At 31.8% G+C, this 55,246-nt stretch overlaps 4 protein-coding genes across 4 annotated transcripts; 1 reads left to right on the top strand and 3 right to left on the bottom strand.

The window, feature by feature from the left end:
* Positions 1–2,438: 2,438 nt before the first annotated feature.
* Positions 2,439–5,944, bottom strand: LOC107957863 (receptor protein-tyrosine kinase CEPR1). The gene is made up of 2 exons (XM_016893463.2): positions 3,174–5,944; positions 2,439–3,084 (listed from the first exon to the last, which is right to left on the bottom strand). The coding sequence occupies exons 1-2, from the start codon at positions 5,656–5,658 to the stop codon at positions 2,687–2,689; spliced, it is 2,883 nt and encodes a 960-aa protein (XP_016748952.2). The 5' UTR covers positions 5,659–5,944; the 3' UTR covers positions 2,439–2,686.
* Positions 5,945–17,147: 11,203 nt separating this feature from the next.
* Positions 17,148–20,955, bottom strand: LOC107957862 (receptor-like protein kinase 7). The gene is made up of 2 exons (XM_016893462.2): positions 17,820–20,955; positions 17,148–17,717 (listed from the first exon to the last, which is right to left on the bottom strand). Exons 1-2 carry the CDS (start codon positions 20,371–20,373, stop codon positions 17,320–17,322), a joined length of 2,952 nt encoding a protein of 983 aa, XP_016748951.1. The 5' UTR covers positions 20,374–20,955; the 3' UTR covers positions 17,148–17,319.
* Positions 20,956–32,749: 11,794 nt separating this feature from the next.
* On the bottom strand, positions 32,750–33,454 carry LOC107960681 (protein ZW2). Its single transcript, XM_016896983.2, has one exon. The coding sequence runs from the start codon at positions 33,452–33,454 to the stop codon at positions 32,750–32,752; it is 705 nt and encodes a 234-aa protein (XP_016752472.1).
* Positions 33,455–40,001: 6,547 nt separating this feature from the next.
* LOC107957861 (sucrose transport protein SUC4) lies at positions 40,002–49,266 on the top strand. The gene is made up of 5 exons (XM_016893461.2): positions 40,002–41,204; positions 46,800–47,548; positions 47,925–47,988; positions 48,084–48,127; positions 48,975–49,266. The coding sequence occupies exons 1-5, from the start codon at positions 40,700–40,702 to the stop codon at positions 49,131–49,133; spliced, it is 1,521 nt and encodes a 506-aa protein (XP_016748950.1). The 5' UTR covers positions 40,002–40,699; the 3' UTR covers positions 49,134–49,266.
* Positions 49,267–55,246: the final 5,980 nt, after the last annotated feature.

Raw genomic sequence — 55,246 nt, forward strand, 5'->3', positions numbered from 1 at the left:
TATACTAAGGCTTTTGGGCTCTCTATAGCCTTATTGTTTTGTTCAAGCAATTGAAATAACTTATTGGACAATAAGGATTGGACCTCAGGGAATAAAACCACAAGTCTCGAGTTTGAATTAGCTAAAGTTTAAATATTTTTGGATTCGAGTACTCCATCTTTTAGATTTGGATTTTTTTTAATTATTTCAAAATCGAATAAACAGTTGGATCGGTTGACTCATGAATTGGATGAATCAGGTTAATTATTTTAAATAGACTACTTGAACTTATTGGATGGAGAGTAGGTTATTTGACTAATTTAATCATCGGTAAAGTTCTAAAAAACTCATGTTCCAATTAAAATAAGTTCATGCTAATTACTTTTAAGTATTATTTTTATTTTTTGTACAATTATTGTTAAAAAATTTTAAAATATCAAAATGACTTTTCAGTTATAGTTTAGGACAAAATTAATTATTAATCCTTTGAATTAAGATGCGTTATTACTCTTTTAATGGAAGTTTATAACCAAGTGACAAAAAAGTAACAAATTAATAAGGTTAATGATTGCATATAATTTTTAAAAGTTGAAATACCGAAATCTAAATTTCAACAAAATTTAACTAACAGTTTGTGTAGTTTACTAAAAAAGAAATTGATGTTCCACGGTCCAATCAAGTAAAGCAGTTAGAAATTTGAGCTTCACTTTCTTGATTCGGTAGTCGTAACCAAAAGGGGAAAAAAGCATTTGGGCTTGAGCCCATAATTTATAATATTTGGGCTGTCTAACTTCAGCCTTGGATCATCGCAGCTAAAAAAAATTATTCCAATCATTTTATTTTAGGTAAAATACTAAAAAAAACTCTTATTTAAATAAGTCCTTCAATAAGTGAATTGTTATTTGGATAATTTTAAATAAGCCCTTTAAATATATTTTGGATCATTTTATTTTTAATAAGTAAATTGCTATTTGATTAAATGAAAATGTGAGTATTGAATTTGCAGTACTTTAAATTTACATTGCAATGTATATATTAGTAAAAATTAAATATTGAATATAATTACATTATTTGATGATAGTAAATCTTGATTTTTGGAAAATTAATTATTTCCTAATTTCATTATTTGGTTTTTTTTACTACAAAAGTAAAGTGATAAATTATTTCAAATATAAATTTTATATAAAATACAAAAATATTTAAAAAAAATTCAAGTAATGATGTGGTACAATTTCAGAGTGTCATGTTATGATATCTGAACATAATCCAAATTCATCTCCAAGACTAATGTGAATTAAAAAAAAGAATGAAAAATTACAAATTTCAAGGACTAAATGTTGTATTATTCCTTATTTATTTTGGTATCAGATGTTTAACCCTGTAGTATAAGAGAATCTGTAATTAATTGACCTCTGGGTAGTTCATTATCGTTTTCTGTGCCTGGAACCCTAGTTGGAAACTGTAAATTTGATAAGAATCATTCATATAGTTTTGACTTCTCCTTAATTGGAAGATTGATGTGATTGAAAAATGTTACCATTTTCTGTGCCTCTTGTCTATCCTTAAATTGTACTTTAACCTGGAAAGCAGCTTCTATTCTCATTTCATAGTCAAGCCTTTTTTCTTCTTTATTGGAAAGCCCAAGCTTGCTTTTAATAACCTGTCCTTTTGGTTGATTTTTAGAGAACAATTCCATTGATCACAGCTTCCCCACTTTTCCATATGGACTCTCCACCATCTCCGAAAGCAACTATGTTTTGCCATTGCATCTTATTCTTTCCATGGGGACCCCGCAGACCATACACACTTTATTTACATTATTTGAAGCAAATAATTCAACTATGTCTACATGTCTCTAGCTACTATACCAGCTTCCATCAACTTTCGTTACTTGATTAGTGGATTATTATCATTATTATAGTTTAAATATAGTTTTATTTACTGATAATCTATTATTAGTTTAAACTTGTTAGTGAAGATATTTAAATGAACTTTGATGTAGAAAATGGAGGAATCCTGTTCTTGTAAAAATACCTTTCAAGAAATGAAAGTGTACTCCAACTTGTGAGTGGACGATGGTTTGTGGCTCACTATCTAAGGTGAAACAAGCTCCAACCCTTTGAATCCTTAATGCATGTCCCGTGGAAATCAGCTAAATAATAATAAAAAAAGAACAAATGGAATCAAAGAAAAGAAACCTGAAGGCATCTCTGTTTTTTTGTCTGTCTCTTAACTTACATGTATAGACAATGGATGCTTCTTCAAAATTCAAGTAATTCCATCATCTCTTAATGGATAGCTTGTATGGTGTGGACCCCACCATGGGAATCATGCCTGCCTTAAAGTTTTTATAATCAGAACCAGGAACTACCCCCACTCCATTTCAATAAATAAAAGCCCCTTAATAATCACTCTCATGAGGCGGGGGAAAAGCCTATTAAGAGCTATATACACAATTATTTCATACGGAAGCTATGCATCATCATAAGCACTTAAGTTGATTACAACTTACAAGAGCAAAACAAAAGAAAAAAGAGCTTGATTGGTCTTTACACACACAAATATTGATATGAATACCAAGGTAAAAACTTCCAGATACATGAAATAACTTCAAACATTTATATTTGAAACTTACATCCTAATCCGAATAACATAGGGTGGGCGGATGGTGGATACGCTGCTGCTTCATCATACACCGCTGATCAGATCATACTTCTGGTTGGCTCTTTACATTGGTGACATTTGATGCTTCTTTGGTTTTATTAATTGACAGCTTGCAAGAATCGAATCTGCAAGCGTCAGCCTCAATCAACAGCTGAACAACCTCATTCATCGGTGGACGTTGGGATGGATTCCTGTATGTACAACGCATCGCAATTCTGAGAACCTGAATCATCTCGTCCTTGAATGACCCCGACACCCGCTTGTCCAACACCTCCATCACCCCTTCCTTCGTATCCAGCTTTGTTGAAACCCAATATACGATGTTCTTGTTCTCCCCGAAATCTGCCTCCACCGGTTTCTTCCCAGTTATTAGTTCCATCAACACCACTCCAAAACTATACACATCACTCTTGGTCGTTGCTTTGCTTGAATACGCATATTCTGTCCGTCAAACACATTGATTGAACTTAATTGAACAATTTTTAAAAAAAAAATAGTACTAGAAATATATGAATAAACAAGATGTATACCTGGGGCTAAATAGCCATAGGTGCCTGCTATGACGGTAATGATTGAATCTTTGCCTCCTCTGGCTTGTAAAACCTTGGCTATTCCGAAATCTGCAACTTTGGGTTCATAATTGGCGTCCAATAGGATGTTGGTTGACTTGATGTCTCTGTGAATAATAGGTGTCAACAGATCATGGTGAAGGTAAGCCAAGCCTTGTGCGACCCCAAGTGCTATTTGGTGTCGAATTGGCCAATCTAAATGGATCCATCCTTTATGAAGAGCATCCCAAAGGTTCCCATTCGGCATGTACTCGTAAACCAACATTTTGCGATCGAAGTTCGTGATGTAACTATAGAGCTTGACTATGTTTTTATGCCTTATGCTTCCAAGAGTCTCGACCTCGGTCTTCAACCCTTTGTCGAAGATCAATTGATCTTCTGGAGTGGTGTCTTTTGCTGTTCTACTCCACAGCCTCTTCACTGCAACAACTTCTCCACCTCGCAACCCGATTCTATACACGGTGCCAGACCCTCCGTGGCCCACGATGTTTTTTTCAATCATTGCTTCGAGGATTTCGTGCTGTTCAAAACATATTCTATGGAAGTTCTTCACATTGTACGGAAAAAATGATGAAGACAAGGTCTCGTCATGTTCATGTTCTACTACACCCCTTTGTTTGCTGTAACGACGTCTCAGGAACAGGATGGCTCCGATAGTAAAGACAGTGACTGATATCATGATTGCCCACACAGAATTTCGCTTCTTTTGGTTGTGCTTGTGTGAACATTTGGGGAAACTTTGAACTTCGACAGGAGTACAAAGACCAGGATTGCCTGAAAAGCTTTCCACCAACCCGTCTTTAATCAACGAGAGAGGAATTGGACCATAAAGTTCATTGTTTGAAAAGTTGATGGTGTTTGACGACAGTTCACCCAGACTCTCTGGGATATTCCCAGTCAAGTGATTGTTGGAAAGATCAACAACACTGATAGATTTCAGCAAAGAAAGTGAACTGGGGATCGAAGAGCTTAGCTTGTTCCCTTGCAACATCAGTAAATTCAGTTTCTTCAGATCACCAATCTCTGTTGGTATTGGACCGGACAAGAGATTGTTACTGAGATCAATCTTCATCAGATTTATAGCTCCCGAGATTTCAGGAGGTAAAAAACCCGACAACTTGTTGTTCTGCATGAACAGTTCGGACAAGTTCTTGGCATTTCCAATTGAAGTTGGAAAAGGACCTGTAAAACTATTGTCAGCCAAGTCGATAATTGCAGCATGAGGGAGTCCTAGAAGATCTTCTGGTATGGCGCCTTCCAAGTAGTTTTTGCTAACTCGGAACCGAATAAGAGACTTGCAGTTTGCATAACTATCGGGCAACTTTCCAGAGAACTTGTTATCTAAGACAAGCAAATACAGTAACCTTCCACCCCGACATAACTCTGCAGGCAATGGACCTGATAGCTTGTTCTCCGACAAGTCTAAAAGAACCATGGCGGAGGACTTCCCCAGATTCTGTGGAATTTGTCCTGATAAGAAATTCTCATAGAGTGACAGCATGGTCAAGGTTGTTGACTCTGCAATAACACCAGGGATTTCTCCTGTAAGACTGTTGTTGTAAAGTTGAAGGACTTGAAGTTTGGGGAGTCGACATAGAGATTCTGGAATGCTTCCACTCAACCGATTTACCGACATGTCCAAGTCTACGAGCTCTGTAAGGTTTCCCAGTTCCTCAGGTATTGAGCCAGATAAGTGCTGGTTGTAGTATAACTCGAGCTGCTGCAAGTTTTTCAGCAATCCAAGCTCCTTTGGAATCTGACCTGAAAGGAAATTACCACTCAACTCGAGATCAACAAGAGATGTCATGTTCCCAATCGATGCCGGGATTGAACCGTACAACATGCAAGTCGTGAAGACCATAACTCTGAGCTTTGTGAGCCTAGAAATGTTCCCCGGAAGTTGCCATAAGTTCAAGCCATCATTTTCATTGAAGTAGATCACCTCGAGATCGGTGAGATTGGTTATCGACATGGGGAAGTCACCTGTGAAGAGGTTGTACGACAAGTCGAGCACACGCAGAGAAGTCATTTTCGAGAAATCCGGAAGTGTTGTTCTAAGGTATGCGGAATTCATATTGAACTCTTCCAAGAGAGAGCAGTTAACGATGCTGTTAAGAAAGTTGCCACGGAGATTATTGCGGCTGATATCGAGAACGCGCAACTCCGGTAGATGAGAGCACACGTCAGCCGGGAAATTGCCGGAGAGGGACCAGTCTGAGATGTTAATGCTTTCAACGTAGCCTCTATTGTTGCAGCTGACACCACGGAAATCGCAAAAACTTTTCATTCCACTGACATCCCATGCAGACAATGCCTTTCCTGATAGAGAGGCCTTCATGAGGTTAAAGAACCGAAACTGATCATCTCTTATAGCTTGAGAAGAATCATAAAACACAAAACTAAGCACCGCCAGCAGCAGAAGGAGATGAATAAATTTTGGTGCCATTTCATAGAAAATGAAAAAAGAAGCTTAATGTTAAGGCAATTGTTTGCAGCAGAGAAAGGTGGAAAGTGAGTATATAAATGAGCTGATTGAGGGGATCAAGGGGTACAACCGTAATAACCCCTCGATGATGGAAAAGAAAGCAGGTTCCCCTGTTCTTTTTTGTTTCTTTTTGCGTAAAGAGGCTTTTATTTTCAATGTTTTATACCCCACTACCTCATATCATATACAGGAATGACATCCCTTTGGCTCTTGATGTGATCAGTCCTGCTTTCTCGTGGATGGCCATGGCCCAAAGTTCCACAAATTTGCAGGTCTATATGTTGCCAATATTGCCACTTACATGCATCAAATATACAAATTTATTCAAGGCATGAGCATGTGTGTAATGTATTTTTGTAATCAAAAGCCAACTGCTTTTCTGGCATTACATGAAAGATACCATGATTCTTCTTCTATCGCTGTACGTGGTGCAATAATGTACGAACATATAAATTCCTTTTATAGGGGTCCTACTGCTATACATTTATAATGCTGCTAGCTGTTAATTTGCTTGTGGAAAATTATGCTCATATCATTGTTTCATTTCATGTCCCAACAGGATTTTGCTCTCACGTGTGAGATTCATATATAATATAATATGATATAGTACAGTGAATCCTCTTTTTGTTTGTCTGGATCAGATTAAGTTAAAGTACCAAATTAAGAATTTTAAGTAAGCTTCTATTTGCATCTCAATATTTACTTCATAAAGATCGAATCAAATGTTCTAAAGAAAGAATTGAGTTGCTGGAAAGCTCATCACCTTCCAACTGATCTAACGCTAAAAGTAAGTGGAAAAACACTACAATACCAGTAGGTGATTGAAGTTAGCATGATAATTCATGGAAATTAAGATGGATGCAATTGACAAGCTTATATAATTACTATATTCACGATGCTATAAGCTTAAGGGAATCTTTGGATTGGATTGGATAGAGCGGGGAATAGAGATGATATGCTCAAGGATGAATAGCTTGTAGCAAAGATGCCCATTCTTCATAAAGTCTTTGGTGTTGTTTTGATTCTCAGCTAAATATTTAACATATTAGGTTTAATTTGACTTCAGTCCTTATACTCTTCAAACCTTTGAAATTTAGTTTTCTTTTTCTACTTTTATTCCATAAAATTTAGTCCTTTTATGTAACACCCCCTAACTTCAAACTGTCGCCGGAACAGAATTATGGAGCATTATCGGACCTATCGGACAATTTACAATTAATATACAAATAATTATCAAAAATAATATAAAATAATCTTAAAGTCCCTTAGATGAACCCTTGAGGCCCAAAATACGAGTTAGGAGTGATTAGGGACTAATTCGGTGCTTGGGAATTTATTTTTTTGTGCGAACTCAATATAATCTCTTTATAAATATCTAACCTTCTCTGTAAATTCAAATCGAGACCAATCCAAACAAAAATCGCAACCAATCCAATTCACATTTAAATACACCTAAATTATATCTAAAACATTAACTTAATATTTTAACTAAATAAGCATTCATAATATCATTCAAAATTTATTGATAATTTCCTTCATTTCTATTTAACTTAGTATCAAAATTACCAAAGTGTCATATAACTTTTCTTACAATTTCATTTAAACATCCAAACATTATAAATCATCCTTTACAACCAAAACATAAGACATGTTCGAGTGACCTATACAACTCCTAAATACATGCCACTTTTACCCAAAAGAAAGATTATATCACCAAATTTTCTTTGAAGTCGGGATTACTCTGGATGCTAATTCAGGACTCTTGGCTTCTACTGACCTGCGCACGGAAACAACCGTACGTGGAGTATGAGTATACTCAGTTCTATTACCATAATTCAAATTATATTAACAATAATAAAATATAAATATTAAACATGTAACAATTTAATTTCTTATATACTAATTCATTCTTTATCTTTCATTATTTCACAATAACAATTCAATTTAACTATTCATCATTCAATACACATATCGTAAACTTGAATTTAAGTCACTTTATGAACATTTAGATCATACCTTTCATTCTCTATCTCAATTTCAATCTTAATTCATAATTCAATTTTCTCTTCTCATTTCAATGGCTCAATCAATTTCAATTGATTGATCATTTCATTTATTTACCTCTATTAACAAAACTCGGACCGTGACAGATACAAGGATCCAACCAAATACTCCAGTATGGCACCTAGTGCCTCATGGATAGTTCGAAGTAATAGTTGACACTCAGTGTCTCATCGGCAAAGATGAAGAAAGTTGGTACCCAATGCCTCATCGAATCTATCTGAAGAAATATAGTAACACCCAGTGTCTCATCGACTCGAGGTTGAAGAATCCCTGAACTCTTCCAATCCTATGTCATGCCAACTATATTCGACTCAGCCTGACTAGTTAATAGGGTATTTATATCACATATATCCTCAATTCAATCACAATTTCTCACATTTTCAATTCAATCATTTTTCCACCTTTCAATCAATATTCAACCCATATATTCACACATTTTCACAATTCAATACATTTTCGTTCAATTCAATATTGATACTTATCCATCATCAATTCAATTTCCTTTTCAATTCCATAATAATACTTACCTCATAATTTACTTACCATACATATAATTAAAAAATTTAACATTTAATAAAAATAACTTGAATTATAGTAATACAAACTGTAAATCTCCCGTTTTAGTCCTCGATAACTTTCTCCTTTCCTTTTGATGCCGATGCTAATGCCGATGCTAATGCCGATGCCTCAGATTCTTTGTTAGCAATTTAAACTCCAAGCTTTAAAACCTTAATTTCCCGCTTTTTCATTTCTTTCCTTTTTTTTCTTTCTCCCTATTCCAATGCTTCTCTGTCTCTTTTCTCCTTCATTCCTTTCTTTTATTCTTTTAGTTTCTTTATTCTTTTATGTTTATAATTTACTTTATTAATTTAATAAAATAATAATAATTTTTATAATAAATATCTATTTAATAACAAATGTTTATATTACATTTGTACACATATATTTTACACTTGTCTATTATCATCATCATCCAATTATCCTTATTCTATTTATTTTATATAATTTTATATTTTAATATAATAAAAATCTATTTACTTAAATAAAAAGTAATTAAATAAATATATTACAATTGTACAAATATAATTATTACACATGTATATTTTTATTACCATACATTTGTCTTTATTTTAATTTACTTCGTAATATAATAATATAGTATCAATTAAATAATAATAATAACTTAATTAATGTATGAAATCTAAGAAAAATCTTAGATTTTTTCAATTTATTTGCTGCCTCAATTAGGAAAAATGGCATAATTTCCATTTTGGTCCTTTATATTTTCTTTTAATCTATAATTCAACTTTTTCCCTTTATTAAATTTAGTCTTTTTCCCTAATTATTCTTAATTAAGCTAAATTTACTTAATTAAAGTCTAATTAAACACACAACTAGACTCCCAAATATTCCTAATAAATATTTTAGAACTCGGTTTACTAAGACGGAGGCCCTATAACTCGCTTTTCCGGTGCCCATGAATTTTTGGGTCATTACATTTTACATCTCCGATTTGAAACATTGTTGTTAAATTTGAATATGTTATATTTTAATATTCCAAGTTCTTATTAAGAATTGAAATCCATTGGTAGTATGTATTCAAATTTAACGAAATTAATTAATCGTGTTATCAATATTAGATATTAATTTTTAGACAAGAAAATTAGGAGTATTAAATTCTTGGAATTAAAGCAGAAGAATGAATTTTTCAAAAGTCCAAAGATTAGAGGGACTAGAGACAAAATTAGACAAAAAGTATGATTATCACCTATAAAAGTAATCCTTAGTCCCTGAATTTTTTTTTGTCCACATTATCTTCAAACTCTAATTTTTTACAATCGCATAGTAATTTAATATCGTATTAATGTTATCTCAACACTAAAAAATAAATATTTTATTAAAAATTTAAAAACTTGAAATCTCACATTATCATAAAATTAAATTTTACAACAAAATTACCAAATTTCAAAACTAACATCAACCAAGAAAAAAAATCAAATAGCATATTAAGAAAAATTGACAAATTGTAAGAGTAAATGTTAGTCTTTCCCAAAGTAAAATTAAAACTATACAAATTATTAGATCTAAAGTAGAAGAATAAGGGTTTAATGGTAAAAAAAAAATCTTCGGTAAAAAATTAAAAAATCATTCGAGTCTTTAAAAAAGGAAAAGTATACTTAAGTGATCTCTCAAATAACATCAAAAAAATCAATTAATTCCTTCTCTTAACAAAAACTGTCAGTTGACCGATTTAATTATTAATATTGTTGACATGATTGATGGAAGCCACTAAAAACTGTCATGTGACTACCACATCAACAAAAAAGTAGTATATATATATATTAAATAATTAAGTAAAATGTGCATATAGAATGAATTTAGACACATTGTTGTTCAGATCTAAATAAATATGGACAATTAGTTGTACAAATTCATTTTAAATGAGTGCAAAACTAAAAAAAAAAATTATAAAAAAAATAAAGATTGTAAAATTTTCACTTATGTTTAGAATATTAACAATTTTTAATACTAATTATTTTTAATATTAACAATAGAAATTACAAAAAGCAGTGATCTTAATTTAATTATTCCGGGTTTTTTTACTAAAATAGGACAAAAAAATAAAAAAAATACCAAAATAATACAAAGTAAAAACTATGTACCAAAATGGTATATTTGGGGTGGTGCCGCCTATGGCAGAGGCATGACCACCCCATGTCAAATCAAAAATTACTGTAGCTGCCGGTCAAATTGCAGCGTAGGACTAAAATGCAATAATATAAAGTATTTAGGGACCTGTTATGCAATTGTTCCATTTATAATGGCTGTTGAAAAAAAGAGAAAGGGTGCCGCTGACAGTGTGGCGGCTACAAACTTTAAATAGGGCTAATTTCCTTGTAAGCCCTCATTAATTATTATTTTCTTTTTATTCCCCTTTCAACCCACTATATTGTTTTTAAACAAGCCCTTAACCTATTTTTTAGTTAAATAAGCCCTTAACTTATAGTTTTTACTCATAAAAGCCCTTTATTTTAATATTAAAGTAAATATATTTTGAATTTCAAGCTTTTATCTTAAATTTTTTGTTGATGCAATAAAAATTATATACACTTTAACATCAACATAAAATCTAAAAAAGTAATCAAAATTTTCGAAAGAGTAGTTAAGAATATCATGTACATAAGCACTCTCAAGAAATTTTAAAATTTTATTTTTTATTTAATAAACTATTCACATCAACCAAAAATGTGAATTAGTTTATATTTTTTTAAATAGCTTTACTTTGGGTAAAATATATTTACTTTAATATTAAAATGAAGGGCTTTTATGAGTAAAAACCATAAGTTAAGGGCTTATTTAACTACAAAAATAGGTTAAGGGCTTGTTTAAAAACAATATAGTAATTTGAAGGGGAATAAAAAGAAAATAATAAATAATGAGGGCTTACATGGAAATTAGCCCTATTTAAAGTTTGGTGCCGCCACATTGCCAGGCGGCACCCTTTCCTTTTTTTTAGCAGCCATTATAAATGGAACAATTGCATAACAGGTCCCTAAATACTTTATATTATTACATTTTAGTCCTGCACCGCAATTTGACCGGCAGCTACAGTAATTTCTGATTTGACATGGGGTGGTCATGCCTCTGCCATAGGCGGCACCACCCCAAATGTACCATTTTGGTACATAATTTTTACTTTGTATTATTTTGATTTTTTTTGTCCTATTTTAATAAAAAAACTCAATTATTTCCATAGGCACAGAAATAAGTATAATATTAAACAAAACTAAATTATAACGTAAGATTTAACCCTATAAAACTCTTGGGAGACTAAGGAGATGATGGAATTAGATATAAAACATGTGCCTTTCATGACCTTCCTCCAAAGCAAAAAAAAAAGAAAAAAAAGTTTAATTACAATCCATCTGCCTTATTGCAAGAGTTGCGGTCGCATTAAATTACCACACTTCTTCTACTATAGTGGAGACTGTGGACAGAACAGTGAATGAGGTGATTCATCGGGTTAAGTATGTGTTTCGTAGGTCGACTAAAAATATTAACCTTTTTCATTTTTTTTTTACTCTAAAAATGTGTAAAATTCAAAACAAATAACGAGAACATGCAAGAGAAATCAAGAAAGCAGAGAATGAAGAGAAATTTATGAGACTATTGAAGATAAAGCATATGGGTGATATTCAATTATGTTTAAAATATGAATAATTTTTTTAATATTTTTTATAAATTTTGAAGTTTTTTTAAATTTTGTATTCACCCAAAATAAATTTGGTTAACCATTTGTTTATACCATTTTATATGCACATTTTAATTATTTAAAAAAAAATTGCTGACATAACATGCTACGTCAACATATTGCGGTTTGGCAATTTCTGATGACTTCTATCAAATATGTGAATAACGTAAACATAAAAACTGATCATTGACAATTTTCATTAATGGAAAAAGCCAATTGATTTTTGAGGGGTCATTGAGAACACAATTAAGTATATATTTTTTATAAAGATTCAATTATTATTTTTTATTTTGAACGTTTAAGAAAAAAAATAGATGAATAGGTGTCAAAATATTACCAGACAGTAATTAATTTTAGCTGAATTAAGATACGGCAGGCCGTGAACCGAACACTGAATAATGTTCCTAAAGTGCTAACCCTATTTCTATATAATAAATCTGCTTTATTATTATATAGGGGGGAGAATGATATTATTTTTTTTTGGAGGCTCAATTCCTTTTTCAATTTGATTTACTTTCCATAATATGATGAAAATAAGGATTAGGGTTTGCCTAATGACTCAATTTATAACCATGTTTTCGTATACGATAAATTTCACTATTAATTACATACTGTTTTTCATTAAAAAAATTGTAAGGTAAATGATGAAAGTGGACATAAATAATAAAATAGTGTACCCTAACTTTAGATACATAACAATCATTTTTCTTTCACACCAACTTTTCCAGGAAAAAGAAAATTAGTTTTCTTGTCTATTTAATTTCATCAATCAAAGTGACTGAATGATTAATAAATAAAGAAAAGAGAATAACTTTTGAGTGTGTATGTTAGAATCAACTAAGATATTTCACATAAATAATTTAGATATACTTTAAATTTGCTTCCAATATAAGCTTCATTCCCTAAATTAATTTCCTATGGAACCCTCAAAGGTTTGGTTATGATTTCTAAAATAGTTTACTGTAGTGATTTAATTCTTAAAAAAAATTAATTTAGAGTTAATCTTAATAAAAAAATTGAAATAATTAAAATCAACATGAAATAAATACTCCATTAAAAAAAACTATGAAACATTTTGTGAGATATATTATGGATTAAAATACAACATGAATATGATATTACTAAATAAATTATTCTCACCTTTAAAAATATGTAAAAAAATTATTCTCTAAATTAAACCACTATAAGTATATATACAAAACATAACATATAAAAGTAATATAAATACGATATCCACACATAAAAATAATAGGATTTATAAAACCTAAAAATACATAAGTATGAATATGATATAAAAATATTACTTCAAAAAGAAACAAATAATATAAAATATCAAAAATATTACTTCATGGGATAATTTTTTAATATAATATTAGATCGTATTTAACTTTATCATAATTAGTCGATTGAATCTTAACTTTATCAATATAAAAAGACGTGAATTCGAGTATACTGAAAGTCTTATTCTTCTATTTATTAGTTGATTGAGTCTTAATTGTATCAATATAAAAGGACGTAAATTCAAATATACTGAAAGTCTTATTTTTCTATTTATGAGTTAGAGAGAGACTATAATAAAATTATTAAAAATTTTTTTTACCATACTTATCCTCTTAAATACTTTAATTAACAACATAAATGACTCCTTCTTGGACGTTGAATTGTGTTATCTCATGCATTAAAATAGCTAACATTAAGTAATGTTATGGTTTAATTCTCAAATAAGTAAATTATGATTATAATTAAATTATTATGATAAATTATGAAAAATACGAGAGACATTGAAACACGATATGAAAATTATTAAAATAGAATACATATTATTAAAATTTACATAAAATGCATATAAACCTTTTAAATACATAAAATGAATAATATGAAGATGACACAAATTATAAAATTTCCTCTTAAGTCGAGTTATTATGTACAATATGAAATTCATTAAATCACAATAAAAATAGATATAATATTCTTTTAAGTTGGACTATTATTATAAACTATGTAAAACAACATGACATAGAAAAGGGAAAAAAACAATGACAACAATAGTATGAGTGCAACATTCACATATCAAACATGTCATGAAAAATTATATAAATTTATAATACTCAAAACAAATGTCAATATGAAATAATTAAAAGAGTGCTTTAAAATAGACATAAAATATCTTATAGATTTACAATGTTTTAAACAAGCATAATTTTTAAACCTAGACTCAAATGCTCTAATTGGTTACTCCACCATGATTAAAAATGTCCAGAACATATTATCAACATAAATCTAAAAATATTTTAATTAATATGTTAATTACAAAATTAACTCACCCAGAATAAATTTTTGAAATGTCATTCATTTAAAAACTAATAAATTCAACAAAACAAAAATACCTCTTCAAAATAAACCATGTGTGCTTACCTAAATTACGAGCATAATGTTACCAACTATTAGAATGTCAAACATAAATTAATTGACAATATATATAAATTTATATGCAAGTAAATATAACATCATTCCAACAATTTGTATTACATGTAAATAAATATAAATACGACTCCAACTACATCCATCTAGGCCCATACCCAATTTTCTTTTTTAGACAATTACTAATTGATATCAATTTGGGTTGTTTGAGTCTATAAGCTCAAGACCCAGGCATTGATAATTGAAAATCTTGTCTAAATGGGCTAAAGCCCGGTGACCTAGCCGTACTTGCTTTTAATGATACTATTTGAAAACCAACAAATTCAATATTTAATAAATAGGAAAATATTATAATAAATGCAATATTTTAAGATCCGACCTAGCTAAACTAATTATATAAGTTTCAGCAATATTTATTGAATATTAATTTCGTTAAATTTTCAAATTTTATGTTGGATCATTTTCAATTATTATATTTTTTTAATTACAAAATTTTAGTATTAACACAAGTATTAACCGTTAAATCATTTGGCCTACCTTCTTTAGTGAAAAATATATAAAAAAATAACAACATGACATAGCATTATATAGGCAACAATATGTTCTTTGTGTTGCATGTTGGAAATAACATAACTTTATGAATATAATATCTATTATTGGGTTAAGATTGAAATTTTAAAATTTGTAAAATATCATTACTAAAATTATCAAATTAAAGTATATGGATTGAATCCATAACTTACGGATAGTATAAGGATTGATAGCAAAGTTTAACAAAAAAAAAACCCAAATAGCTAAAGGTTTTTTTCATTGAAAGCATCTAGCATAATGATAAACTTAACCCTTAAAATTTACATATTTTTGTCAATTTGACTCTTGTTCTTTTTTTTTAAAGTTAAATTTGGCTCACAAATTTTTAGAAAGAGTCAAATTTAACCATCAATCTTTTAAAAAAAAAGTCGAAATGATATTTTTCTAACAAGAATACTAACTAAAATGTTAAAATTTTAAACACGACAACTTGCATGACAGTCCACGTGTACTCATCGACAAAGCCACATGCATGATTGTAGGGCAATTAAAGAAAAATAAATAAAAGAAATTTTACTCTTAAAATTTTAAAAAAAAAACTACATAATTGATAAATTCACCCATAAAAATTTAAAAATTATTTACCCAAAATTTTAAAAATAATTATTTTGTAAAAAATATTTTTACATAAAAACAAAAGAATATCCATATCCACTAAAATCTATTTTATTTTCTTTTAACACTTATTACTTTTCTCTCAAAATTCTCTTATTCTCTAAAAAAAATGATAATCTTCCAATACTTTCAAACGGATCTCCCTAATTGGTAATTCTGACTTTTCTTGTGATAGATTAAGATTTTTTATACAAGATCTAATTTTTTTATTAATTGAATGATTTTGGGATATTAATTTTATATGAAATTCCTAATATATTGATTGGATAATAATTTGTACAAGTTAACTAATACAAATCTATGAAGAAATTAATATTGGTTTTATTTACAATCTTGATATTTTTTAAATACTGATTAAAAATTTAGTATTTTTATTTAGAAATTATTATTGTCAGTGTAATTATTGTGAATCTTGTGTTTGAAAACTATTATATTGTATTATCATGACACCAAAAAGCACTTAAATAATTTTTATTTTTGTGAAAAAAAATAATTAGTTGTATATCGACTTCGTAAAAACTTTTTTGTGTAAAGTTTAAATGTATTTTTAAAAAAATTACAAATAAAGTAGGAGAAGAACAACAAAAAAAAGAGTGAATAACTAAAGTAAAATACAAACCAATATAAAAATAAAAAAAGTCAAACTAATCAAATTTAGCATTTAAAGCCTTCTAGCTAATAAGGATTGAGAGCTAAAATTACAAATTATCATCCAAATGAAAGAGATAAGAAGGGGCATATTTGTTTTATCAAGGTATATTAGTTGATATGACTTTTACAAACATTTTAACTTTTCAAAATTTGACTCTACAATTTAAATTTTTTTGTCTCCGTTCGTGTAATTCATTCTATTTATTTTTTAAATTTTTTTATAATTTTGATTTATTTTATTTTTATAAACTTTATATCATATCAGGATTAAAATAAGTAAAAAATTGCTAAATACTTAAACAGATTAAACCTTTAGAATTAACAACATTTCATGCATATTATGTCAATTTGCATTTTAAATAGAGAAACATATATGAATGTGTGTCAAGTTAATACTCAATAAATTGCTAAAATTATTTATATGCCTCGATCAGCATTTCATTGTCCATTTGATTGCCCCTTTTTTGTTGCGTATAAGTAAATTAAAATGGTTTAAAATAACACAAGTGTTACGTCACAGCTATGCAAAGTTTATGGTAAATTAGTTAATAATCAGAGGGTCACCATTGCCTTGGAAATAATATAAAGTTGAGATCAAGCCTAGGTTTCTAGAATTAGAATCATCATCTAAATTGGCTCTTGCTTGATTGGTCAGCTAAGTCCTAACAGATATGGAATTTGTTTTCCGACGCAACGCCTTCCAACTAATTAATTGGATTAAATATAATCTTGTATGTTACGAGATACAACAGAAATCTTTTGTAGCTTCCAAAACCTGTTGGATCAAATTGTTTCAGATAAGTAATGTCATAAGATTTCATGATAACAGTGTTTATTGTTTTTGGCAGATTTCAGCTGAAAATAAAAGAGAAGAAAACTGGCATTTCTTGTCTCCTATAAAGCGTACAATTAATACCACTATCACAGGCTCTAGCTAATACTTCACAAGTGATCAGAACTGATTCAATTTTACAGTATGATACAAAAATGGTTATTACAATAGCTGGCAATGTCGCAGGATTTTGGGACTATAGGTTGAACTTATCGGCAGGATCCATGGCTTCCTTTTTCTTCACTTCACCGTCCTTATTGATTACGATGCTGACCAATTTGCATGGTTCAGCTTCTTCCAGCATTTGAACCACGCTTCTCATGGTGGGTCTAAGTGCCGGCAGCTGGGTCGTGCACAAAATGGCTATTTTCAGCACCTTCACAGCATCTTCTTTGAAAGCAACTGGGATTCTAGGGTCCACTATACTTAAAACACTCTCTTTGTTCTTTAGTTTGCTTGAAACCCAAGACACTATGTCTTTATTATCTCCAAACTCTGGTTCGATTGGTCTTTTTCCGCTCACTAGCTCCATTAATACTACTCCGAAACTGTACACATCGCTCTTCTCGTTTACTTTGTATGTGTAACCGTATTCTGCAGAATTAACATTTGTACTATTAATAAAACAGGATCTGTAAAAGATAATTTTGTGACCAATGCTTCATTTGGGAAGTAAACAACTGAAATTTAACTTACCAGGAGCTATGTATCCATGGGTGCCTGCAATGACATGGGTTGAGTCTTTGCCACCATTGGCTTGGACAATCTTGGCAAGTCCGAAATCTGCAATCCTAGGCTTCAAAAACTCATCCAGCAATATGTTGCTGGATTTGACATCCCGGTGGATCACCGGCCTTTCGCATCCATGATGAAGGTACTCCAGTCCCTTAGCTGCACCGACTGCAATCTCGTACCTTGTATCCCAATCGAGCTCCATTTTTCGACTCGTATGCAACCGATCCCACAAGCTCCCGTTAGGCAAGTACTCGTACACCAACAGGCTCGAGTCTTCGCTAGTAATGCTGCAGTAAAGCTTGACCACATTGACATGTCTTATTGAGCTCAGTGTCTGTACCTCCGCATCGAACTCCCTTTCCTTTCCCGAACGTCTGCCAAGGATCGGGGTGCTACTCCGGCTCTTCCAGCGGCCATGAGAATCCGTGTTCCATATGTGTTTCACAGCGAGTTCTACACCATTAGAAAGCATAACTTTATATACATTCCCGGCCCCTCCTTTCCCAATAAGATTCTCTTGCTTGATAGAATCAAGAATGTCATCTTCAGTGAAAGTTAACACATGGAAAGACTTAACATCCCAGGATTCTTCCTTCAATGAACGGTTATGATCCTTTTCCTTCCTCCTTAAATATAAGATACATCCAAGTGAAGCAAGCATGATTGCACCTACGGCCAAACACACTATAAGCGTACGAACATGTTTTGACATGCCGGAATCCGGTGGACATTGCTTGAAAGATTTGATAGTTGAACTGCAAAGGCCTGGATTTCCGGCCAAGCTACCGTTATACGCTTCGACGGCAAGAGACTGGGGTACAGGACCGGTTAAACGGTTATAGGACAGATCAAAAAGGTTCAACCTGAGAAACGACAAGCTCTCTGGAATTCTACCCGAAAGTTCATTTCGAGACAAATCCAGAGAGTTCAACGTCGGCAAAGAACCTAAAGATGACGGGATTTTGCCCGAAAGAGAATTGTTAGCCATGTTTATGTTACTGATGGAAGCACAAGAGCCTAATGAGTCTGGTATGGGACCAGAGAACATATTGTTCTGCAATTTAAGGCTGCTCAATGCTTTCAGTTCCCCAATTCCATCAGGGATTTCTCCCGACATCTGATTGTCATTTAGCTCAATTTTAACCAAAGACGTGGCTCCTGAAATCTCTTTAGGTACCTCACCTGATAACCGATTGAACTCAGCTGACAATATCCCAATCTCTTTTGCATTCTTGATATCAGATGTAATTGGACCTTCAAACCGATTGTAAGCAATGTCAATTATTTCCACTTGGGGCAATCCCCATATTCCGGCAGGAACTATGCCTGAAAGCGAGTTGTTGCTGACTCTGAACCGCTTCATAGTGGCACAACTCGCGTAAGTCGTCGGGATTTCACCGGTGAAGCGATTCTGAAGCATAAGGAGCCCTCTCATGGTTCCCTTTTTGCACATATCTGGAGGAATTGGACCCGTCAAGAGATTCTCCGATACATCGATGTAGTCAAAATCAGCCCAAGAGCCTAGCTTTTGAGGAAGGGGACCAGTCAACATGTTGGTATAAAGTGACAGATTCACCAGCTTCTTGAACTCCCCCAACTCGGGCGGTACTCCACCGTTAAACCGGTTCATAAAGAGCTGCAGGCTCACCAGGTTGGTCAAATACTTCACTTCCGAGATATCCCCTTCGAGATAGTTGATCGAGGCATCAAAGTATTCCAGGCTTGTCAGATTTCTCAATCCAACAGGAAGTTTTCCGGTGAGTTCATTGCCGTAAAGCTCCAGCTGCCAGAGCTTGCGAAGTTTTCCAATCTCCGATGGAATAGCACCTGATAAATAATTCAATTGGAGCTCCAAATCTTTAAGCTCGGTGAGATCTCCAATGGAGGGTGGGATCTTCCCTTCAATGCTGCAATTCGCCAAATAAAGCCAATTCAGTTTCCTCAACTTCACGATTTGATCCGGAAACGGGGTTCGATCGAAAAGGTTGTCCCCCAGGCTCAGAACAGTAAGATTGTTCATGTTTTCTAGCGATTTCCATGGGAAACGACCCGAAAATCCACTGCCGTTCAAATAAAGGTACTGCAACTCGCTGAGAGCTGATATATCCGGGAATGGACCCGAGAAAGGATTGTTCCCGAGATCCAAATATCGAAGCTTTGAGCAATTATTCAAATCCTCGGTGATCGCACCATACAATGAATTGTGCCCCATGGAAAGCTTATCCAAGGACTGAAGCTGGCATATTGAATCCAAAGGAAGAACGCCAGTCAACTTTTGATTCGAAAGCTCGATTTCCTTAACCGACCCTCCACCGTCACAGGTGATTCCATTGAAGCTGCAAAAGGAACCGGTAGCCGCCCATGAATCGAGAACATCGGTGCTTGATTTATTGAGAGCTGATTTCAACGTCAGCAGTATTTGAAGTTCATCGGATTTTACATAACAAGGGAAGGTGAAACAGAACAGGAAACATAGAGAAAGAAAAATTTGCCGGTGGGAACAGGCGTTGGACATGCCGGGCGATTTGAAGAAACGGACAAGAAAGGGAAGACCCTTCTTTTATACAAGCAAACAGAGAAAGAAGAAGAATTGAAACAAAGAGTGGACTCAAGGTAGTGGCATTTAAGAAAAAAAGATGGCTGCTTGGCGTTCACATTAATCTGCCAGACCAAGCAAGCATAGTGACGAACAAGGAAATTGGCCGGTTTCTAGAGACGAAAGTTGTCATTATATTGAAGGCAGTTTAATTATTATTACAGGGTTGACAAGGGACTTCCTTTTTCTTCGTCTGTTTGTAACCGTTGTTGTTTTGTAGAAAATTTCTTAGAAGAAGTAGAAAAAAAAACAAAACAAAACAATGGCAAAAGCACATTTGTTCGGAACACAACAAGCTTTTAAGTTTAACCTGTTGTAAATATTACAGAATAACTCAAAATTTATTAATCAATTAGCAAAACAGCCAAGAAAGAAAGTCTTGAATATGACATTATCAGAAGTTAACACAACCCCTTTTTTTCTTTTTTAAAGATTCAGTGATCTCTCAACGTGATGTTAAAGCAATTATAGATTCATTGGATTATTGTTCTTGCTGATCCTATCGTGTTAAAAGGTAATGGAAGAGGACGTTTTTCCTTTTTTAATTTATATAATAACTGCAAAGGGATTGCAGTAAGCAAGTATGGAGTGACAATAGTGGGTTTTACTTTCCACGAATTTATTTACAATTAATTATGACGTGGAAGATGTGTGGAATTTCATGGAGCCGCAGATGTTGAATTGTTTCCACAGAAACACAAAAATGCTATATATGTATTTATAATAATGATCGTGACCCTACAAAAAGGACAACATGAAATATGAAACGCTCCTGTCGGGCGCGTGGTAAAACATCTCTCTTTGACCCTAACAATCATATAAAATTGTGAAAGGTCGCTGGTTCGAAGAAGGTTGGTTTATTTTCCTTTTGGTTCCAAAAAGAAGATTAATACATTGAATCTCGCGTTCTAGAAGGCAATATTTAAATATTTTACACGTGCCTTCTTGGTAGGGTAAATTCTCCATATGATGATCCAAATTTTCAAGCGTTTTCATTTTATTCACCGCTTCCACTTTACTATACTAGAATATGGCGTGTTAAAATTTATGAAGATGATATGGATCCAATAATCCATTTTATTGTCCTGATAATTTTGTTTTCTACTCTTGCTCAACTTCATTGTCTATGGATATATAATGTGTTAAATTAATATTGATACGAGATTACTATTAATGATTATCATTTTGCATACCATTCAAAACAAAAATGATTTGTAGTAGGTGAAGAAAAACAAAGGGTGAAAGTATAAACCATGAAAGGTTGGCACTAATAAAGCCTAACTTTTTTATATTGGACTCACATTTCGCTTTTAAATAAAGTATACTTTCTTCTTTTGCCTTTATTTGAAAAAGGAAAAAAAGAAAAACCATTCATATGAAAAGCTATGAATTATGGTTTATCCAAGGATAAAAAGGCAAAAGGACAATCTAAAATTAAACATTTTATTCCATTACCTAAATAATAGAAGGGTAAACTACAAATATAGTCATTTCTGTTGGCCTCGTATTATATTTTAGTCACTTATGTGTGAAATGTTACGCTTTAATTTTGTTACGGAATGGTCACTCTACTGTTAAGCTCTATTACCTCCCTAACGGCGATCTTACATGGCCGTCCAAACTAAATTTATTTAATTAAAAACCTATTTTTATCCCAGTAACTGGACATCTAAGTTGGCATTTAAAACCCATTTAGACTGCCACGTAGGACTATCGTTAGGGAGGTAACAGAGTTTAACGATAGAGTAATCACTTTGTAACAAAACGATAATGTTAATGACTAAAATGTAACATTTTAAACCTATATGATTAAAATATAATATGAGTGACTATTTTTATAGTTTATCCACGATAAAATTATATTAAGATTAAAACTTGATTTTTATGCCACTAGATATAATTCTAGATGTGCCAAATGGCATTTTAAAAACTATGTTTGACAAGTCTTAGTTATTACCATAAATTAAATTTCAAAACAACTAGATATGATTCTAGATTAAAAAAATAATTATAGTGCTTATCTCTGTACTTTTTTTCTGGGTATAAAAAAATATTAAAATGCAGTAGAGCTAAGGATAATTCAGACTTTCTCATTGGAATTTCGAGAGAAAGAAAGAATATTAAAATTCAAAGCATATATAGAAGAATTAAATTGAACTCTGGCTTCTAGAAATACCAACTCCCTCCATTTAATATTTATATTGCTGTTCAAAGATTTTATGTAGTTACCCTCCTCTATTTATCCTTATGGCAGATGGTGGATCATGGTTGTTGGACCCCAAACGACTAGCATTATTATATAATTATCTCAAGGAATATTCGTAAGGTAGACTAACCCTAGAAAATAACAGGATCTTCCTTGATTACCATTACCCAAGTTAATATATAAATTTGCATTAATGAATTACCTCATTCTGTAAATTTGTTTTTGTTTTATCCTACTCCATGGTTTTGAATTTAAAAATTTTAGATTATGATATAATATTATAGTTAGCAATGTTACATTTTAGAATAAAATTATAGTGTTTGAATTTTAACATTTCGACTATCTCATAATATATGGTGTAATCTCATTACAGCTCATTCCTTAATTAATATTAGATTACATGCGTGATCTTAAATTTTAGACTAATTTACTCTTTATTTTTATCATCCTAATCAATTTAATTTTTTTTTATTAAATAAAGTAAACAAAAGATATTTTTTTCTTAATAGTGAACTTGTAGATGTCATACTTTATAATTATAATTATTATATATAATTTATTTTTATTAATATATTAATTATTGTTACAATTATAATTATGGTTGGTGTTGCAATAACTTTTCATGAATTATTATAATTGTGATTTATAAATTTATTTCAACATAATATATTTACTTATTAATATAAAAATTACAATAAAAAAGTAAGAATTGTACTAAATGATCATAATTTTATGGAAGTTAAGACTATAAAATGTTAAGGATCTAAACTTGTTAAAAAAACAAACACCATAACGAAGACAACCGAGTAATATATGCTTCTAGGTAATATTACCTTCCACCTAATCATTACATTCCAGTGAAATGAATTAAATAAGGTAATTTACATTTTTATAATTTTACTACGGAACGTAATTTAAGATTCGACAAATCAAACACCCCTTAAATTTAGTGTAAAATATATTTATCCTTCCATGGATTCAAAAATATCCATTAATTTTTTTGGTTTAAACAAAATCCCATAAAACATCTTATATCCATTTACTAAGCAAATTTTAAATGAAAAATAATTATACTCTTGTTATTATTTATTTATGTATTTTTATTTCATTTCTTCATTTTTTAATTTTAATTATAAGATAATAAAAATTTAATCACATATTGAAGTACTATAAAACTAATTATATTTGACTTTTTCATAAATTAAATTATATGTAATTTCAATTAAATTAGCTAGTGCTAATTTAGCCGACGAAAGTGGTGATGATTTATTGTTAGTGTCAACGAGCGATAGCTCCAAACTTACGTCCGACTGGATCCTAGATTCGAGATGTTCTTTCCACATGTGTCCCAAAAGAGAATGATTCTCTACATACAGTTTGGTTGAAGGTGGAGTTGTGCGCATGAGAATTGGTTCATCCTGTAAGGTGATCAGTATTGGTACTGTTAAAATTAGGATGCACGAAGAGACGATTAGGACACTCTCAAATGTCAGGTATGTATTTGATTTACGAAATAATCTAATTTTCTTAAGTATTTTAGACTGGAAATGTTGCAAAATCAACATCGAGTCGAGTGGCATTAAGGTGCCTCATGAGATCTTATTTTGTTAAAAGGTAAAATGACCGACAATATTTATATTCTGGAAGGTTCTACAGTGACCGGTGAAACCAGGAGTCCCTCATCCGTTACGGAGTCGAAGTCAAATCATTTGGAGCAGAGGCAACTTGGTCATAGGAGGGAAAAATGCATGATCATTTCGTTGAGGAGAGGTTCTCTTTTGTATGCAGGTTTTGAAAAGTTAGGGCACTGTGTTTGTGAAAATCAGAGCTGGGTTAGTTTTGATTTGGCAGTGCACAAGTTGAAGGCTAGAAGTCTTCTAGCTTCTAAGCACAAAATTAACTGAGTTAATTCCCTGCATAGTTCAATATAGGCTCATGGCAGGCTTTGGCAAAGATGACGTTGTGGAAATACGAGTCAAGGTGGAGATTTATTGAGTATGCCTCATATTTTAATCAAATTTTAGAGATATTCTCCCAGTTAAACTCTATTTATTTGTTTTAGTAAAACTTTGATTAGTTTAGATTATTTTATTATTATTTTAAACTACGAATTTAGCCTATAAATAGGCTCTTTTACAATTAGAAAATACACCAATTAAAGATTAGAACTCATAAAATTTTTGGAGAATTTTATGTTTACGTTTTGAGGATTTTTGTTTTCTGGTTTCGGGCTTTAGTTTTTTATTTCCATCTTTTGTACTCTTCGTTTTTTTGTCATTATAGTAAAATTATTTTTGCTCGTAGTTTCTTATCCTCTTTAAAGTGTTTTTCCACGTTAAATTTGTGTTTAATTTCTCAATTTCTTTTGCTATTTTTTTATTTATTCATTGCTTAATCAAGTCGATCCCCAACATATTTAATTTAAACTTAGAGATGAATTAATTTAAATTATTTTATGTAAATTTTTAGTTCTAAATTAGTTCTTCTCTTGTCAAAGTGTTACCATTAATTGGTTGAGATATTAGTAAATTGAGTTTAATAATGGTGTGTTTCCTATTAGTTGTATATATATTTTGTTTATATAAATTAAATTTGTTAACACTAATATAATTACAATTTTAAATTTATCACTTAATCTAATAAATGATTCACATGATAAAGTACTTTTCTAATTGTTATCTTTAATGCTTTAGTCATATTGTAGTAGTGGTTGATTGATTTTTTTAAAATTACATTTTTTTATTGTATTATATGTACAATTTATAAAAATAATCACAACTTAATATAAAAATAAGTTAATATATTTTAATTAATTAATCAATACAATCAATTCATACAATATAAGGGTATGTAAACTAATATAATATATACAAGGTATACACACATTTATGAATGTTTTCTTATGTCAATCAGTGGCGTAGTTAAGGGGGCTTATTAGTATTCCGTCCCCTCCAAAAATAAATTTTTTTTTATCTAGGCTTTTTAATTTCTTTTAAAATTTTAAATCGATAAAAGTAAAATTGTACTTTGACATCCCAAAAATGATAAAAGTTTGATTTAATCCTTTAAAAGTTATAAAGATATAGGCTATTCAAATGGTAAAATTGTATTTTTTACGATACTATCGTAAAAATTAAAATTTAATTTTGGTTCCCTCTAACAAAATTTTCAACCTGTGCCCCTGATATGGAGTATTTCATATTAGGGCAAGTGACACATTTTAAGATGTACTAGTAAACATTTTGACTATAAGTATGATATGAGTCTCATTTTTTAATTGATTTTTGTTAAAATAAATTTTATTAATATATTATGTGAAAGTTATTCAATTTACACTTTTTTACTTCGTATTTAAAAAATTATTCAATGTGTAATTGTGAATATCAAAATTAAAATAAATTTGATAAAAACTACTTAAAATAAAAAAATTAAAAATAAAATTTGTATATATTTATAGATTTCATTTTTTTTTTAAAAAGTATAATATTTCTTTAACATATATAAAATGTGCAATATACAAAATTTTATTGTATACATACAATAATCCTATACAATGCACGTGTAAAAAAAATATACATATTTTTTTATTCGTATTATGAGTGTATTATAATTTTATATTTTTATGAGAAAAAATCATCTATTAGTTGGAGACGCATATTTTTCCACATATGGTACTTGAATTGTTACCCCACATTTGATGTTGGTCGAACGTGATCCATCAAACTCTATATTGAAATGTTTTCCACACTTAGATCTCTGATTGTTGGCTGTTGCTATCTATCTTAAAAATATTTTTTTTAAAAAAAACCTATTCAACCTCAATATTCCACCAAAATTCGAACATAAATAGAAAAAATTTTCAAAAATTATACTCAATAGTCACCGCTGGCAATGGGAATGGAGAAAAAAAGTAGTAAAGAAGAGCAATCCAAGTTGCAATTTTCTTGCGCAATCGCGTTGAAGGTTGATGGTGTGTGGGTCAGGCACGAAGCAATTAGCCACATCTTTCGAAATAATGGATACATCAAATGCTCTCTTTCTAGCTTTTGTTTTCTTTTTATTATGGTGCTGCTTTCATCAGCCGAGTGAAGGACTTTTTGCCAATCCATGTTATTGGCTACTTCAATATTTTTGTTTAATTATGAATCTTATCCTAAATTACCATTTTTTTATTAAATTATGCACCTTGTTTATTCCTTCTGCTTCTTTTTCTGTCTTATCTTGGAATATATGTTTTAATTTCATTGTCGGCTATTTTTATGTTTTACTTGATGAAAGAATAGAAAATTAGGAAGATAAAGAGATGTGCGCAATTTTTCTTTCTATCGGTATGTTCGGTAAAAGGATGAAAATTTTGAAAGAATATTAAAAAGTTAAGAGCATGATGAAATATTAAAAGAAATGGGAGACATTAAAATTTATTAACTCTACTTACAATTTTGTCTTTTTTTTTTTCATTTCTTATTATTCTAATTTGAAATTATTTATTCTTATACATTAAAATAAAAAAATAACGATAATTTTTTTATTTTTTCTCTCATTTTTTAATCATATTAAACACGTTCAAAATGGAGGTAAAAAGTATTAGGGAAGCCTCTGTAGCTAGGGATAATTTGCATTTCAGCCTCTCTAGAGAAAAAATAAGCTAATTAATCATTATATATTTTAAAACGTACAAATTAGTTCATCTGTTAAATAATGACGTGGAATGTTTGTAATGGCTTAAAGATTAAACCTTCTTAGAGTATTAAACAATAAGATCTTCAAATGTGAAAATTTGTAATAGCTAAGAGGATGTGAAAATGAGTAATCAAAATTTTATAATGATGATTACACACCATTAAGAAATATAAAAATTTAAGAGTTGCGAAAATGAGTATTCACTAAAGTAGAAAAAAGTAAATGTTAAATAATATTTTATGCATCTTTTAGTTGAAAATATGAAAAATTTGGAAGTGAGTAATCATTAGTCGATCTTTTATTTTTTGCTTCAATCAAGTTATTAATTTTTTTTTTGGCTTCAATCAAACATGAGAAATTGTTTTGATTTTTCTGGGTTTTGTAAAATAAAGAAGAAAATCTTGTAAAAGACGGTGGTTTTTGAGTTTCGAATCAAAAGTTTGATGACTTTTTTTAATATTTTTTAAAAATATTTTAGAATTTTTTTACATATACATTTTGAAATTTTGGAAAATTTTTATTTATATTTTTTATTTATAAAAATATTTTAACATAATTTTAATATTTTAAATATTTTATATTTAGTTTTAATTTTTAGAATTATTATTAAAAAATATTTAAAAAAATCAAAATAACATTTTAGTTATAATTTAGGGACTAAATTAATAATTAATCAGTTAAATTAACCTTCCACATCATTATTTAACAAAAAAAAATAATTATCAATATTTGTTGAATTGAGTGATAAAAAAATTGATATATTTTAAGTTCAAAATAATCATACAGATATAAATTTTCTCCCAAAATAGAATCTAAGTCGGCTCTTCTCCATATTTAATTAAATATTTTCTGGCTTTTGGATACCAAAATTAAAAAGAAAAAAGAAAAATTCTCACTTGAAAACTGGGACTGTTAAATGATGCAGACAATCATTCAATCTCTATATGAACAAAAAAGAAAGGAAAAATCCAACCTACTAATATTTAATTGACAAATGGAATGAACAGTTACAAAGATGGTAATTGAAGAAATTAGAATAGATTCTTGTGTTTAATCAAGCTCAAAACATAGCAACAAAGCTTAGAAGATCAAACCTTCTTTTTTCTACTTTTGGATTGCCTTTGATTAAGAGTTGGAATTAAATAAGGAAAAAGCACAAAAATCCAAGATGATCATTCTGAAAATGCAGCATATACAAACACACATCAACAATGATCACAACTCAAAGTGAGAGGTGTAGATCCAAATTTTGGATTCCTTTTCCACACTTTCACCTGTCCCCCATCTCTTAGATCGGAATCATAATCCACTCCCATCACTTTTTCATATGCCTTTATGATCAAATTTTAAAATAATAATAATAATAATTGAATATATATATATATATATATATATATAAAATATGATATTTGATATCAAATAATATGAGTACATTAAAAAATATTTAAATATATAAAAAAATTGATTAAATGGTATGAAAGGTTTTTGTGCTATGTGTTTTCTTTACTATTATTATTATTATTATTATTATTTACTCTTTATTTTTAAAATATGTATTTTTATTCATGAGATCAATTTTTCATGATAATTTTTTCAAATAATTTGAACTTATTTGTTTTTTTAAAAATGTAATGATGTGGCACATATCGTTATTTAATTTTTTTATGTTGTTAAACATATATCTTCTCTCAATGTTGTAAAAATTAGGTAGTGATTTTAATTTTTAGTTCAATCGATTCAATCATATAAAATATTTTTTTTAATCATAAAAATAAAAGAATATAGATAGAAATATAAATGTTTATTTTATAAATTATAAAAATCAAATCAAATATTTAAACCATATTAAATTCAGTTTAAAAAATGTAATTTTTTTCCCAATTTTATAGTATCAATTGAACATGTTGAACTACTAATTTTTAATTCAATCAACTGATCTGGTCTAATATTAATAATAATGCACACTTTTTTCTCACCTCTTTTTAATTTCTTTAGATGTGTAAAAAAAATTTTATGGAGTAGTACAAAAAATTCTAAGTGCATATACTAGTCTATTACATGTTTAAAAAAAATATGTCGATTGAGTCTTAACTCGATTGGTATCAATATTTTTGTCAACAGGGGCGAAGTTAGAAAATTTTTTTAGAGGAGCCGGATGAAATTTTAATTTTTTATAGTTTATATCTTTATAATTTGTAAATGATTAAATCGTATTTTTATAATTTTAAGGGGTCAAAGTGTAATTTTACCTTTACTAATCTAAAATTTTTAAAAAAATTTAAGGGCCTAAAATATAATTTTACATTTTAGGGGGGCCGGGGCCCATGCCAGCCCCCTGGCTTCGCCCTTGGTTGCCAGTGTAGGAGGATATGAGTTCGAATGTACTGAATCACATTATCATCTCATTTAAGGGTGGGAGAGAGACTATGAATAGTTTTAAGTATCGTATAAAAAAGAACAGATATGATAAAAACCAATAATAAAATTAATGTTTAAAAAAAAACATATCAAATTTTTTTGACAAAATTAACTAAAAAAAATATTATAAAGTAAAAATACAAATTGAAAAAGTAAAAATAATTATAATAAAAAAAAGGACTAAATTCACTGAAAGCACATATTTAATCTAAAACAAGATTTATAATGGAAGAAGAAAACAAAAGAAATAGGTGGAGTCGACCTGGCTAAAGCCTTATTGATTGTGAAATGATTCATGGGTCCATTTATTATTGATGTGTGTATAAAATTATAAAATATAGACAATAATTGAAGTGCATGTTGTGTCATAAACTTATAACCCATCACTTGTTGCTTAGATCTTATTTGTTTATCAAATTATTTTTCCTACTCACCAACCCACTTGATTTTTACAACTTTGACCACCCCATTCATCCCTCCACTTTCCCGACTTCCTTTTTCTTTGTATTTTCTGGATAAGAACCTTTCCCAACTTTCACTTTTTACTTTGGCCTATCTTTTATATTTCTCCCCCTTTCTTTAGCATTTATTTAAAGCTGCTTTAATCTTTCTAGTGCTTTAGAAAACAACTTCATTGTTGTTGCTATGCCCATTTATAAAGTAAGTTTCAACCGTTCATTTTTTTTTTATAAATTATAATTATTTTAGAGAAAATCAAATTAAAAAGTCATTAATGTCCAAATGAAGATAAAAATGAAATATATTTTTTGGTAGAAAATAAAATAATTATATCAAATCAATTGTTTAAAAGTATCACAAAAGCTTTATCTTGTTAAAAAACTCCCAACACTTCATTAGGTGGCACATTGAAAATTTGTAAGCTTGACTTCCAGGCTAGATAGAGTTTAGGCAAATGGTCAACAATTAGATTTCTCTCTTTGGGCACATATCTAACCTGCCACTGTCCTTCAGAATGCATAATCTTTTGAGCTCGTCTAAGTACTGTGACATTGGAATATTCTACAATCAAGGCTTTAGTCACATTTGAATTATTAATCTGAACTGTGGCCCGTTTATAACTTCTATTTAACAGAATGAGGACCCTATCCAGTATATCCTAGAATTCCGCATCGAAAAAAATATAACTATGCAGATAGTAATTATATCTCAAAATCTAGTTGCATGCCTCACAAAAATGAAATATTAATCATGATAATTTTGAAGGTTGAAGTTTAGTTGATATAGTCATTTATGAATTATTATTAATCCACCATTATTCACCCTTTAATTTTAGTGATCTTTATCTCTTAAAACATCATTATCTATGGGTTAGATCCATTTTATTAGAATACATGATGAAGAAATTTGTACATCGATTATGTTAGATTTGACCAAGAAAATGGTGTAAAGGTACAACTTGTTACAATAAATGTGTAGTAATATTAATTGTCACTATCTAGGCTTAACGATTCCATTTATTTTCTTATAGTCCACTATTGTTTCGTCAACATTCAATCTTTCAACATGTTTTCGAAAATGACCTGGAAACTACAAATTAATCAAGTAAAACAAAGTATTTTTTTATATAAAATAATTTCAAATAAACCAAATTATCATGGAACTTTTTAATTTCAAAATTTAATTATTTCTATGTAATTATATTTTATTTAGTTAAAAATAACATTAATTTTAAATTTATTAAAATTGTTGAGTGTATTTAATATTGCTTATCAAGGTGAAAAGCGTCTATGATTTTATATAAACATATAAATAAGAAATATGTTAATTTTTTTCCTCAAGGAATTATGTTAAAGTTGAAATGCTATTTAATCAAAATTCAGATTATGTCAAGTTGTATGATATTTTAAGTTGGAATTTATGAAGATGCATTCTAGTGTGATAAAACCTTGAGTATTATAAAAGTATAGTTTCAAATTATGTTATATTTTTTAAAATTATAAAATTTTTCGATTGATTTCAGAAAATAGAAATGACTTTCATTATCTTAAAAATATTTTTAAAAGTGATTTTTGACTCTATTAATCCGTAATACTGATTTAGTTGTTTATATTTGAAAATTTTAAAATCTCATATGGATGTTTAGACTCTATCAAACCTTAATATATTGATCTTAAATTCAATTCTAAGATCATGAATCTCTCTGATCCATTATTCTAATTTCAGAATTGGGACCATGATCCCTCCTACAAGTAAGCAGAAATCTATGAACTTTTGGGTGCTTCAGAACTACCTACTCGTATAATTATGATCACTTTTGAAATTATCTTCTGTGAGTTTTTCTTCTTCCTAAATATTAACAAGGATCAAGCTTGACACTGAAATTTTAACTGCGTTAGTAAAGATTGGAGTTTTATCATATGTATAAATTATTGTAAAATTTAGGTTTTACTATGTGGGATCATGTTCATATATATTTTAATTTTCAATCTGTATAATTTATTTAAGTTTTGATTGATTTAAACTCTTGAAGAAAAAGAATAAATAAGATTGGGAGATCCATCCGGGCTTAAATCTTGAAACCCAAAATATTTGGGCTGAATTAATTTGATCCGAGCGTAGCTGAGATTAACCCACCAACTAGCAGATAGGCCATAGCTCCTTTTACCCTTCTTTCGAGCCCATTAGAATCACTGTGGAGGACATGGGCCTAGAGCTTCTCGAAACATACCATTTGCTTCAGTTTCCCTTTATGAAAGTTTGTAATAAATTGTTGGCTAAGTTGATATGAATTGAGACAAGCAGAAATATTTGTCATCAAATATCAAATTACAAAGTGATCAAAACTTGCAAATCCCAGAATTGATCACACTTATTCAACTAAACATTTATCACTTCGATTACTGACAAAAGTACTACTGACAAAAGTAATTGATGGCAGACTCGATTTCTGCTATAGCACGAAATACTATACTGAAAAATGATTGAAAAAAAAAATTCCAGGACATTCCCAGCCTTTTATTATCATCCCAATCACGTTGCTGCTCTCCCTTGGTCTTTCTGCAAACCCCATTTCCTTACAGCAAGCTGAAACTCGGCCGAGGCAGCTAGGAACTTCACTGTCTGGACTGGACTCAGTGTCTGAAGCAACTTCCTAACAGTCGATCCTCGTAGTTTATCGGCGCTCTCCAGTGCCCTTAGCATATCCTCCTTCAGCTTCCTCATTGCCGACTCAAGTTCCAATTCCTCGCCATCAACCGCTCTCCCACAGCACCTAACTAGGTTCAACAGCGGAAGGGCTGCCAAGCTCTCTTGAATCGCAGCCGATGCCTGCGTCAACTCTCGTTCTTCCTTTCTTGTCTCGCATTTAACTCGCTCGATGGCTTGTTCCTGTTCTGGGGTCAACTCTGTTACTGAGTTGGTCAGTATTTTGAACAGTATGAATGGCTTGAACCCACCAACCCAGAGTTGAGCTTTCTCGAAAGATGTTAACCATGGGGGAGAGTAGAAGAGGAGCACTTGTTCCCTCGCTGCCTTGAATTTCTCTGCTGAGTACTGGTCGTAGTGGGACAGCACTTCTTGAATCAAATCCCCACGCCGCTCAATTTCCTCTTCATCTTGGGATCTCAGTGCTTGAACCAGTTGTTCAAGGAATCTTTCCTGACGGACCAGCCAGCCATTGAAGAAAGCTCCAAAATTCTCAACAATGCTTGAAGTTGAACCATTTCCATCCGCCATAGCCCGTAAATATTTGGCTAAAGCAGTCATTTAAGTGAGTGTTACGAGGGGTTTTTTATATACAGTTCTAGAAATACCACTTACCAACTGTCATGTGATTTTGCTAGAATTTTAAATTAGTTCTCTTTACTTGTTCCTTTCTTCCACGAAGGAGTCAATGATCTTTGAATTTTTCTTAAAAGGTTAAGATTTGCGGATTAAAAATAAAAATAGAAACTTAAAAGAGAATGAAGCGACAAAGCTTTCAGCTTTTTTTTTTTTTTTTCTTTTCCTTACATGCAAAGGTGTTGGAATTATGTTGGTTTTGTGAGAATGACATTTTGCTTAATATCAAAGGAGCAAAAAGAAAAAGAAAAAAAAAACAATAGACAAAATGGTATGGCGGTGAAGGCTTTCTGCAAATATCCAGATAGACAGACAGAACCCATTGTTAAAAAAAATAAAAAATAAAACAACAACATCATCATTATCATGTTTGTGGAACATTGGAGAATTTAAAAGAAGTCAACTAAGACGCGGGTTTGACGCCGAACAGGTTGTTTATAGAATATCATGTCAATCTTATTAAATGCATTGCAGCCCTTACGAACACTAGATTACAAGAGTGGCCTTTTTCCAGGAAATGGGCTTTGTTTATTCATATGAAGAGCAAAGGGCTCTGTGTTGGACCAGATAAGGAAATATCAGGGCCACAGCAGCCTACGATGCTTTTCTATTTTGTTTTGTGATGGCAAATAAAACATTTGGCGGGCAGAAAAACATGGGGTTTCATTGTGACGGGAAAACCCGCCGACTCATATGAAAGGGATTTAACATTTTGTGCCGCCTTGGTACGTATTTAACATGGGCTGCTTACCTTATCTGTGTTTGTTGTCTTAAAGTGTAACTGAGAATGTGGGCGGCTTTTATCGTCCAACGTCTACGAGGTTAGCTCAGCTGCCATCATTTTGCTTAAAGCTTGGTTACTTGATTTTTCTCTACCCGTCTTTTTCTTTTATAAATTACGTCTTATGATATCTTATCCTAGGTGGTGTTGCCATAATTTATAGGCTTTTGGGAGGAGGAAATGATGCAAGTAATTTCCAAGATTATAATTTTAGAGAAAAGAAGAACACGAAAAACACCAAATAGGGAGAAAAATCTGGATAGCTTACCATCTAGTTTTCTCTCTATTTCATTTGGAAATGTCTACTGTATTACAAAGGAAACTCTTAACACTTATAGCAACTTTGATTAGTTACAATATCCACCCTTATACGTTAATGCTACGTTTGATTAGAAAAAAAACAATTATTTAATATATGTCTTGAAATAGCTAGATACAAGATAAAGAGTAATTATGACAAATTTTAATATGCAATTAAAAATATGAGTAAATTTTTTAGAAAAAAAACCTATTCAAAATAAGCGAAAAGTTTTCCTTTTCTTTGCCACAAATAAGTCATGTTAGTGGCTAACAATTACCAATTGCGAGTAACATATAGTTAATTAATGACTAAAACATGTGGAAAAAATAATACTCCAATAAAACGTAACATGACAGTTCATATAATATTCTTTACACCATATAAAATAATAGGCTAGTTATACAACATTGTTACAACAATTTAAGGTAATGAGTATTAAAATCATAGAATTGAATAATACACTTGTAACAAATACTCCATTCATCTCAAGGATGAACTCGAGGAAATTTTTGTTCAGGCTCATGCAAAGTTTCTTATATAGCATCTTCAAGAAACGTGTTAGTCCATTGCACCAACATTTGTGTGATCGCACTATTACCTCGTTTGACAATTCTCTTATTCAAAATCTTGTCAAGTTCCTTCACCATTGTCCCATTTGCCCCCACAACATATAAGCTTGCTTGTATCAGTGCTTTGCCCACTTGTTTCTTAAAGTGCAACATGTCGAAAGTAAGATTTACTTTTCACCTAATTGGTAGCAACAATTTATAGGTCACCCGTCCTACCTTAGGTGCGATATAGAATTGTTCATAATACTTAGCTATTAGCTTCTGGAAGATTCATGTTTCACTGAATTTTGCTTATATGGCTATAATTTCAAATGAATCGGATTTTCCGCCTCAAACTCTCTCTCAATTCTCTTCTTATCAACCGTTACTTTCATTTTCTTAAGTTCTTTGCAAGTGGAATATCAAGTCTAGTTAGCAACTTCCCTCTGTTGCATGCTTCTTTCTACTAAACCCACAACTAACTATCCTACCATATAAGGTAAATAGATGAGTGCTGCTTAGCCATAAAGACCCTGGTAAGGAGTAGTGTGAACATATGGATGGTAGGAAGTGTTGTAACATCATTTAACTAGAGCCAACCAATAACTCCAATCACAGGGGTTTTCACAAATCATGCAACATAGATATCCCTCCAAACAATGCTTAACTACCTTTATTTGACCACTTGTTTATGGATGATATGCTATTGAAGGTTCTGCAAGTTCCCAGCCTTTTGAAAAGTTACTTTTAGAAGGAACTTATAAAAACTCTATCTTTGTTTGTGGCAATGTTATCAAGCATATAATGTAACCTTAAAAAATGGGTAAAAGATTCCAGTGCAACAACCAAACCAAAGAAAGGGTAAGATACATCTTCAAAATTAACATACTTAGCTTACCGCTACCATAATAAATGTGTCTTTGCCTTTAGAATTAAGAATACCCTCTAAAAAACCATACTAATCTCAACCCAAGCCCTTGTTGGAATATGTCAGAGTTGTAGTAAACCTACTTTAGTTGTATTATCAGTCTTTCACCTTTAACACTCCATACATTCTCTTACTTAGTAGCTCACAACCTTCTACAACCTTCTTTAATATAATACACCAACTAATTTACCGGCAGTCACTTGAGCACTTGAATGCCTCCATCAGATTATTATGGAAATATTCCAAGATTTCTTTCTGAAGTGCAAGTTCATTACCTACCACAATCTTACCTTTTCTCTCCAACTGCTTGCCATCCCATAATATATAGGATGCAATGCAACATTCTCTTCAAGCTCAACTATTAATTTTTGAAGCATAAAATCCTTATGCTAAGATGCACTAATTTTAGCCATTAGATTGATGGTCATTGTAAACATTTGAAGACGTTGTGGATTGCTAAAATTAGGATTCCCTGAAAGCACCTAAGCTATTATATTACTAACTTCTTTCTTATAAATTATTTCAAAATCATATTCTAGTATTTTAGTCACTCATAACTAATACAGAGTAGCGGCCTAAATGTTGGATAAAAATTACAAAGTCTTGTGATAAGTCCTAATTTTTTCATGTGTCCACTTACCAAATAAAGGCTCCATTTCTATGTTGCCAACTGAACAACTATCATTTCTCGACCATAAACGAATAAGGCTTGGGGCTTGGGGGCCAAAGCCTTACTAAATAAACTAAGGGCAATCCTTTTTTAGTAAGAACAACTTCTACCCCATTGCAAAATGATTCTCAAAGCTTGGTAACACTAACACAAGTGCTATAAACAAAGCTAGCTTTAGCATCTTAAATGCTAGTGTTGCATTATCAATCCACTGCCATACTTGTTGGTGCATGGGATGAAAATGAACTTATGAAAAGTTAATTAAAGGCTTCAAGGCTTGTAACCACACTATTATCTTTAAGGTTCTATTCGCCCTTACATAAACTTTAGTGTGCAAAAGAGTTACTTGCAAATGAACCTTAAGGATAAAATGAAGCCTAATGACTTTCGATGTCTTGCACTGACAAAACAGTTCGCTGAGCATTAAGTAGAGTATAGTAAGTGTATCAAATTCTATAAAAAAATTATGATTATAGAATGATATTTGAACATTAGAAGATGGAAGAGAATAAAGAAATATTTTTTAAGTTTTTTGGTGTACCATGAAACTGAAATTTCATTCCTATTTATAGTTATCATATATTTTCATAAAAACATAACTATTCAAACGGATGGTCACATTTTTCAGTAATAAACACAATTATTCATTGCATATTACTTAAATAATCATAATCAAATAACATAACTCTTAGTTATAAGAGACACAACTCATTGCAACTCTTGGTTAATATTCAAGTAATATAACTATTGGTTACTTATAACTTTTCACTTGCAACTATTGAAATATTATATATATTCAAAAATATTCCAACAATCTCTCCCTCCCAATTTAAAGATATTCTAAATTTTGATATCTTTGAAATAAATTGCATGAATGAATGAATCTTACAATTGAACCTTCACTCACTCAAAACAAGTTAAAATTAATTGAAATTGCATAAACTAATCTTTGAACCAACTATTCCATTTAATTAGCCAAACATATCTCACAAAATGATTTCGACACCATTCAATACACAATATCTAGGGACACTATTATAGTCACGTGCCTATAACCTCTTTTCACGAGTGTTGTTAGAGCTAAGCCTTTGAGCTCCTAAAGCGATCACACTTCCACTCACATAGGTAGATTCCACCGAGAGTGTTCCCGTAATTATAACATTCTAACACATTTATGTTATGAGACTATTAAGAGTATATTTCTCATTCTTCCATGTTAATAATATATACCGCATAATAAACTTTATATTCATTTGTTTCTTGAAGTTACAATAGTGAACTCTCACCATATTCGATTACTCATTCTTTCGCAAAAGAATGTCATTAAGGATACCCTTTGTACAATTATCAATTTATTGTTATCACTTATCAGGATGGCTTCACATTTTGCTTATTTATTTATTTTCCACCAAGTAAGTTGTTATAAAGAGACCCCAAATCCGTAAGTGAAATAAGACAAACATATTTTCTATTTTTTCATAGCTTATTTTCATAGTCGATATAAGACCTTAAAACTCATTGTGTATAAATGCTCAAGTGATATGGCTTCTTTTTTCAACAAACCATATACACAAAGGGGTGTTTCATATTTTTAGAACATAGTCATATTTAAGGACAACAACTAGCCAATCATTAATTTAATTATAATATCACATATTTATACCCCCTTTATCATGGACATTATTAGTCATTTTGTGACTATAATAAAAACCATGCCCATCATCTAAATGAGATAAATAGCTTTATGTTGTTATTTTCATGCAATTGAGATATTTGATTCATAATGTCCAAAATATATTTGGAAATTTGCTATATTTAAAAACTTTATAGATTTATGAGATTATAAATCACATTTCAAGCCATATATTAAAAATCATGTGCACCATCATAAACACATACAATTTGATCTTGATAACTTCCCACTTGGTTCTCTTTATATTTTACTTGGGAACCTATAATATGTTACAATAAAAAACCCTAATAGTTATCAGGCTCGGCTCTAATAATTATAGGGTGTAATATTTGATTATTTTAAAAAATATGGATGATTCCCTAAATTAATCTTATATTGCATAATGTTATTAATGTTATTTTTTTAATTTTTATATCAAAACAACAATCTTAAAATATTACTAAATCATTACATATTGTTTTTTAATTTTTATATGAAAATAATAAATATGATTTTCTAAAATTATAATAATATTATATGCTAAATATTTTCGTATTATAATTAATTTAAAATTTAGATTAAAATACAAACTAGTTATATATAAATTGTGATTCCTTAATGAAAAAAATGGTTGTAACAAATAAAATTGTCATTCCTGTTTATAAACGTGCATCTAATTGTGTATATATATATTGTCATTCCTTAAAAAAAGTTTAAACAAATAAAATTGTCGTATCTGTCATCTCAATTAGTTGTTATAATTAAACTAGACTATTCCTCTTTGGACTAACCACTATCTCTAATTATTGGTCTCCCGTCTCCTCTATATCTTTGATTTTCATGGCTCATCCTCTCTTACCCACCATAATATTTATAGTAAAATTGTTTAAAATTTACTTTTAAAAAAATAATATGCAATATTTAAAATTAAAGAAAAAATGTAAAATGTAATTTATAATTTATGTTTATGAAATAATATAATTCTATTTAGATTTACATCAAACAAATATTATAATTTAAATTCAAAGTTTAAAATTTTAATTTATTAAATAAGATTTTAATGTACTATTAATTTGCAATAGGGTTATATGTTGAGATATTAGTCACTTGTCCTCAATTAAACATAAACATACCCTAACTTTCTAAAACATGTTCAATATGTATACCATTTTATTTAATATTAAGTTGTAATGCAACGAGTTAAACAATTTTTAAAAAAAATTTATATATCAAAGAGTTTATAGTTTAAAAAATAAAAAATAAAAGAAGTTAGGTTTGAAAGTTATAATATTGTTGAATGATTGAAATTAAAGTAAATTATTAGTAAGGTGAAAAGAAAGAAAGATGGTGACCAAAGTAGTGAGTCATGGACTAGAATTGTATGGAGAAGCAAAGTTAAGAGCCAAAGCTCAAAAGTCAAGCAGGCTAGGCTGGCAAGCCTCTAAACAATGTTTGCCAACCCAATCGCCTAGATTAGCTAAGATTTTCTCCTGTTGACTATAATTAGCTAAGATCCAATCCCAATCCCAATCCCAATTTCATTTGTTGATGTTAATCTTTTGGGTTCAAAATACTTAAATATTTACTTGTTATGGCGAAGACTGATAGGACACTCATAAGACGACAATTCAAATAGCACTAAGTGGAAGTAACCCTTTGGGTACCTGGCAATTAAGCATATGCTCTTTTTTAACAGCCTCAAAAGCTAGAAAGCTAAAAGCTAATGTTTAATTATTGGAATTTGTTTCCGTTTTCCCCAAAATAACCATTTTCTTTTGTTTTCTTCAAAGGCTAGTTTCGTCATTTGAGGATACGTCCTAGAATTTCGAAACGGGGAAAAAGAAATCTTAGCTGTTTGAGTGAGGTTACGATACTGTCCGAAAGAACGAAAAATATGTCTGATCCGAAATTTGCCCTTGTAATAGACTAGAAATTTCCAATTCAGTCAGTCCTCTCTCTCCCTAGTTTTTAGCTTTTATTTGTGTGAGGCTTTGTTTGTAATTTTGTTCAATTCCAAGGCCATTTCAAATTTCTGGCTGTTTCCCTCGTCACACTCAAACCCGCCAGTCTCACTGTGGACACTCTCTCAGCTGGAACCGCCACTTTCTCTGCAAGGGACGAACCTTTAGACCCTGAAAACCCGGTTTTAGCGAGAGAAACAGAAGGGGTTGTGGAGAGAGAGAGAGAGAGAAAGAAAGAAAGAAGGAAAGGAGAAATATCGTGAAATTCAAAGGGAAGGGATGGCGATCCCCGAAGTAAACCGCCAACAAGCTAGAGGGAGACCTCCGGCGTCTTCAACACGACCGCCGGTTCGAGCTAGAGTTCGGCTCCGGCAGCTGCTTCGAGTCACTTCCGTGGCATGCGGGATACAGTTCGGATGGGCTTTACAGCTCTCGCTCTTGACACCTTACGTTCAAGAGCTAGGTATACCTCACCAGTGGGCCAGCATCATATGGCTTTGCGGGCCGCTTTCGGGCCTTCTGGTACAACCTCTGGTGGGACACATGAGCGACCGATGCACCAGCCGCTTCGGTCGTCGCCGACCTTTTATCGTGGCTGGTGCAGTTTCGATTATCGTTGCCGTTTTGATCATCGGTCACTCCGCCGATATCGGATGGTTGTTCGGCGATACAGAGGCGTCCCGGCCGAGAGCTATCGTGGCGTTTGTTTTCGGGTTTTGGATTCTTGATGTTGCTAATAACGTGACTCAAGGTCCTTGTAGAGCTCTACTTGCCGATCTTACTGGTTAGTTTCTGTTCCTTCATTTATGTTTCTTTCTCTTTTTTTTTTTCATTTTTTTGGGGTTTAATTATTTAAATGGGAAAAAGTATATTTATATCGCTTTATATGGCATCTTTTTTAAAGATAAAGCAAATATGTCATCCTGGAATATAAATTATTTTACATTTGATAATTGGTATTTCCTTATCTATTTATAACCGTGCCTTTAGTGCTTGTCGAAACATCGTCTTTCAGAACAAAAACTCGGTGGACTGTTGTGCCCCTTCGCTTTCTGATACAATGTTGGTTGTTATAATAATTATATTACAATATTATTTTCTGTCTTATTTTTTCATTCAGACAGTTTTGTTGGACTATTCGATTGCTTCAATTGAGTTTGGTGGTTAATTTGCAAATGCAATGTGCTAGTCTTGGGTGTTGCCAATTTGGGTTTGTTTATTATGGAGTTTGATCGGATTAACTATTATATAATATGTTAGTTTTCCTTCAAGAATGAATAAACTTCTGAGATTGTTGGGCATTTATATGTTATAAGACCATATATGCTAATCAGATGGTTTCAACCCCCTCATATACATATATATGTATTTGAATAAGTAGTTGAATTTTATTATCCAAGAAAGCAGCATAGCTGCTGCAGAATTACAACTCATGTTCTTTGTTGTACAATTAATCAAACATCTCAAAGTTTAGCTTCCAGTGCGTATACTGTGTCAAATCAATAGTACCCAATCTAATATTTTTTTGGTTGTACAGTTGCATCGCTACCACTCCTCTAATTTTCTCTAGCAAGTTGTCTTCAGTCCTCTCATTATGTGTATGGATTCTACTATTCCTTCTTTGACAAAATAAATCATGGTAGTCCAAGCTACGCGTATGATGGTTTTTGCCAAGCTCTTGCTTTTGATTTTCATACTGATCCATCACAACTCTTCCTCCCAGCTTCTTGCTTGTTGTTGCCGTATCTTCTTTGTAAAGCTGCGTTTTGAAAACAAGTGTTCTCTAGTCTCTCTTTCACGCTTGCAGAGGGAGTAACCCTTGTCAAGTGTCATCTCCTAGTCAATGAGTAAGTCCGTGGTTGGAAGTCTGTTCAAAACTACCATCCAAGCAATCAGTGAGTGAGTGGTTGGAATGAAGAGCCTTGGACTGTAGTTCTTTGTGCCAAGTTACATTTCCCCTCAATGCCTTATTGCATTCCAAACACCTGGTACTTGAAATTTATTACCTTTAAAAGGCCAACTACATCTTCCAGCATCTCCTTTAGTTACCACTTGCGTAGCAGTTTGCCTCATTTGTAAAAGTTCTCTCTAGTTCCAACTGTAACTTATTTGGGAGGAAAATTCTTAGATTTTCTTCCCTTTAAGACTATATATATTTTTGCCCAAGCTATCCAAAGAGAACCCACTTTTGTCAATACAGTCCAGAAATTTCTGGGAAAGCATGTCTGGTTCCATGTTTTCTTTTATGCCTAGGGCTTCTAGTTTTGACAAAAAAATATGGCTCTAGTAGCAATCCCCTCCTTGTCCTTTCATAAGAAGCTTGAACATAGTAGTGAGAGTTTGTGAATGCGTGCTTTGGGAGCATGAAATGTCTACACCATTAGTTCTGAATATGGAAGATTGATTGTATCAGTTTGACAAGTATATGATAAATGTTTTAAAGACCATCCTGCAATCTTGGCCCCTATTGTCTCAGTAAGTAGTTTACCGTCCCTCTTGGATAGCCTTCTAGTGACCAAAGGCATTCTAAGGTACCTAACTAGAAGTTTACCAAGCTTAAACCTTGATGCTTCATGGATAGCCATAAACTTTTCTTTACTCCAATGGGGTAAAGTTCATACTTTGCATTATTAATCTGATGCCCAGCGAATAGATAGAACTATTCCAATACCATCTTGATTCCTTGAACAAAGTCAAGATGAGCAAGTCATCCATGATGCTATGATGGGTTATGCGAAGCTTGTTGCCTTTTTTATGGTAAGCAAAAATTCCAACCTTTGCTGCACTGTCCAAAAGTCTTGATAAAATATAATTGTCAATATAGAGAGGTAGAGGAAAGGAGGTCACCCTCACCCCTTTTGCTCCCTTAAAAAAAACCTTAAAGCCCCCCATTAATAGAGATTGTAAATCTTAATGCTGTTCTTTTGTTGTTATTATTGTTTGCCAAAGCTTAATAGTTAGGCAACAAGGTTAGGATCATTGGTGCCAAGTTGACTTTGAAATGAAGATGTAACTTCTGTTGAAATTTGGGGGAACAAATCCAACCTGTTCCTGTTTTCTTCAAGCAATATCTTTATTGAATTCTTGCATTGATGACTCTTCACTATCATATAAAAGTAAGCTATATGGAGATCTTGTTCCCATAACCATTGTACTCGTGACTGTTGTCTATACAACACTCACTTTATTGTTGTCGTAGCTCTAAGTTTAAGGAAGCTTGTTTTGGAACCATTCCTCAAAACTAAGATCTGAATAGCTTTTAACTCCCTCTTTAAGTTCTGAATAGCTTTTAACTCCCTCTTTGTGGCTTTTTACCTTGTTAGATATGCTCCTATAGTTACTTCTGTTGAACTGCCTCAAAATGGACTTTGTAATGGAAGTAGAAATCGAGAAAAAGTAAACAAAAATTTATGAGAAGAGAAAACTTGTGTTTATTCACATCATATAGTATCCTATTTATATTAGTTATAAGAGTAAAGGAAAGAAATTAAAGTAAATAAAATTCCTTACTTTTTCAATATTCTGCTTTTGTGCTCGATCTTGCTACAATATCTTTTTTTTCTCCTTCATGATATTAGATTCCTTCAAATAAAGACACAATATCTTGAAGTGAACTACCTATTTGAGGGAGATCTTACCCAACTGGCCTATGAGTATCCACCAACTTGTGTATTACTTTTTATTAATATAATAAACCTTGCCCAGGGGCACCTTTCGCATATCTAAGGATGCGTATTATTGCATTTCAATTGGAGGAATTGACTAACCACACTTATTGTAAAGGAAGTATATGAAAATGTGATAATGAGATAATTAAGTTTCCCAACTTATCTTTGATATTGACTAGGATCCTTTAGTGGCTCGCCTGTCGTGAAACACGCTTAGCATCAGGATCCATAGGTTTACAATCCAACATTCTTGTTTCTTTCAGAATATCCAATGCATACTTCCTCTAAGATGTAACAATGCTTTTGTTTGATTGCGCTACTTGAATGCCCATAATATATTTAAACTTCCCCGAGTCTTTAGTTTGAAAATTGTTGAAGAGATGTTGCTTGAGTTGAGTAATTCTTTAATGATCATCATCTATAATAACAATGTCATCCACATATACCACTAGATAGATGCACTTTCCATGATTGGTATGATGGTAAAAGACCGAGTTATCTGCTTCACTCATTCTCACCCCAAATTATTGGATAACATGCTAAATGGACTAAGGATTATGAGAAGAATGAATACCTTGCTATGGGTTGAATAGGTTCTTCTGCTTGAGGTAAGATTGATGGCGTAGGAGATTAGCCACTTGGAACACACATCCGTTTTGTATATGTACAAGGATAATTAGGAGCAAGTGTAGATGGTCGTCGGGAGTATACTTGAGGAAATCTAGTTGATGGTGTAACATTAGGAATAGGAAAGATAGGAGTTGGGAGAGCTTCTCCAACATCTTTTTGGTCAAGTGGTTGAGAGTGGAAATAGGGAGATGCCTCAAAGAAGGTTACATCTGCTTACACAAAACATTTTTTAGTGGTTGGATCATAGCATTTGTACCCCTTTTTGATGGTGAGAGTCCCCCATGAATATGTAGTTAATGAATTTGGAGGAAGTTTATCTTTTTCTGGTGTATGAATGTGTACAAAGAAAGTATAAACACGAGTAGAGAAAGGGTAAGATGGCTAACTTGGGAAGACAATAGAATAAGGAATTTGATTTTGCAATACCAAAAAGAGCATACAATTGATTGAATAGTATTCAGTTAGAACAACATCCCCTCAAAAATGAAGTGGTACTTTATAATAAATGAGCATGATACAAATTGTTTAAATGAGATGGCGGTCCTTATGTTCAACCTTTCTGTTTTATTGTGGGGGTATTTAAACAAGAAGTTTGATGTATGATTTCTTGAGAAGTCATGAATTGTTGAAAAGGAATGGAGAGTTTATATTCTAGAGCATTGTCACTGTGTAGAACACTAATGGAAACTCTAAAGTGATCATGAATCTCAGAACAAAAAATTTGAAAATATTAAACAACTCAATTCTATTTTTCATGAGAAACAACCAAGTGCAACGGGAAGATAAACTAAAATAAACTAAAACGTTAGAAGAAGAATGGTTGATGTAGCTAGGTAAGAAAGATATTATAATCTGTGTTTGATGTCCTTTGCCGATCATTTTCTTGTACTTTGATCCTACACAAAAACGAAATGAGAATCAAAGATGACTCTTCAATCAAGGTTTTTTACGAAGTTTACCATTGGAAATCAAGTTGTACGACATTGTGGGGCATATAAAACTGACTCTTAATGAAATGGAAGAAAGAGGATGAATTTCTCCTACCCCTTCAATGACAGTTCGAGATCTATTAGCTAGGTGAGGAGGTAAGGGAGAAGCAAGAGTAGAGAAAATGATTTTATTGGTCATGTATCCAAGCGTCATTGGAGGGAGATTGTGTTAGGCAATCAAAGGAATTACCTGATTGAGCAACAGAAACCATGGGAGAAGACTATTGTTTTGATGTTTGATACTATAAGTATTCATCATAATCTGCACTAGTTAATGTGACTAAAGTTCCTTAATCTTGGGTATTTGGTAGCGGAAGAAGTCCATCTCTTTGAGACTGAGCTATGTGAGCAGTGGGCTGATTATACCGCGTCACCTTCTGACTGCACATCGACTGTTTGTGGTATCTCCATCAGAGCATCCATCTCAAAATATATATTGGCATAAGCAAGTCTTTGTTTAGTTGCTATGACCCTGTCTTATTTGGCAATCATTGGTGGTGGATTTTTCAAACTAGTCAATATTTTTCCCATAGGTCTTTTTTATTCAATATTTAATACCAACTATGTATGTACCAGTCATGCAATTTCATGAAGTATTTGACAAAGAAATTTTCAAACTAGTCAATATTTTTCTTATAGTTCTTGTTTATTCAATTATCACATAGTAATCATGACAAAATTGCCATTTTAGAGGATAAATCTTCGTGCTTATAATTTCTTTTGTGACACTCCTTTGAATGTATTTTCTAAGCGTGGGGCCAAACTTTTCTGTCCCAAAATTTCCAATAGGTTGTCCCATCTTAAAACATTTCATGACAATAATACCTAAAGTGCCTTCACATAGAATAAATAGAACAAATTTGATAGTTGTTGTTGCCAATTTGCAATTCTAACCACAAGGCAGCGAAGATACTTTTATGTTTACATTTTTGCTACTCAAATGTACACGCAAACAAATTAAAATTACAATGGTGGAGTTATTTGTATTGTCAAGTACCATAAAAATTCGTTTTTGTAACTGTTTAATGCACAAACATAGAAACCATGAAACCAACCACAAATTGACATTATCTTCTGTCTTTCTTATGTTAGGAAAGGATCATCGAAGAACTCGAGTGGCAAATGCTTACTTCTCGCTATTTATGGCTGTTGGTAATGTTCTTGGCTATGCAACAGGATCTTATAGTGGGTGGTTTAAGGTTCTTCCATTTACCATGACAGCTGCCTGTGGCGTTGACTGTGCAAATCTCAAATCTGCTTTCTTTCTAGACGTTATTTTTATTGCAGTTACAACATATGTAAGTGTTTTAGCTGCTAAGGAAGTGCCTCTAGGTTCGGTTGAGATGTCTTCAGCCTCTCATGAAGAGAGACCTGAACACTCAGGTGACAATGCTGAAGAAGCTTTTCTATGGGAATTATTTGGAACATTTAGATATTTCTCAGGGACTATATGGATAATCTTGTTTGTTACTGCACTGAATTGGATTGGATGGTTCCCTTTTCTACTCTTTGACACTGACTGGATGGGTCGAGAGATCTATGGTGGTCAGCCAAATGAAGGGGTGAACTATAATTCTGGGGTCAGAATGGGGGCACTTGGATTGATGTTGAATTCCGTTGTTCTGGGAATTACTTCAGTTCTTATGGAGAAGCTTTGTAGCAAATGGGGAGCTGGTTTTATCTGGGGAGTTTCAAACATTGTCATGGCCTTGTGCTTTCTCTCAATGCTCATTCTATCATATGTAACAGACCATATGGGTTATATTGGCCATGATCTACCCCCAGCTGGCATTGTGATTGCTGCACTACTGATATTTTCCATCCTTGGCTTTCCATTGGCGGTAAGCTGCTTTCTCTTTCCTACAGAAAATCTTTTGAAGTTTTGATTGAATTTGTAAAGAACAAAGGTATCTTGATTTTAGTTGTTTTCTCAACATGGACTATGTAGCCATTGAGAAAATTGCAGTCTAATCAATCTCAACTTGGTGATCTTGGTTCGAAGCCTAAAACATCATTTTTTGGCTGTCTATGTACTGTAATTTAATGGTCAGGACAATTACCATGACAGCTGGATCTTAAAACAGGTCCAATAATGACTAGGCCTGAGGTTAACCTTGTTCTGTTGAAGTCTCAATTGATCTTCTTTACAAAAAGAAAGAAAAAGTCGGGAGCTTTTAGTTTGTCTGTTTAACTGATGCTATTAGTATTTTATTGCAGGTTACTTACAGTGTTCCATATGCGTTGATATCCACGCGTATTGAGTCTTTGGGACTTGGTCAAGGTAGGCAATATTTTTACTTTTGTATCTAGAATGTTGCTATTTTTTACCTTCTGGATAAGTTGTGAAGGCGCTATTCTCTTTGTTGTGTCCTACAGGATTGTCGATGGGAGTCTTAAATCTAGCTATTGTTATTCCACAGGTATTGCTTAGCTCCTGAACTCATTTTATCACGATTTACTTTCTTGTCCTTTTTTGGGTACACTGTTTGACATGGTCATTTCATACATGATGTACATTTGAAAAATTGAAGTGGATTGCATCTTCAGCTTCTCTTATAAACATCTATAAGTTTCTTATATGGGGTTTAAACAATTCATTGTTCTTGATGTCATTCAATATCAGGCTGTCTCACGTATTTTGAAATGATCATCTCATTGATTGATGCACCCCTTTAAAATTTGAAGTGGACTGGATTTGAGCCTTTATTGTAGCATTCTTATATGAGGTTTAAACAATATTCAAGGAACTTCATAAGTTGGAACCATGTAAACTTGACTTAGTAGTCAATATTATTTAGGTTTGGGAGGAATAAGACCTCTCTTTTATATGTGGTTTAAACAATTCATTGTTATTCCAAGGATTTTAATTGGTAGGAACTCTCTCATGGACTCACACATGCACACGGATAATGCATGCATGGTAGCATCAATATTTTAGATACTACCAAGCATCCCGCTCCAACAATTTAATGGAAGATGGTTTGTTAATTTTTCACTTCTTTTTGTTTAGTTTTATTAACCATCCAACCTAAAACCAATTGTTAAAAAATGGAGGGGCCCAACTTGAAATCAAGAGCATTGGAAATTCAGTATTTAATAGATATGGAATAAAAACACTTAACACTCCCCTCTCCTGTAGTGCAACAAGAGCATACTTAGATCTATTAATCCAACTTAACGCAATATATATTATATAATGTTTCATTGACAGAAATTCTTGTGTTAATCTTTCAATTTAAACTGTGAAACTTTGGTTGTTAACAATAGGTTGTGGTGTCCATGGGAAGTGGACCATGGGATGAACTATTTGGTGGTGGAAACTCACCAGCTTTTGCTGTAGCTGGTGTCGCATCCCTCACCAGTGGACTGATAGCAATCTTGGCTATCCCTCGAAGTAGTCCACAGAAGATCAGAGCACTCCCATGAGGTATTGTTGTACCTTATTTTTTGTATGCCATCAACATGAATATTAAATGTTAAGATAGAAAGAATTTGTATATAGGATATTGTTACTTTATTGATCAATAAAATTATTACAATCTGAGGTTTTGTTTGGCAATACTTTATATTTCTTTTTTGACATTTGAAACACTGAAATACTATCAGTGTATTATGCTGCAATTAGTGAGTTTGAAGCTTTTACATCTTTGAGCTTAGAAGCCAGAGATTTAGAACAAAGTTGTTTCTAGAACGGTAAGTTTCCTGAATTATTGATTGACACTGCCCTTCAAAATAGAAATGATGGAAAATAAAATACCGAGGGGGCATCACTTTGCATTCTGATCATGATGGCAACTTAAATGTAATGCTAACAAATATTTGTAGTTTCAATGAGGTTTGTCTTAAAAAGAAGAAAGAAAAAAAAGAGAGATATACTTCAGCTTTCATTGAATTCTGGATGAGACAAATTATCTAAAATCAGTGGAGAATTTTTTGGCTTGAAAAATCTGCCCACCTGCTGGTAATGCTAGTGAAAAAGCCTGGAGTGTTTGATTCGAGAATTAGTCCTGGGACTATTACTTCCTTTAGCACCAAGATAAGTTGCTGCTGATTGGGATCTATTCCTTAGAAAACATCAACTTTTTAATTTGGTACAACGAATTTTATTGGTTGAAAGGAAACATTGCAATTGCCCATTTGTGGTTCAATCATGATGTATTGGAATCTCGTGCATTGTTGTGTGCCAGAATTTGCTGTATGAAGGTGGTGAATTGTGCTTTGTGGCCAACAGTATGAGTTGTGCTGATTTAATACTTTTGATAGAGACATGTCTTTTATGCTCTGATTTTTCTGGTTCTTTTAATTTTTCCCTGAAAAAAAAACGGCTTGATTGATTTTATGGAACGGGTGTTTCTCTTTATGATTATTCTGTTCTTTTTATTAAATTTTAACATATATCTTCCTCTCTTCTTGTTGCTTGCTTGCCATCTGAATATTGGAATAAGTTCTTTGTGTTTTATTGCACTTTTATGAAAGGCTGTTTTGCCTTGAATGCTCCCCCATAACCTGAGAACACAGCATTTAAAAGACCCCGAGTAACAATCATAACATGGCTGATTAACAGTACTGTAACCTTATTTATTAGCCTTTATGGTGCCTCCTAGATTCGTTGAAGAACTTTCTACCCTTAGTAAGGTTAAAAATTGTACAATCTCAATGTGCTGAAATGCATTGGTTTTGGTGCCATTTTTCAAATTATATCACTGACACAGCTGAGGCATTTGGATGGAACATTGGAAACAGGAAAACAGCAGTAACAATATTGGAATACTTATGACTTTTCTCCGTACAAAACAAAACGAAAAAATATCAAACGCCATTCGTTTTTTTCTTTTCTGCCTTTTTATTTTTTGGTTGGTACATTCAAGCTGAATTTAATTGGCATATGAAGTTGTAGTAAGTGATACTTATTTAAGGCATCAATACCATCTGTTTCTTTATTTTGCTTATTAAGACTAAGCAGGCAAGCATCAAGTCCTTTTTTCTAATGGGGGTATCTATGAATTTGTTCGAGTTTCTAGACAATAAGTATATAGAAATCTTTATTAAATGTCAAAAATACTGAAAGGTCTTGTCACTGTTGCATATCCTTTTCCTTCATTGAAACTTGTATATATTTGGGGTATTGTCATTGAAAGCTCTTTCTTGACATGCCAATAAAAATTCTGCCTCGACTCCACCTCAACAACTTGGTATAAAAAGTGAAATGTTTCTTTTTCTGGTTAAATGCTAGAAAACGAATATAATCGTTTTCATTCTAGAACATCTTGTCAATTCCTATTTCTACAACTCCCCCACTTCCCATTCCACAAGTGCTAAATTCGAACAAAAAGGAAATTGCGTTCACATTTTTTTTCTTCTAAGTTTATAATTTGAGACGAACATTTGTCCGATTGGGTTTTTTTTGAGTTGCTTGACGCATGGAATCTGATAATAAGTAAAATAACCTATTGTAATAAACAGCAAAAGTAAAAACTGATTCTTGAAGCTGCTTGTCGTCTACAAAATGAGCCAAAAAGAGCAAAAAAAGGGGAGGGTAGCTGGTTCGGATGAATAGGAAGGATCAAGTGTTTCTCACCCATAGAGCCACTATACCGTCTGGTGTTACGAGTATAGATTATAAATGGTTGCAGTTGAAGCACGTAATTGTCTATCAGTGTTCCTTCTGTTAATACAAAACTCCGGTAAGGAAAAAACTCGAACACACGATCGGAACTCGAAAAGAAAAAGAAGAAATAGGACAGGCTCCAAGGCGTGTAACAAGCCACTATCTTTAAGGTTATATTCGCCCCCACTTATCTTCAGTGTGCAAACGAGTTCCAAGCAAATTAACCTCGAGGACACAATGAAGCCAATGACTATTTGCGTTTTGCACTGACGAGAATAGTCCACTATGCACTGAGTAATGTATAACAAAAACTCAATTTCTACAAAGGATTTCTGCAGCAATACTTTATAGAATAATCTAATAATATTAGAAAATGAAGGAAGAGAAGAAATAATATTAGAATTTGTTGATATTATTTCCAAATGAAATCCCATTCCTATTTATAGGAATTTTCATGTCTCTTCATAGAGACATCTTTCAATAGGTGTCTTTATGAATAAATAAATAATAATAATTATTCATTTAATTTTATAACTATTCAAATAATATTTTTTGAATAGTTATAATTCTTTTTTAAAAAATCAAATGATATAACTTTTGACCAATGACCAAAAGTTTTATCTTTTGATTAATTACACCCATTCTTTTATAGTTATTGGGATACTATAAATATTTAAAAATATTCCAACAATCTCCCCCCATTTTCAAAATATTTAGATTTTGATATTCTTGGAAATCAATTTGCATAAATAAAGGTGTCTTACGATTGAACCTTCACTTAGTGAAAACATGTTAAAGTTAATCGAAATTGTATGGTAGACTAAGCTTTGAACCAACTATTCCATTTGATTAACTGAACACATCTCACACAATGATTTCAACATCAGTCAATGCATAGTATCTAGGGACACTATTATAGCCATGTGTCTATGTCCTCTTTTCATGAGTGCTGTCAGAGCCAAGCCCTTAAGCTCCTAGAAGCGGCCACACTTCCACTCACATAGGTAGATCCCATCAAAAGTGTTCCCGTAATTATAACACTCTAACATATTTATGTTATGGGTCCATTAAGAGTACATTACTCATCCTTCCCTTATCATTACGGGTACCTAGCACTTTAATCTTAGGATGGATATATTTATAGTGCTAACAGTCAGATACTAATGATGTACTTTGTCTCATTGAACTCAAGACTTGACGTTATACCAAGCGTTGAGTCGAGTTTCCATCATGGGTGACTCTAATTAATAGGCTTGAGTCCCATCCCTTTTGAGGTCCTTTTTACTGCATCTCTAGCAAGACTTTTTGTCAAAGGATCTGCCAAATTTTCACTTGACCTCACATAATTAATAGTGATCACTCCATCAGAGATTAATTGTCGGACATAACTATGTCTTAATCCAAAGTGTCTAGACTTTCCATTATATACTTGGCTATATGCCTTTGCTAGAGTAGCCTCACTATCACAACGGATAGAAATAGGTGAAATTGGCTTAAGCCATAAAGGTACATCATAAAGCAAATTTCTTAACCATTCTGCTTCTTTAGATGCAGCGGCTAATGCAATAAATTCTGCTGCCATGGTGGAATCAGTAATACATGTTTGTTTCTTGGAACCCCAAGAAATGACTCCTCCACCAAGAATGAAGATCCACCCACTAGTAGATGCATGATCTTCCAAACTTGTAATCCAACTAGCATCCGAATACCCTTCTAAAACTGGAGGATATCCATTATAACACAATCCATAGTTAATAGTTTTCTTTAAGTACCTAAGTACTCTATTTAAAGCTTGCCAATGCAAACTACTTGGATTACTTGTGTATCTACTCAATTTTCCAATAGCATATGCAATATCTGGTCTTGTACAAGTCATTATGTACATAAGACAACCAATTAGACTTGCATATTTCAATTGATCAATTTTCCTACCAGCATTAGATACTAATTTTAATTGAGGATCCATGGGTGTAGATGCTGGTATACAGTTGAAAAGATCAAACTTTTTAAGCACATTTTCAATGTAATGTGATTGTGATAAAGCTATAGTGCTTTCATCTCGGGTTATTTTAATCCCAAGAATAACATCTGCTACACCCATATCCTTCATAGCAAAGTTGTTTGACAAGAATTTCTTTGTGTTTTCTATTTGTTCCAAATCCGTGCCAAAAATGAGCATGTCATCTACATATAAGTAAATTATAACACCCTTTCCATTATCAAATTTACTATATATGCACTTGTCGGATTCATTTATTTTATAGCCATTAGCTAAAACAACCTTGTCAAACTTTTGGTGCCATTGTTTTGGTGCTTGTTTAAGCCCATATAAAGATTTAACAAGCTTACATACCTTATGCTCTTGTCCTGGAACAACAAATCCTTCCGGTTGCTCCATGTACACTTCCTCTTCCAATTCACCATTTAAAAATGCAGTTTTAACATCCATTTGGTGAACAACCAAATTATATATAGAGGTAAGTGATATTAATAGTCTAATTGTAGCAATTCTTGCTACTGGAGCATAGGTATCAAAGTAATCAATACCTTGTCTTTGTGTAAAACCTTTTGCTACCAACCTTGCTTTAAATTTATCAATGGTTCCATCGACCTTCATTTTCTTTTTGAAGATCCATTTACAACCTATTGGTTTGGAACCTGGTGGAAGATCAACTAAGATCCAAGTTTGATTTCCCATTATTGAATCCATTTCATCATTTATTGCTTCTTTCCAAAAAGCAGAGTCTTGAGATTTCACTGCTTCTTCAAATGTAATAGGATCAGATTCGGTATTATAACAATAAGGTATCTTATTGCATATACTTTCACCTTTTCCTTCTACAAGAAACATAATGAAATCTGGTCCAAAATCTTTGACCTTTTTAATCCTCTTACTTCTTCTTAATTCTTGACAAGATTCATTATTATTATCAATTTGTTTCAATGGAATCTCATTCTCATTTGAAGAATGAATCAATTGTTGTGGTTGTAATTGTCTTGATATAGAATTAAATCTATTTTCATCAAAAATAGCATCTCTTGATTCAATAACCGTATTAATTGAAATTGAATCATTTGGTTCAATTACTATGAACCTATATGCCTTGCTATTATGTGCATAACCTATAAATATGCATTCAATTCCTCTTTCACCTAACTTTTTACGTTTAGGTGTTGGAACTTTTACAATAGTTCTACAACCCAAACCTTTAAATAATTAAGGTTTGGTTTCCTTTTCTTCCATTGTTCATAGGGGTTATTTTAGTTTCCTTATTAGGAACTCTATTCAATATATGACAAGCTGTTAGAACAGCTTCTCCCCAAAAACCCTGTCCAAGACCTGAATATGATAACATTGAATTTACCATTTCAATCAAGACTCTATTTTTCCTTTCAGCTACACCCTTTTGTTGTGGTGTGTAAGGGGCTGAAACTTGATGGACAATTCCAGTGAGTTCAAAATAACTTGGATTATAGTATTCTCCACCTCTATCCGATCTTAAGCACTTGATAAATGATTCACACTGAAGTTCAACTTCAGATTTATAAACTTTAAATTTATCAAGCGCTTCATCTTTTGAATGCAATAAATATACATAACAATATCTAGAACAATCATCAATAAAAGTAACAAAATATTTCTTTCCACCTAATGTAGGAGTATTATGCAAGTCACATAAATCACTATGTATCAAATCAAGCAATTTTGTTTTCCTTTTAACCTTAGGGAAAGGATTTCTTGTAATTTTAGTCAACATACAGGTATTGCATTTTTCAATATTATTATTAAAAACAGGAATTAAATCTAATTTATACATGTCATTCAATTTTCTATAATTCAAATGACCTAATCTATAATGCCACAAACAAAATGATTCAACCATATAAGCAGAAATAGTATTTTTATTCTTATTAATAATATTAAGTTTGA

The sequence above is a fragment of the Gossypium hirsutum genome, chromosome A05 (assembly GCF_007990345.1).
Source record: "Gossypium hirsutum isolate 1008001.06 chromosome A05, Gossypium_hirsutum_v2.1, whole genome shotgun sequence".
Classification (NCBI taxonomy): domain Eukaryota; kingdom Viridiplantae; phylum Streptophyta; class Magnoliopsida; order Malvales; family Malvaceae; genus Gossypium; species Gossypium hirsutum.

Excerpts from the sequence above, each read along its gene's own strand:
- LOC107960681 (XM_016896983.2), bottom strand. The coding sequence starts at position 33,454 with ATGGCGGATGGAAATGGTTCAACTTCAAGCATTGTTGAGAATTTTGGA.
- LOC107957863 (XM_016893463.2), bottom strand. The coding sequence starts at position 5,658 with ATGGCACCAAAATTTATTCATCTCCTTCTGCTGCTGGCGGTGCTTAGT. Across the intron at positions 3,085-3,173 it reads CTATGGCTATTTAGCCCCAG|AATATGCGTATTCAAGCAAA; the intron begins GTATACATCTTG and ends TTTGACGGACAG.
- LOC107957861 (XM_016893461.2), top strand. The coding sequence starts at position 40,700 with ATGGCGATCCCCGAAGTAAACCGCCAACAAGCTAGAGGGAGACCTCCG. Across the intron at positions 47,989-48,083 it reads GTCTTTGGGACTTGGTCAAG|GATTGTCGATGGGAGTCTTA; the intron begins GTAGGCAATATT and ends TGTGTCCTACAG. Across the intron at positions 48,128-48,974 it reads TAGCTATTGTTATTCCACAG|GTTGTGGTGTCCATGGGAAG; the intron begins GTATTGCTTAGC and ends TGTTAACAATAG.
- LOC107957862 (XM_016893462.2), bottom strand. The coding sequence starts at position 20,373 with ATGTCCAACGCCTGTTCCCACCGGCAAATTTTTCTTTCTCTATGTTTC. Across the intron at positions 17,718-17,819 it reads CCATGGATACATAGCTCCTG|AATACGGTTACACATACAAA; the intron begins GTAAGTTAAATT and ends TTAATTCTGCAG.